This window comes from Nelusetta ayraudi, unplaced genomic scaffold, assembly GCF_046127955.1.
Source record: "Nelusetta ayraudi isolate G7.1 ecotype Tasmania unplaced genomic scaffold, CSIRO-AGI_Nayr_v1 ptg000102l, whole genome shotgun sequence".
Lineage (NCBI taxonomy): Eukaryota > Metazoa > Chordata > Actinopteri > Tetraodontiformes > Monacanthidae > Nelusetta > Nelusetta ayraudi.
The window spans coordinates 303,197-372,089 of record NW_027466152.1 but is presented as its reverse complement, the minus strand read 5'-3'; the positions used below and the strand labels follow the sequence as shown (position 1 = coordinate 372,089).

General features: G+C 46.4%; 6 protein-coding genes across 8 annotated transcripts; 3 read left to right on the top strand and 3 right to left on the bottom strand.

The window, feature by feature from the left end:
- The first annotated feature begins 10,983 nt into the window (after positions 1-10,983).
- cxcr2 (chemokine (C-X-C motif) receptor 2) lies at positions 10,984-13,370 on the top strand. Its single transcript, XM_076048489.1, has one exon. The coding sequence runs from the start codon at positions 11,096-11,098 to the stop codon at positions 12,137-12,139; it is 1,044 nt and encodes a 347-aa protein (XP_075904604.1). The 5' UTR covers positions 10,984-11,095; the 3' UTR covers positions 12,140-13,370.
- A 203-nt stretch (positions 13,371-13,573) lies between these two features.
- On the top strand, positions 13,574-17,296 carry faima (Fas apoptotic inhibitory molecule a). 2 transcript variants are annotated; one of them, XM_076048494.1, is made up of 5 exons: positions 13,574-13,690; positions 14,523-14,658; positions 14,768-14,996; positions 15,514-15,563; positions 15,858-17,296. In XM_076048494.1, the coding sequence occupies exons 2-5, from the start codon at positions 14,545-14,547 to the stop codon at positions 16,005-16,007; spliced, it is 543 nt and encodes a 180-aa protein (XP_075904609.1). In that variant the 5' UTR covers positions 13,574-13,690; positions 14,523-14,544; the 3' UTR covers positions 16,008-17,296. The 2 variants fall into 2 exon arrangements, with proteins under 2 accessions (XP_075904609.1, XP_075904607.1); XM_076048492.1 differs by having other exon boundaries at positions 13,687-13,709.
- A 535-nt stretch (positions 17,297-17,831) lies between these two features.
- Positions 17,832-22,290, bottom strand: parp9 (poly(ADP-ribose) polymerase family member 9). The gene is made up of 9 exons (XM_076048488.1): positions 22,267-22,290; positions 21,674-21,794; positions 20,684-21,550; positions 20,343-20,552; positions 19,987-20,190; positions 19,731-19,773; positions 19,186-19,658; positions 18,564-18,720; positions 17,832-18,452 (listed from the first exon to the last, which is right to left on the bottom strand). Exons 3-9 carry the CDS (start codon positions 21,530-21,532, stop codon positions 18,145-18,147), a joined length of 2,244 nt encoding a protein of 747 aa, XP_075904603.1. The 5' UTR covers positions 21,533-21,550; positions 21,674-21,794; positions 22,267-22,290; the 3' UTR covers positions 17,832-18,144.
- Positions 22,291-22,356: 66 nt separating this feature from the next.
- On the top strand, positions 22,357-33,228 carry parp14rs1 (poly(ADP-ribose) polymerase family member 14-related sequence 1). 2 transcript variants are annotated; one of them, XM_076048482.1, is made up of 18 exons: positions 22,357-22,598; positions 22,769-22,860; positions 23,898-23,928; positions 24,652-24,813; positions 25,311-25,580; positions 25,924-26,148; positions 26,269-28,517; positions 28,719-28,958; positions 29,097-29,318; positions 29,557-29,617; positions 29,811-29,969; positions 30,093-30,155; positions 30,519-30,695; positions 30,955-31,182; positions 31,274-31,873; positions 32,087-32,217; positions 32,307-32,481; positions 32,557-33,228. In XM_076048482.1, the coding sequence occupies exons 1-18, from the start codon at positions 22,424-22,426 to the stop codon at positions 32,832-32,834; spliced, it is 5,538 nt and encodes a 1,845-aa protein (XP_075904597.1). In that variant the 5' UTR covers positions 22,357-22,423; the 3' UTR covers positions 32,835-33,228. The 2 variants fall into 2 exon arrangements, with proteins under 2 accessions (XP_075904597.1, XP_075904598.1); XM_076048483.1 differs by lacking the exon at positions 24,652-24,813.
- Positions 33,229-33,347: 119 nt separating this feature from the next.
- LOC142903043 (uncharacterized) lies at positions 33,348-35,565 on the bottom strand. Its single transcript, XM_076048468.1, has one exon. The coding sequence runs from the start codon at positions 35,563-35,565 to the stop codon at positions 34,030-34,032; it is 1,536 nt and encodes a 511-aa protein (XP_075904583.1). The 3' UTR covers positions 33,348-34,029.
- A 218-nt stretch (positions 35,566-35,783) lies between these two features.
- esyt3 (extended synaptotagmin-like protein 3) lies at positions 35,784-46,506 on the bottom strand. The gene is made up of 23 exons (XM_076048487.1): positions 45,994-46,506; positions 44,165-44,206; positions 43,488-43,622; positions 43,250-43,326; positions 43,095-43,164; positions 42,929-43,018; positions 42,786-42,841; positions 42,566-42,686; positions 42,249-42,425; positions 41,910-41,992; positions 41,647-41,695; positions 41,369-41,458; positions 41,224-41,286; positions 41,046-41,102; positions 39,463-39,534; positions 39,291-39,377; positions 38,747-38,896; positions 37,808-38,181; positions 37,488-37,586; positions 37,173-37,304; positions 36,971-37,076; positions 36,788-36,837; positions 35,784-36,308 (listed from the first exon to the last, which is right to left on the bottom strand). The coding sequence occupies exons 1-23, from the start codon at positions 46,339-46,341 to the stop codon at positions 36,269-36,271; spliced, it is 2,568 nt and encodes an 855-aa protein (XP_075904602.1). The 5' UTR covers positions 46,342-46,506; the 3' UTR covers positions 35,784-36,268.
- Positions 46,507-68,893: the final 22,387 nt, after the last annotated feature.

The following is a 68,893-nucleotide window of genomic DNA, read 5'->3' as shown; positions in this document are numbered from 1 at the left end:
TAACCTAGCAAACATTTCCACGTCGCACACTGTGGTGGCAGCAGAGTAGCAGTCGTGGCCGGCCGAGGACGAGTCTGGCCCTCCTGCACAAAACGTGACTCACGCTGTGAAGACACTCGTTTACCCACTGTGCCCTGACGCCCGCTGGCTGACTGGCTGGCTGGCTGGCTGGCTGACTGACTGGCTGGCTGGCTGGCTGGCTGACTGACTGGCTGGCTGGCTGACTGGCTGGCTGGCTGGCTGGCTGGCTGGCTGGCTGTCTGACTGGCTGGCTGGCTGGCTGGCTGGCTGGCTGGCTGGCTGGCTGTCTGTCTGACTGACTGACTGACTGACTGACTGGCTGGCTGGCTGGCTGGCTGGCTGGCTGTCTGGCTGTCTGACTGGCTGACTGACTGGCTGGCTGGCTGGCTGGCTGGCTGGCTGGCTGGCTGTCTGTCTGACTGACTGACTGACTGGCTGGCTGGCTGGCTGGCTGGCTGGCTGGCTGTCTGGCTGTCTGACTGGCTGACTGACTGGCTGGCTGGCTGGCTGGCTGGCTGGCTGTCTGACTGGCTGGCTGGCTGGCTGGCTGGCTGACTGGCTGGCTGGCTGACTGACTGGCTGGCTGGCTGGCTGGCTGGCTGACTGGCTGGCTGGCTGGCTGGCTGTCTGTCTGACTGACTGACTGACTGACTGGCTGGCTGGCTGGCTGGCTGGCTGGCTGGCTGTCTGACTGGCTGGCTGGCTGGCTGGCTGGCTGGCTGGCTGGCTGGCTGTCTGTCTGACTGACTGACTGACTGACTGGCTGGCTGTCTGGCTGGCACCTGCATGGTCCGTGCGCAACGTGAAGTCGCCGAAGCCAACTTCGAAAGTTCGATCGGGACGGTTTGTTCCCCGAGTGTCACCCGAACAAGTGAGGGGGAGTTGAAGGGTCGATTGGCCAAGTAGCGAAAGCCGATCCTGATTCTACCGTCACCGCCATACTGTGAAAACAACAGTGAGCAAGTCTCGCCTCGCCGCCAGACAAACACTGCGGAGTGGTGCTACAACAGAAAAGGAATCTGCATGATCTCTGTGGTGAATCTCCAACTGGACGGAAACATGGGAAAGGGGCTCGTCGTAGATAGTTATGGCAACAGCTGAGCTTTGGCTTTGCTCGCAAGAATTTCTGAACTGTTCCGCATTTTAATTCCTGAAACAAAACAGCTGCGTGTCGTGAGAACTAGAGGGGTCGATAATAACTTATCACTGCTCTGCATGTTGTACTCTACAGACTTAAAATGGCCCAGTCAAGTGTGGCACTGTCCTTTGTGAAATGTAAGGGCATTTACCCACAGGCGCCCTAGGTAACATCTCGGTACGGTACGGGTCGGTATTCAGGCATTTCCACGGGCCCCAGCACGGCCCCAGGGGTTACGATTTTGGTACCTGCCTCCTTGGGGTTCGAAGCGAGCAGAGCTGACACCGTATGGGTGACGTAGCAACGTGCAGGGCACTGATTGGGTAAAAGTTTTGACGAAAGCCAAAGGCAGTCTCTCATGAAAGACCAAAACCGCCATTTCTTAAATGCCCCGCGTGTGGATTTTTACAGTTTCACGTATTAAAAACTGAAAAGATTATGAAACTGTACCATGGGCGAACGGAGAACTACAGACGTTTCTGTTCTCTGTGGACGAAGAAAAAGCTCATAGAGAGAGCTGGACGGACGGAGCGACACGCAATGAAAAGCCTTCCTGGTTTCGCAGCTGGTGGCCGTCGCTGAACAGCGAGACAGTGTCCGGAGAAATGAAAAAATAAAAATGCAGAGCGACTACCGAAGCACCAAGGACTACAACAGTCGGAGTGGAACGAACAGAGAAAATGTTGGAGGTTTGTTCAGCTTAATTCGGATGCGATGGAACACCGACGCGGTGGCCAACGGGAGTGAGACGGGCTCGACTCGGCCCCCTGGTGGACGACGAGAGAATAGTCGGCCACGACGCTATTTGAAAACATGCTTGAGGACTGTAAATGTGTTTTGTAACATCAAGCAACTTCAGTTTGAAGGCTATTTGCAAAGTAGAGCCGTTGAATCGTGTCGCTAAACCGCTAGCCACCACCGCTAACTCCGTGCTCTGCTTGTGTTGCGTTCGCTAGCAGCGAAACTTAAGAGGCGGCGATTTTGGCTCGCAAGTTTCGTAAGTTTCACTCCCTATAGCGATTTGTAAACGCTGCTTGCTTGTTAACACCGGTCGAATAGAGTTGTTGCTGTTTTGTGCTTTGTGTGGACTTAAGTTGTGCGGATATTCTTGTCTAATAATAAACGACTGTGAGACTCAAGGTGATCGTTTCAGCGTCTACATGTTCTCTTCTAGGACAGTGTTTTGATACAAGTCAACAGTGTGAAACAAAATCATTCTAAGCCCTCTGAAAATGTCTTGCACAAAACAAAACAAAACCACGGTTAATACAAAAAGTGAATCCTGTGGTTTCCGGGACACGGGAGGCACAAAAAAAACCTTCGGTTCGCCTTGCAACCGTGACTCCGCCCACGCTCAGGTACTAGTCAGGCTTATGGAAATACATTTCAACCGAGCTGTCCCGTACCGCACAGGGCTAGTGGGTAAACGCCCTAAGTAGTCTCTCTCTCTCTCTCTCTCTCTCTCTCTCTCTCTCTCTCTCTCGCTCTCTCTCTCTCTCTCTCTCCCTCTCTCAAAGTTCTGAGGGTGTCATATTTTCCATGTTGTGATGCTTTGCCACCAACTTCAACAGAGCAGCTTTAGGTCTGGTCTTAGGACACATCACCAAGCAAAAGTGCAATACAGTGATTTCATTCTTGCAATACAGCGTCAACCATTGAGTCACAATGACATTTAGAAAATCACACTTCTGACACCAGTGAATACTGTCTCTCAATCCTTTGTGTGACTTTAACGGATTCATTTTTTTCCCCCCGAATCACCTTGTGAAATAATTTGTGCTCTTTCAGCGAACAATATCAGTATCACGGACGGGGGAGGCTATTTGTCACAATTCTCGTACCGCATATCTTCTAAAGAAGGGGATACGCGTCAGATTGTTTATAATTGAATAACCTACAAAACACACAGTAAAAGGTCACCGTTTTGAGGTCGCCTGAATTCTTAAGCAAACTAATGACGTCAATCATGAAATCAAAAACGGGTTTTTCCTCGCCGCTCAGCTTTCATCCAGCTGGACTGCTTTGGCAGAAATCAGGGGGAAAAAAGTCCTTTTATGCACACATGGAAATTGGAGCAACTGTTGGACTTGAATTATTGGATCAAAGAAAGTCTTCTGAGCTGTTTGATGATTTTGTTAGTTTAGGAAAACTTTCTACATTTTTTGACGTCATACAAAGCATTTATGTCCTGGACTATTGTCACTGTTTCTTCCAGAGCGATCCACTGTGACACGCTTCAGAATAATTGTACAGGTCAAACAAGAGGAGAGGTAAACAAGCCCAAGAGTGACATTTCTGTAAAGGTTACGAATGCAAAAACAGTCAGCAGGCCTCTTGTAGGCAAATTCATAGAATTAAATCAACTTTATTTAATCTAGTTTGCTGTCATGGTGCAGAATGAATGCAGCCTCTCTGAAAACTAGGCTGATAAACAATACAATTCAGCTAAGGAGGTCACTTTGTGTTAAGTCCAAATGATGTGATTTGTTGAAGGGAGGGACCTACTTTTGAAAATAACAGAGCACTGATTCATCTCATTTTTTTCCTTTCCACTGCATTGTTTTAATCTTTCAGCAGTGAAGATTAAAAATTCAGATATCGCCTCAAAACGAAAATTTCTGGAACATAGCAACTCAAACTGAGGATTTGGGGCCGAAAGTATCAATTCTGAAAATGATTTCCTCCGTGGATATTGCAATTATCTAATGAACACACGCCATAGGGACCGATGGGTAGGGGGTTATTTGACAGTTAAGCTCTGCATCAGAACTGAGGAGAAGTAAACGTGACAAGGGGGAAAATAATCCCAACATTGGGACCCCTGTGTCACTCACTCCAGTCGTTGGTCATATAAAACACATACAACACAATGATCAGCGTGAACTGACAGTGAGGTCAGATGGTCAAGTTGACTGGTTGAGAAAAAAAAAGTGGCCAATGTCCATAATGTCCAATGTCCATGGCAAGGTGAACGAGGAGGCTTCTCTTCAGTGATACAGCCACAACTGTTAGCCGTCAATCATTTTGTTTGTTTAACATACTGATTTTTTTTCTTTTTTGTGCTGGTGGTAAATTCCTGTCCTGACACGCATACATGCGTTTCTTCCAGTAAACACGCCTTGTTACATCAATAGGTGCCCAACAACTTGGGGTTCAGCTCGACAGGTGGGCGGCTGAGACACGTTTCACTTTACGGCACCAACGATGCTGCAAAAGTCTCAGACTTTTCCCGAACCTACTCCACCTTTTCTCGAACCTACTCCACCTTTTCCCGAACCTACTCCACATTCTCCCGAACATACTCCACGTTTTCCCGAACATACTCCACATTTTCCCGAACCTACTCCACCTTTTCCCGAACCTACTCCACCTTTTCCCGAACCTACTCCACCTTTTCCCGAACCTACTCCACATTCTCCCGAACATACTCCACGTTTTCCCGAACATACTCCACATTTTCCCGAACCTACTCCACCTTTTCCCGAACATACTCCACTTTTTCCCGAACATACTCCACCTTTTCCCGAACCTACTCCACGTTTTCCCGAACCTACTCCACGTTTTCTCGAACCTACTCCACCTTTTCCCGAACCTACTCCACATTCTCCCGAACATACTCCACGTTTTCCCGAACATACTCCACCTTTTCCCGAACCTACTCCACCTTTTCCCGAACCTACTCCACCTTTTCCCGAACATACTCCACTTTTTCCCGAACCTACTCCACCTTTTCCCGAACCTACTCCACCTTTTCCCGAACATACTCCACCTTTTCCCGAACCTACTCCACCTTTTCCCGAACCTACTCCACGTTTTCCCGAACCTACTCCACATTTTCCCGAACCTACTCCACCTTTTCCCGAACCTACTCCACCGTTGTCCGGTTGCATATCGAGCGAGTGCCTGCGCAGCATATGGCTGCCGACGGCACAGGGGCCCTCAGCTGCACGGCCGGAGAGCTGTTTATCGCTGGACAAAGCCGTGACTGTTGCGTGCAACATGGCTACAAACCATGACAAGACTCACAAGAAACACATCTTGCTGTCAGCTTCCCGTTGGACTGGTATTCTACGCCGCGTCACGAACCATTGTGACGGCTGCCAAGTGTTGAGTAATGAAACACGTGTATGTGACTGGCTAGAATCTTTTTTCTTTTTCACATGCACCCTCATTTGTTTGATATGAGGTTGCCGTGTTGACGGCTCCGTGCGAGGTTTGCTCGGTTTATAAGAGGGGTTGAACTGGTCGGACTGGATAATGAAGAGCAGAGCTTCCAAAACGCAGCGTAAATCTTGCTCTCTGTCAAGTCCCTTTTCAACAAGTGGGATTCCGTTGGCGTTTTCCCTGGAAGCCACGGAGGCAGCTGCACAACAGTCATCGCTCGGCTCTCCGTGTTAAAAACAAAACAAAACAAAACAACAAACGTAGATTGTGATGCTTCGAGATATTCTGGCGCGCTTTGTGTGAGGCTTCCCGTGGGAGCCGTCAGACTGATTTTGATTTCGCCTGACTTCACGTGGCTCTGCCCAGTTGGTCGTAGGTGTGGTTAAAATCGCGCAGCTTCAATCTCAGACAGCATGAATTGTTGACTTGCCAGAGGCAGAGTGTCAAAAATTGACACTCCCTTTAGCAAGAAACATAGTGAGATCAAATATTGAGCCAGAATCCTTCACTGGAACAGAAGTGTCCCGTCTGATTTTAGTTACAAAGGCAGCAACAACACTGCTTTGCAACCTGTGAGCAGTAATTATCCCGCGGTGTGAAGCTGCACTGGTTAACCACACGAAGACTAAGAGGGAATGCAGCACCCCGAGAAAGTGCATAGTTGCAATCAGTAAATGTCAAAAACAAAACAAAAAAGAAACTGCGAGGAATCATTTTAATCTGTCAACTACCAGAACGTCAGACTGGATTGGAGCAAACTGCTCTGCACATGAGTCAAACCCAGTTATTAAGACACACAATGTACACATTTGCACAATGCACTTCTGCAGACACTGGTTGCCAACCTGCAGCGCAGCAGGGTGATAAACTGTGCAGCTGCCAGTGCACTGCAGCGCTGTGCATTTGCACACCTGGTTCCAATTTGAACCTTGCTGGCACTGCACTCCGGCTGCTGCTGCTGCTGCTGCTGCTGCAACCTGCTTTCTGCTCCCATTTTCTTTTTGTCAGTTAGGATGTTGAGACCAAACAGTGTGAGACATGCTTAATGTGACATTTTGTCACCATGCAAACAGCTACTGCAGTTAGAATATCCTGGTTTTGTAAGCAGGCGGTTGGAACTGAGGCCATGAGCCACGTTGTGCAACACGGGTTGCAAAAACACAGGAATTGAAATTATTTCCTGGGAAGGGACACAGAAAAACAACGCTTGTGTTCTTTGTTAGTTTTATGGTTTGTTTTATTCATCTCTGTTGTCGCTCTTTTCCCGTGTGCACTGGTGCCTTAAACCTTCCGGCCAGCTACGATGACTGACGCAGGTTTGATTTCTGGCTCCTCCAGCAGTCAGACTTAAAAAAAACAAGACAAAAATGTCCTGGCCATATTCCCCTGGACTGTAGAGAGAGTATGAAAAACTTGCTTTTACTCAGCAAGTTTGACAGTATTAACTTTAAGAGTATGATATGAAAATATAATGAAAACATTGCACAAGAACGCTTTTACGGGCAATGCAGGCATAACCTTTAAGGGTAGTAGTCCGTATGTCACAGAAGAGAGACTCTTTTGTCGGAGGAGTCTCGATACTTTAAGGCTTTCTCATCCACTTTAACACAGAGACCTCTGTTCCAAGCAATAAACACAGCTCCAGTGTGTGGCTTGGCAGATCTCTTTCCACGGCTTCCTTCTCCGCCGTGTGAGAGCGCAGCCGCGTCATTTCAGACCCCAGTCCAACGCTCCAGAAGGTCCAAAATAGCACAGCGGTTGACCTTGATTAAAACCGGGTTCTGGAACGTATGATCTGTGGGTTTTGTTGTTGCAACTTATTATGGTTGCAATGCAGACCTAAAGAGCAGGCCCAAAGTTTTTCTCTTTCGTCTGCCTCGCACTGAAATAACGACCTGGAAGCTCTCATGTCTGCATACTTGGAAAACCAAAGTCTTCGGTGCACAGTTCTGCAAACTGCTGAACCATCAATTGATTCCGCCGTTAACCAACTGGACCAACTTTCTCATGTTTGATGATTTGGCTCTGAGTACTTAATCACAAAGGCACGTCGATGCTAGGAAGTGCACCAGAAGGAGCTGTGTGCTATTAATCCTGCAAAAAAAATCAATCTTGTTTTGACTCCTACTGCAGCTCCACAACAAGTTGGCTATTTTATTCACAAATACCAAACCTCACTGAGTATTTCTTTATGGTTAGCTTGGTTCTTTTGTTGTTGATTTGTTTTTTTGTTTTTTTACAAATCAGGCTCAATGGAAAATATTTGACCACGCATGGGAAGGATTGTTACCAACAACTGCTGCCTGCTTCCAAGAAATGTCCATTCACAGCCACATCTGTGTCAAATTGGTCTTTCCAGCACAGCTTATGCTCTCCGTCGCTAAAAATTGGACCCACATGCAGTGCGCTTTATATTATTATTACATGCTTGGTTCCATTCGATGGCTCGTCTGAACCGACGGCATCAGTAAAATGACAGATCGCTGCAGAGGAAAAACAAAGCAGGCTGCCACCTCTCGCACTTTGATTTTTATTCCTGTTGGTTTCTGCTCCATAGGAGTTAAATAGGGAGGTGCCTGACTTTTGGCACAGCAGGGACATTAACGGAAGCGCTGAGTCAGACTTTTTTTCTTTTTTCTTCCAAGGATGCAGAAGCCATTTTTCACAATGTACTCAACAGTTTATGAACTATAAAACACCCCTTAAAAGACTACCTTTTTTTTTTTTTCTTAGCTGAGCCGAGCGATAAAAACAAAAATGATGGAAACAAAATTGATGTCAGTCTGTCACTTTAGTACTGAAACGATCAGGATAAAATATAAGTGACAACATGCTTGCAAGTGATGGGCAGCGCAGGCAGAAAAAAAAAAACAGAACATCCTGACAGCAGCAAAAGGCTGTGAGGAGAGAAAGTGTCCAGCGCCCAGTGCGAGGACAGGACCTCTCTGTGCATCAAAACACAAGGTAAACACATCAAGCCCAGCTCACGGCAGGATGTCAGGACCGCCCCATGACAAAATCACAGATCATAGATGGTCTCCTCGAACCTTTACTAAAATAAAGAACCGCTAATTTCATCTTATCAACTCTCTTCCTTTGGTTTTTATTGCAACGTTTCGGTCAAAAGACCTTCATCAGGCATGCATCACATATCACACATGTATGTATGTATCACATATGTGATGCCTGCCTGATGAAGGTCTTTTGACCGAAACGTTGCAATAAAAACCCAAAGGAAGAGAGTCGAGCAGTGTGCAGGGGTGGCACCCGTCCCCGACGCACCTCTCTTTTTGGGAGTGCTGAGAATTCGTTTAGAGTCTTATCAACTCAGCAATTGCAAAATCCCTTAAAACCATGACAAAATGATGACGACAAAGGTCACACCCAACTTCTCCCTGCAAGGCTCTTTCCACTGTTGGGAAATTCATCTCCTTCCCCTTCCCGTCAACTGCGCTCAGTGAATAAATACGTAAATAAATAACCCAGCTTTTAGCACAGAATAAAATAAACTCTCGTAAGACAACTTGGGTTTATTTGACACATTCGACACCCAAGACAAGAAAAATACAAAGTGAATAAATACAAAAACACACACACAAAAAAAAAGACAAAGCGAGAGTAGGAGCTGGATGGCACAAAAACTGGCTCTAAAGTTAAGAATGGCCATATATATATCTATATATACATACATACATACATATATATATATATATACATATATATATATATATATATATACGTATATATATATATACATGTATATATATACATGTATATATATATATATATATATATATATACATGTATATACATATATATATATATACATATATATATATATATATATATATATATATATATATATATATATATATATATATATATATATACATATATACATATATACATATATATATATATATATATATATATATATATATATATATACATGCATGCTCGTCTGTTTGTTATAACACCAAGAAACTTTTTAGCATCCATTAGCACCATTAGCATCCTACTGAAACTGATTAAAGTTTTTGTTTTTTTCACCCATTCTCTGAAAAAGAACAACACAAATAATAAATATTGGCCATGTTTTCAGTGGTAGTAAGCGAAGAGTTGCAAGGACAAACGCTGTCCCTTCCTGCTCCACAGGTAACAGCTGCAAGTTTGTGCAAAGAAACAAGACGACAACGTTTCCTGCTACCGTGGTTCATAAGATGTTTGCCAATAAAACTGTTATCCTTTCTGGAGTTTGATTTGATTGATTTCAGCATTTGTGACTGAGGAACTTGGGACCCTGGTAGAGGGTTTTGGCCTAAAGGCGCTGAGCAGAGCAGGTTGTGCAACCATCAATGGAAAAAAAAAACAAAACGCTTCTTATGAATAGACAAGGCAAGTCAGCCCAGGGGAAAAACTCCTTATTATTGGTCAGAGTCAAGAGCAGGTGGAAGCGCAAATCTGAAAGTGTTGACGTCAGCTGAACACCAACTTACATCACATGCAGAATGTGCAGAACATGTCCTTAAAAACCACAATAAATAAAACCTTAATGAAAGAAAACAACGAGTACTGAAGTGCTGATGGTGGAAGCTTTTTTTCCCCCCCTTCTCCCGCCAAATAAAATGTCAAAACATTCCGTAGCTGAGTGCTCCTCCGTTGAGTTGATCATCTTTTTTTCTTTTTTTTCTTGTGTAGTTATGAGACACTATGCAGTGAGCGCGAGAGGCCCGCTGCTGCCCTCTGCTGGACACCTTCACGAAAATAATGGCAAGAAAGAAAGGTGATGTATAGGGAAACATCATTTCAAACAGGCGCGGGGGACGTCGGGTGGGGGTGGACAACAAGATGATTGCATATCTCAATAAAAGATGCAATATTTAACTGGATTCCTCGCCTCTTGACAGAACAAATGCATACGTTTTTGTCAATTGCCTTTGTGAAGTAGGCCACGGTTCTTTAAAATTTGCTTGCTCGCAAAAAACAGATCCTTACGACCTTGAGGCAGGAACAAGTCTGGTCCCTACAGCATCAAGCACGTATCCCCCCACACCCCATCCCTTGTGTTCCCTAATAGCCTTTGACAGTATCTTCCTACAATCGCCTGTTAACAGCCCCATCAACTTTAACAACCTTCTGCAGCAGGTTTCAGAGCTCCGGGTCACAAAAAGGGAAATGGTGGCCGTGAAAAATGTGCTGAACTTTAACAAGCAAACACACACACTAAAGACCAGACACCAGTCAAGTGTTGCTTAAGCCGTTGCTTAAGACAGATAATATCAACGATTCACGCACTTGGCATGGCATTAGGCAACGTATCGACACACTGCACCACAACCATTGCACAAGATCTATTCTGTTCATAACAACAACCTGTCTGGATGTGTCTCACAGAAAACAGGATGAAGCTGCAGCTCTTGCTATTTGTGCTTTTTGGGCATTTGGAGCCAGCGACTCAACAAGTGATGGAAGACCAGGTAAACCGCTGAGCGATGTGTTTTCCTTGACCTTCGATGCTGCTCAAAGGACAACATGGTTGAACCAACTTTGCTGAACTTTGTTATTCTTCATAATGGGTTCATAGGTTTATAATGAAATGTTGCTAACATTATTATTCGGGACTGAGCCTCAGCGAAGGCCTGCTCTCATTATTATTGCTATATTTCAAGAGAACTTTACTTTGTTGTTTTTTGATATATATACATATATTTGCAATTTTAATCTTAGGCCACTTGTGAGTGCTCTACTCTAAACAAGTTTGCTTTTGTGTAGATGGAATTGGATGGAATTGAAGATCTTTTCAATGCAACATATTCTGGATTCGAGGACACGTCATCCATCCCTTGCAGCGTCAACATCCCCGGATTCAACACCAGGGGCCTGACAGTCACCTACATGCTGGTGTTTGTCCTCGGCATGGTTGGCAACAGCATTGTGGTTTTTGTGGTCTGCTGTATGAAAAAAGGCAGAGGCACCACGGACGTTTACATCATGCACCTGGCACTGGCGGACCTCCTCTTCAGTTTCACCCTTCCCTTCTGGGCCTTCGACGCTCACGCCGGTTGGACCTTTGGCACCGCTCTGTGCAAAATCCTGTCAGCCTTTCAGGAGGCATCGCTGTACAGCAGCGTCTTCCTGTTGGCCTGCATCAGCGTGGACCGTTATCTCGCCATCGTTAAAGCCACAAGTGTCCTGTTGTCCCGTCACCTGCTGGTCAAGGTGCTGTGCAGTGTGGCGTGGCTGGGCTCTGGACTGCTGTGCTTGCCCGCAGTAATGCAGAGACAGAGCATGCACGCTGAAGAACTGGGCCGAACAATTTGCTATGAAAGCGGCGAGCGCTGGCTCGTCGTCTTACTTGTTCTGCGTCACACGTTTGGCTTCTTCCTGCCCTTGGTGGTGATGGCTCTCTGCTACACGTGGACTGTGGTGACGCTGCTTCGTGCACGGAATCAACAAAAGCAGAAGGCCATCCACGTCATTCTGGCGGTGGTGGTAGCGTTTGTCCTCTGCTGGTTGCCGTATAACATCGGTGTGCTTGTGTATTCACTTATACGCGGCCAATGGCTCGAGGTTGAGTCGTGTGAGATGTTGCATGGACTGGAGACGTTTCTAAGCATGACCCAAGTGTTGGCCTTCATTCACTGTGCACTGAATCCAGTCCTGTATGCCTTTGTGGGCCAAAAGTTCCGCAAACAGCTGAGGTTAACTCTCTATGATCATGGCCTCATCAGGAGGAGGCACCAGGGTTCATACAGTAGGGGTTCTGTCAACAGCGGCGGGAGCAGCAGATCCAAAAACACCATGATAGCTTTATAAGTGGCTCCAAAAGGTCTTTATAAGTAACAGGCTTAGGGTAGTAAAAACAAACCATACATTTACATTTAAGATAGCATCACAAAGACATACATAATGTGGGCAATACAACAATTTGTCAAATTGGTCACATGGTTACTGACACTGCATGGCAGTGAGTGTATCTTTATGTGCCACATGAGAGAGGGTATTACCATGCAAACTAGGTGCTCACATGGTTCTCTGCTTCAGCTTTGACTGTAACTCTGCTTTGAGATCTTGCCACAACCCAGATGGATTCACTTTGTGTTCCTCTTTAAAATGTCTTGCTTAGATTCAATTGCTGCCACGCGTTACTTTAGTATCAACAAATACCCAAGTAATTGCTGTAGGCAGAGACGAAACCAACTGTTGCCAAAACCTTAAAAGTATAAATCCAGTCTCCCCGTGAGGGAAACCGCAGCATAACAGAGTGAAAGTCCTGGTGAGAATGCTGCGCCTGTTGACACTGATGATTGTATTTTTGTGACTCCTATGTAGAAACTTTACTGTTGTTTAGCCAATTAACCCAGTTTTCATTAACAGCTGATTATGAGCTGTTGTTGACACCCCCTGAAACAACTACTTAGGATTGCCTCGAATTGACCAGTTTCAGTTGCTCAATGGCCAAGTTTTTGTTAACACACCTTGCAGTGTACTGCAGTATCAGTTATCTGCATTCCCCCAAAAGTGGAAGTGGTGAGAAGTGGCGAAATATTCTTCCACTGTCATTAAGACAACAACCTAGATGTTGGGGCGGGTTGTATTTCAACATTTTCACAACTCTCAGAATGTGTGGGTCTAATTTTGCACAATGTTATCATTGTGTATAATTCATGTTGTCACCACCGCAATTGTAGATATCGCTCTACTGGTTTGAATAATTATTATTATTTCAAAACGAAAACCCACTCTAGAAAAGTGAGTTGTAATGAGATTGACAAGCAATAAATGCTCATTGCCATGCTTCAAGGAAGATTTGGTGTGTGTGTATGTGTGTTTTGTGAGTGGTGTTATTTAAATAATTGAAATAGCTTAACGGAACTTTACACACTCTACTTAGACACGGCTAAACTGATGTGGTTTTGCCCAGAGGGTCAGACTATGTGCGGTTCTATGCTTTTTAAAGCCTATCTCACTGTATGCATACACATGATTATGCAATCAATGGACAGAATCTCTGCAAAGTCTCAAGCAACGTCCACAACGTATAAGAATCTCTGAAGACAAAGCGTCCATACTGATTGTCCCTTGTGGAACGATAGCCCACTATGTGCACATTCTAACTGTAGAGGTTGACTGTGATCAACTACAGCAGGACAAAAGCTTGAGAACTTACTCAACACGTGTGAAAAATCCAAACGCTTTAAGCGATGGGCGGAGCCAAGCATGAACGTAGGCTAACGTCACGTCACCTTAGCAACAGTATAGTCGCTGTCGTTGGTCTGTTGATTGTGCAGGAGGCTAGTGGCGTTAGCTTCACGTTAGCCGAGGGGGGACGTGACCTACCGGCGTGCAGCGGCCGCATCTTCAACTGTGTCGAGGTAATGCCCGAGTTGGGTGAAAATAAGCGGTGTTTGTTTTTTCGACGACTCCCGTGTCAACATATAGTGGCGAAGGAAGAGGGTTACGTTAGCTCACAAAACCGCACTCATGACAGAAAATCTCGCGAGCCACTGAGTTACGCTTCCGTTTCCTTTTCAAGTTAAAATCATAGATTTTTTCCTCGCTCGTAAGAGATGCTCCTAATTATCCCAACGAGAATAAAGGCATTAGTGTATTTACTGGTTAGATTTCCTCGAAGGCCCTTTGTAATTTATGTTTTGTATTTCAGTACTAACACATTTGTTTTCTGTTCAACGTTTGTGACCTCCAACAGAAACATTACGTTTTATCTGGATTTTTTTTTTTTTTAATGAACAAATTAAGTTTCAAATTTGGATGGTTAAATTCAGTCTATCAGTTCAGTTTGCAGTTCTGATCCAGCCAAAAACTCTTCCAGCGTTTTATCGCCAGTCCGCCGTCCTTTTAACTAAGTGTGCTTTTAAGTTGAAAGGTTCGCTCTAGCTTCCCGTACGTTACCTCAAGCCGTGATTCACTCCAGAGCGAATCTGTTTACGTTTGCCTGCGTTGTATTTAATGCAACTCCCAAAAAATATATTAAATGTGACAATATATATAAATATATATTAAGTACCGTACCATTTGTGTTTGAGTCAACTCTCGAGTAATCTGACTCTTTGGTTTTGGATCTCATTTCAACGCATTACTTAATGCATGCGCCGAGACATTAAGCGGACTCGATATTTGTCCTGTCTGTGTTTCTCACACACACACACTAAAAAAAAAAAAAAAAAAAAAAAAAAAGGAAGAAGAAAAAAGAAAGCACAATGTCGACTGATCTCGCCGGCGTGTGGGAGGTGGCGCTGAGCGACGGAGTCCACAGGATAGAGTTCGAACACGGCACGACCACCGGCAAGAGGGTCATCTACGTCGACGGAAAGGTATGGATGATGCGCCACACACACACACACACACACAGGTGACTGGGCAGGATGGGAGGGGCGAACCTGTGTGCTACAACTGCCGCCCACATCTGCTCAATGGCTGCAGGAGATCCTGAGGCGCGACTGGATGTTCAAGCTGGTGGGGAAGGAGGCGTTCACTGTGGGCAAGGCGGACACCAAGGCCACCATCAACATCGACGCCATCAGCGGCTTTGCCTACGAGTACACGCTGGAGATCAACGGCAAGAGTCTGAAGAAGTACATGGAGAACCGGTCCAAGGTGACCAGCACCTGGATCCTCAACCTGGACGGCACCGACTGCAGGATCGTCCTAGGTAAGACTCGCCTTCGCGTCCTCATCCTTGAATTATGAAGGCAGGCTGGTTTTTTGGTTTGCTTTTTGTATGTGCATTGCATGCCCAGGGCTGCTCAGTGACTTGTTTTGCGTCTCGTATCAAAGTCACTCAGTAGGAGGTAGGTGTTCATCGGGCGATTTCTGCCCCCTCGGAGCCAAACACTAATATGATGTTGGAGCTGAGGCTAAGCTCTTAACCTGCTTTGAGAAAGAAGTGCAGCCGCCGTCTTCAGCCACCTCTGTTCTGCCGCGGCCTTGTTAATCCCAGGTCATAGAGTTTTCTGTACTGGCAGCTGCTTGCAGAAAATGAATGTCTCTGTTTATTATTTTACCCACTGTTCTTTACCGTTACAACTTTTATTTACTATTCTGGCTTTTTTTTTTTTGCAAAGTATGCAAAGCATACAGGTTATATGACCTTGTATCAACTGTCATAATACATGTTGTGCACTTTTAACTTGGCTCCTTTTTCTTTCATTTCTGTTTCTGTTTTTCAGAGAAAGACACCATGGATGTTTGGTGCAATGGACAAAATATTGAGACGGCCGTAAGTTACTATTTATGACTCTATCGGTGATGCAGATCTGCTCAGAACAAGCCTTTTAGTATTTCTTCCTCATTGATGCATTTCTGTCTTTTTAATAGAAATGTATTTAATGAATTTAGTTTACAACACAACACGTTTCTCAGGAACACTTCAACAGTCATGTTTTTTAAAAAAAAAACAACAACAAGGTGTTCATTTCAACAATTTAATACACAAGAGAACGGAGAACCATAGCTTGAAGCCTCAAATGGGACAGCTGATGTCTGAGGTGCTATTTCCGGTTTGAACCTGCAGGGGGAGTTTGTGGACGACGGCACGGAAACGCACTTCACACTGGGAGATCACAACTGCTGCGTGAAGGCTGTGAGCAGTGGCAAGAGGCGAGATGGGATCATCCACACGCTGATTGTGGACGGCGCTGAGATCGCGGAGTGCGCAGAGTGATTGTATGAGCACACGCGCCTCACATGTTTGTGTTAGTGTAGAGATCCGGGTAGGAGAAGGTGGAAAAACCCACCGCTGGAATGTCCGTCTCTGAGTTTTCGTGGCCATGCCCTGACAGAATGCTAACTATGTGTTAGTCCTCCACAAATTGCCCAGGAGTTAATTTGGGAAACTTTGAAATGAGCTCTCTTCTGTCTGGGCAGTTTAGGAGGAAGAGTTCTCACCAGCCGTGGATTTATTCGCACTGTGAGAAGGGCAGGTTGTGCCCTTATTATTTTAACGTGATGAGACGCTGCACACCAGACTTTTTATACCCAAGATTATCTTTAGCAAAAAGCAACAGGCCACATTAGAAAAACTCAGCCCTGCACAAACCAGGGATGGAAACTAAAGTTGGTCGGTCCCCAGTGGTACTGATGCAGAGCCGCCTCATCCTGGAGGGTCAAAGGTCACCGCTGGGCCCGACGTCACAGCTGAGTGACAGGTAAAGAGGTGGATTAGAACAAGATGCATATTGTCATTGCTGTTGGCATCATTAATGCTAATACTGACATAATACGAGTCTGATACCTACAAAACACAGGATTGTTTGCACTTGAAAACACTGTCACACTTCTTCTTCTTTTTTTACACTGTGTAGACGCACAATACTGTCTGTACAATTAGTGTACTGACACAAAGAGAAAGACTAAGGGCTGGCCACTGAAATAACTGGTTTCCGCCCCGTTTTCAAAGACTTGATTGCCTGATGTGGGACCAGCAGAAGTGGCCGGAATAATGTACAGCCTAACTCATGGACGATTGTCGGGGGGAAGCCCAAATGAACGGTAAACTGGGTGGTCAAAGTCTGTCAGCATTTCTGGCAACTCTAAAAAAAAAATCCGACTTCTAAATGAAAGGGTCAACACGCTGAAAGATGCTGGACTGAGTCAGAGAAGAAGAAAGGTTATGGTCCCGCTCCAGCTGAGCTCAGTTAGCATTGAGAAGCTAAATGTTTACCTTTACGTGTGGATCCCTGAAGTCAAAAGTGCGACTGCGCAACAGCGACGCAGAGTGTTGGTTGACGTCGGGAGCTCAACCGGCACCGTCTTGAGATCGTCCCATCACCAAAGCAAAGAGCTTGGCCGTCGGTCTCGAACCCAAGTTCGGCTCAAGTGTCATGTGTCAACCGCCGAGTTGATCCACCAGTCGTTTTACTGTATGTACTTGTGGGGCCCTTGATGCCATTGAAACACTGACGCCTGAGGCTGGAGTGTGTAATTGCAGTGACCCCAGTCCACATTTGTATTTCCATCTCACTTCGAGCTCTCTGTCTTGTACTTTGAATATTGTGCAATAGGAAAACCAATGACCAGTGTGAGAGGCGACGATTCAAGTGCAGCTCTTTTTCTTTGCAACGCATTCTTCTGATGTGGAGAAAGGTCTCGGTGTGATGAGCTGCATGATGCTTTAGACTAGTATAAATCTGTCAATACAGTTCCACAAATGGAGAATTGTTTTGTTGGACATAGTGATTATTACACTTTTTAGAGTGTTATGTCATTGACAATCGCCTGTTTATGTTGGTACAATTACTCTGGAGTTTTTACCAGAAATAAAATGTTACAGCAAGCAAAGTTTACCGGAGGTAAACCAGTTTTTCCTCCTCCATGGAGATTTATGTTGTCCTGTCTTTAGTTTTTCGAATCTTGGGCCAGATCATTTTTTAAAGTTGGGGAACAGGTTTGAATTAAATATTTATTGTGTACTGACTGAATTGTGCATTTTCGCAAAAAGCTATTTTCTGTTAGCAATAAAATGTCTACAAATTAAGGTGTTGCACCATTTTCAACGTGAGTTTTATTTTACTGTTAATGACACGGCACCTCTGTAAAGCATCATTTACATGTTGAAGTTTTTGACAGATGAATAATGAGTAAAAAACTAGCAGCTAACAGTTTTTTACATTTTCTACTTTTTTTTCCAACAATAAAAGAAGCGATGAATTAAACTAAAACATTTCATTTGAACCCAGGTATCGATTATTTTTAAGTAATCATTTTACAGTTGTTATATTCATATACTTACTAAGCTAAACAATGTGATCTTACTGCAGTCCTATCCCTCAATCACTGGCAATGTTATTGCTTCCCCTTCTTCAGTGCAGACAACTGCTTTCTTTGCACTGCTTTCTAAGCATCTTACAGATGATGATCTTGGTTGGAAGAGCCTGACGGCTGTTGAATATGACAGAGATGTCAGGGCCTCCGTACACACTGTCGCTACGCTCTGCTGGGTTTGTGTCCAGCACTGGTGGGACGACGAGGCCGCACCGACCAGGTGTGGACTTCCCCGTCAGCACCTCAGCCTCCACGATGTACACATACTCCTGATTGGGAAACTTCCACACCTCTAAGGCTTTCTTCACTGTGCTTGCAAAGTAGATGCCTTCTCCGTATTGTGGGTCTGGAGACAAAAAACAAAAACAAAAGGTTATCTGGAGTAAATTAGCAACCAGTCTTCTAGTCGTACTTCCAATATACAAGGTGCCAGTTTTCTTTAATGCAATAACGGTACCATCAGGCGGAGCGCACTCTGCGTTGAATCCAACTTGACAGACCACATCACAGAAGTGTGCAGGCACGCACTGAAACATTTTCCTGGGGGCCAAGGCGAACTGGTGCTGCAGGTTATCAAAGGACTGCTTCATGGCGGCGTTCCACACTCTCTCCACCTGGAAGAATACAAACATTCCAGGCCAAGAAGGACGGTCGAATCAAGTCACGTGGACAAATACACACTTGTATATACGCAGTTGTTTTTTTTGTGCAGCAGCACCCTCTGCTGGCTGTTGGCAGCATGACAGACGACACTGCTGCACAGCAGTAACGAGACGGTTTTGTCGGTTAGTCGTTTTTTTGGTTTTTCAATTAATAATTCCATACGTGTTGAAAAATAAATGGAGGCCTGAAAGAAACAATTTCACTTGGGCCTAACCATAAACTGGGTGCTTTTTGAAGACAATCAAATGCAAAACCACCACTGGTCAAATGCCAGAACTGACCCTTCTGAGCACAACAGATTTTAATCATTAGAGGTTTTAAAAAAAAAAGTGTGACAACAATAACACAACTTTGTTTCCTAGAAAGACAAGCATGTTATGTCTGCCTTCTACCATGTGTCAGTGGGTTCAATCTACCTTCACTATTTCCTGGCCCATCTGTTGGAGAGCTTTCACTGCATCTGGATAGTCGGGGTTTGAAGGGCTGATTGCTTCTCTCTGGAAGTCGAGCCCCCCGGGCGACACCGAGAGCTGGCGCTTTTCCTGGCTGACAAACTCGTCCACAGCGTTGCAGAGCACGGCCTCCACCTGCAGCGCAGCCACTGCCACTTCATTTGGCAAATTACCCAGCACTGTTATTGTGGCTTGGCCATGGTCAAACGACTCCTCGACGCTGACACCCCTCCTGGCTATTTCGCCTAGCCGCGTCTGTTCTTTCTCTCCGAGGTGCAGGATGAAGTTGTTGCAGACGGACACGCGCTCAGAGGATTTGGAGAGAAGCTGACTGAGCCATCGCTGGGCTTCGTGCTGGGCCTCCTGGGAGGTGCCTGACAGGGTGATGTGTGGGGAGGAATCTGTGCCCCTGCTGTGTTCATCTCGCCGTCCCTGGCCTGGGGGGAGGAGACACATTCACCACCCCATCACAATACTTGGGATCGCAAAAAAAAATAAGAAGTTCTTACGTGGTGCCATTTGTTGGGCTCCACTCATCTCTTCCTCAAAAGCCTAGAAAAACACAAAACACATCAATACACTCGTTTGTCATGTGTGACAGTTGAGAGGGCGAGTGGATTAACGAGTGTGCCAGCACTTCTTACGAGTTCCACAGTTTTTTTAAAAAAACATGTTTTCATGTTTCAATCAAGTTTTATGGTATTCTTGGCTAATAAAGTACTTATGAGTTTTTTTTTTAAAACATTAATTTGTTTAAAATCCAACCTTGAACATGTCCTTCTCAGAAGGGTGAATGACAAAACAAACATCCAGCTTCTTAGGATAGTTTGTCGCAAACTCAGCCACTGCCCTTAACATGTAACTGGCAACATCCCTTTTCCCAAGGCCTTGATTCCCGGTGCCAACTGCCGGAAAAGAGATTGAGTGGTGCGACGCTGAGGCCATTCGCAGGCATTGCAAAACTGCAGTCTTGAGAGTATGCAGCATGAGAGTATGTAGAGACGAGAAGAAGTGGACACAGACAAACGGACAAATCATTCAATTAGGCCAGTGGCAGTTAGAAAGGCAAAGTAGGTTAAAGTAGCTTAACTGATTTATTAAGAACTCCAGTCATACTGTACCTCAACATAGTAGTCCTGACTCACAGGCCAAAGGATGTGATACACCTGCTTGCATTTCAGTTGATAGGCATCAGTGACGATGACATGTTCATCAGGGGAAGCTTTCTGCAGTTGTTTCTCCATTCTAGGTCCTGCCTTCTGCAATATGGCTTTGGAGATGGGACCGGCAGTCCAGTTTTCTCTGGACGTTGAGTTGACAATAACGTCGGTCTGAGGCGGCACAACGGCGACAATGTCAAATCAGGAACAAGACGATAGCTTTTCAAGACACTGCCATTTGCATGAGGAATGTAAGTGAGCATCCGATAGATGGTACACGGTGTGAAGGTGCTGGTCCTTACCTGCTCGTCCTCGATGACACCCCTTTTTACCGTCACACGGACATTTTCAAAGTGGGCGCTGCTCGTTGGTATTTTGGTGCTTGCCTTCATTCTACTTGAAGCGCCCCTGGTGTGCAGGTCCAATTCCTTGCAGGCACGCTCCATTTCTCTGACTGTTGGCTCGTCGATGTTCACCAGCAGGATCTCTTTCAGACCACGTGCGCGGTTGAGAGCTCTAACTATGGTTTCTGCACAATTACGCAATGGAAAGTTGAATATTCCAGAGCTTATAGCAGGGATGGCAACTGTGCGCAGACCATTGTTCTCCACTAAGTCAATGATAGAGCAAACCGTCTGATCCAAGAGGCGTTCAGCACTAGACAGCTCAGTCTGGCAGTATTTATTGCGCACGCGTGGGCCAACAGCGTGAATGATCTTCTTGCACGGTAATAACGACCCCGCGTTCATCATAACTGCGGTGCCTGTGTGCACAACGCCGTACGTTCTGACATGGTCTCTGCTATCACGGTCGATTCGTGCGCCGCCAGCTTTGGACAGGGCCAGGGCAAGGCCACCGATGTGCAAAAGGTTTTCGTTGGCGGCGTTCACGACAACATCGGCGGGGAAGTTGGTGAGATCTGCCTTCCAGACGGAAACCACGACACCCGAGTGCAGGCTCGTCTCGAACCTTCTCTCTGGTCTGACGCTCCGCCGGCTCGGCCGTGCAGCGGCAGCGCCGTCGTCAAAGTCAAAGACGCCCGAAAAGGTGACGTCGCAGTTGTATTTGCTGAGGAGAATGTTCGTCAGGTCATCTTTACTCCTCCTCACGATCTCGAGCGAGGCGCGCGGCACGTGCACTTTGCTGGCCATGGTTCCTGAACGGACAACCTGTGAGGAAGACGACACGAAGCGCGAAGACATTCAGAGGCATTTAGTGGAGTCAAACGACGTTTAAGGTCATTAAAAAAAACAAAAAAAACACCCCCCCACCACCACCACCTCTCTACAAACCTGTTAATCCTCTCGAGGCGCTGCTTTTACTTTCACTTTTGCAGAGGGGTGGAGACTGGTTGGCCACAGGAAAGGTTTCGCCAGCACTACCAAGCTGGTTATGAACCAACGATCTTTGAGCCTGTAATGACGCAGTGCACCTTCACTCACAACTGGACGGCAAAAGTCCAGGTTAATGATCAATAAGATATGAACCGGTCCACGTAGACGCCGGAACAGGGTGCGCAGAAAGCGACGTAGGACACGTTGCAACAAAAATACATAAATAAATAATTAATACCACTTATTACGACTTACCAATACGCAGTTTCGCATTTATCAAAACTGTGTGTCCATCTGTGCTCACCTGGCGCGCACATTAACCAGCAACAACAACAACAACAACAACAAAAAAGACACGCGTGGGTTGGTTTGAAAGAAGGCACAACCAGTAAGGGAGGGGGCGGGGGGGTACAGACACAAACAAACTACAAAAAAAAACAACAACAACAACAACAAAAAAAACGCGCTTCGCACGCGCTTTAAAGTTTCATTTTTTGAAATGTCGAACGCCTTTCGCGCCACGCCGTCGATGTATGAGAGACTTTACTCACCGATGTCGAACACAAATCAAAGTGTGCGGCGTCGTATCAAGAAAATGGGCGCAGGGCAGTCCCTACGAAGCTGTGCCGCGCCCCGCCGTCTCCGACCCGGTTTCGGCGGAAAGCAAAAGTGAAAGTGTTGCACTCGCACGGACCGACAGTCGCAGCCATGGCCGGCAGGCACGAGTTCGCGCTGCTCGCCGAGTTCGAGGAAAACGACGTCCCGAGGCTGAGAAACACCCTGACCAAATACTTCCAGAGCAAAAAGTCCTGCGGGGGCGAATGCGAGGTGGACCACGACAGCGGCAGCGGGAAGGCCGTGGTCCGCTTCCGAAAGCAGGAAGGTAAGAGACGACGGTGGGGGGGCAGCGGACGTGACTTTCTCAAGTCCGTCACTCGGGTCTTTCTTTATCCCCATCAGCGGTTAAGAGGTTACAAATCAGCCGGCCACCCTGCCGATCCTTCCAAAAATGTGTCCCGGTCCGACTCGTTTCCGGGTTATTTATCGTTCCAGACCAGAGGAGAGTTCTGGCGAAGGAGTCTCACCAGATCGTAACGGATAAAGTGGCCTTGAAGATCACTGTGCGACCTTTGACAGTTGGCCAGGTGAGTGTCCACACTTACAGGCCTCGACGAGCAACAACAAAAAAACACACTTTTGTCGACAGGCCCAGCGGCTTGGGTTGCTTTCTCTTTATCCGCCGAGCTTCTCTGTCGGAACGACATCCGGAGTGAGTGTCAGTAGGAACCACACACTCGGACTGTCGACAGAGGGACTTGCTTTAGCACTAACAGGGTTTTCCTGAAACTGTGCTCAACTCTTCAGGACAAGGAGAAAGAATTGTTTGTCACTCTCGTAAAAATGGCCTTTTTATTTTATTTTATATATGCCATCTATTAAGATGTATGTTTATACATGGACACGCCCTCTTGTACTGTACTAACGAACGTTTGTGCTGTCTCATTGTTGCTTTTATCCTCCACATTTTCAACATTTCCTCAGTTGCACAGTCTCAAGAACAGTAAAGTCCCCTTAAACCGCTTCTCCCTGTCGCCATTGGTGCGATCTTGCCTGTTTTGCTGCCCGAGGAGTTGTGCAATCATAACTACCAAACACCACTAGAGACCAAAAAAAAAACAAATTATAAATCAAACCATCATCAAACCCACAAAACTTTCTCTGAAAAATAATAAATAAATGGTAAAGGAGTCAAGAAAGCAAAAGTAGTCAAGATTCTTTTTTTTTTTTTTTTTTAAATCAAAACTATCAGTGCAGTTTTATTGTCCTATGATCCAGGCCCAACACCCAGTTTTGTCGCCGCTGACTCGGTTGCTGTTTTACTTGCCGGCAATGCACTTTGGAGCAATTGAACTTTTTGATAAACATGTCAATAAAACACTTATTCTGTTCCTTATTGCCACTTACTATCTTTGTTATTGCAAAGAGAATGAGATTCCAAAGTACAACCTGAAGGGAATGATTTAGAGCAACGTCGGGCCACAAACGTGGTGCATGGCCTATACGTGGCCAGTGTGCCTGTGTAGGCCATGTGAATGTAATCATACTACTGCACCAAAAAATAAATAAATGAGGGGGAAAAAAGACCAAAGTGTTTTAAATCACTTTTCTTCAATCCATACAGGAAGCTCCGGCTGAAAAACCCACCACCAAGTGTAAGTATGGACAAGAAAAGAATGCAAATTTGAGAAACACTAATTATTACACTACGTTACACACACACACACACACACACACACACACACACACACACACACACACACACACACACACCATTTCATTCAGTGGGTCATTTCACAAAATATGAATGTTTTGCAACTGTGGGCTTGTTTAGGGAAGTGGCTTTGGTCTGAAATCTGTGGGCCATTGCAACCAACATAAACACCACAATTTTTTTCAGTTGTAGTTCCACATTAAACTTTACAGGTGGTTTACAGGTTACAAATGGTAACAAGTGGGCAGAAAAAGACAGCTGTGAAGGGGAAATAATTTGCTTGCCATGAGCATTAATATAGATACCGTTGTAATTAAAGGCTAATACATGCTAATATATATATATATATATATATATATATATATATATGTGTGTGTGTGTGTATATATATATGTATATATATATATATATATATATATATATATATATATATATATATATATATATATATATATATGTATAATGTATGTATATTTGTTTCCCAGACCCATCTCATGTCATGAGCACTGTACTGTTAATGCTGCTAAAGCTACAACAGTTAGCATGGCCGTATATTTTGTACCTCAGCAAAGTCAGTTAAATTTTTCCTTTAAGATTGTAATGTTTTGATCTTGGTAACAATCTTTTTTATTAGCAAAATTATCTTGTATGTATGCTTTGCAAGACTATTACAGTATGAAGAGGACAGCAGAGCAGAACTGCAGAATACAGGATTTCATCTCCTGTAAGAAATCTAAAGTGTCAGGGCAAGAACAGGGCCAGAGCAGCAGTCAAGATGAGAGCCAGCCTGTTAAAGAGGTGCTGGAACCTTCAGCTGTATGCATGGGTAGGTCAAATCCTGATAGTCCAAACGTTTCCTCATGTTTCAACTTATATATTATTATATATTTCAATTATACAACTGAGGAATAACACAATCAGAGAGTGTAGCCCAGTTTTTTCAACACTACTTGTGTGAAATGCTTAAATATGACAATTCAACACCCTATGAATTCAGCTGTGTCTGAAACATCCGTGTTGGGTATGTGTTTGTGTGTGCATACTTCACGCCACGTGTGTGTAGGATTGTTTTTAAATGTTTTAATATTTCAAATCCTCCTTTTTTGTACATTTCTGGAATTACAATAATAATAATAATAATAACAATAATAATAATAATAATAATAATAATAATAATAATAATAATAATAATAACAATAATAATAATAATAATAATAATAATAATAATAATAATAATAATAATAAACACTTTATAGTGCCAAAGACATCCAATCAAATCTTTTTTTTTACTCCATAAACAAAACCTTTCCCCCCCATTAACAGCAGGTGTTGTCGTTGAGAGCAAGCAACAGCCACGGACCGATGGAAGTGCGTGTGCAGCGGTGAGAGATGTCGCTGGTGAAACCGCAGATGAAGGGGCCCACTCCGCTTCAGCTGTATTGGGGAAAATTCCAGCGACCATGAACTTTGAGTTTCTGGAGATGCTCATTGAGAACATTTTAGACTCCAGCTCTTCATCTGCCACTCGAGCCTTCACGCTAGAACTCCTTCCCGATACCTCCTCGGCTGTGGTGACCTTTCAGAGTGAACAAGGTAAGGGACCTTTTATGCATCAAGTGGCACATAAGCAAGGGAGCCTCTTTATGTATGTGCTCTTCTTACTCTTGCGGGATCACATCACACAGTGCCCTCCTAAGACAGCTTGTAGGATTAGCTACAGAGGACGATAAACTAGTTTTCAATAACTAGTGTAATCATACAACCCAAGGCTGTCTGTGTTGGTAGTGTTGCTGTTTTCTACTCAGACAGTCAGAAGGTGTACACACGAGGCAGTGTCTGCAGTTACAAAACATCACCCTTTGATGTCCTGGATTCTACAAATGACCGTACGCTTCTGTTCTAGGCCCCGAGTAACTTTACCTTCTGTCGTTTGCAGAATGTGCAGATTTTGTGACAAGATGCCCCCAAAACAACATGTTCAAGAAGAAGCAGCTGTTAGTTCAGCCTCTGGAGCTCACACAGCAAGTCCTCATTGAAGACGTTCAAGAGCTGAACGAAGACTACATCTACCTGTACGTTGAAAACGCAGGCGTGGAGGTAGAAAAGTGTTTGTTTTCTGAAGACAACCAATCTGCTATCCTGACACTTAAAGATCACAAAGGTAAAGGTTTATTTTGTGAATGTGCAAATAAAATTATGATTATCAGACAGGGCACTGCAAAATCCTTACTTTTCTATGTTAGAATGTATAAAGTAATGTTGTTACGTTTCCCCCCCAAAGCTGTTCAGAAGATTGTAAAGCAGAAGCTTCGCATTAAAGAAGAGGAATTCAGATTGTTCCCCTTTTATCAATCTTTGGGAACAGCCTTGTATGGCAAAGAGAAGCATTCTCCCAAACTTCCAGCTGCAATCAGTGAACACGTTGAAAATGGTGTCTGGTCATTCCTAAATCACAATCAACCAGCAGAAGACGCTATTCACAGTCACATGGCAAAACACTTCTGCAACGTGAACTTAAAGGAACAGAATGTGCGCTTGAGCCCTGTCGCCTCGCTACTCCAGCAGAAAGATGCCAAAGTCATGGTGAAACAGTGGAGAGAAATGGTGAAGTCAGAATTTGCAAAGTATTTGTCCAACTTCAAATCTGTGAAACTTCAACTCGATTCGGAGTCCTGGGACGATACTGAGAAGACAATTAGACGGAATGTTCAGACAAAGAATGTGGTTGTGGTGCCCGATAAAGCCGGTGGCCACCTAGTGGTGGCTGGCCATACTGATGATGTGGACAGGCTCGAGCGGAGCCTCTTTGAAACCGTAAATAAGATTACTGAAATGATGGAGAGAGAAAAGTCATGTTTAACAAAAGAGATCAAAGTGTCACAGGCAGCTTACCACGTCATGTGTCTAGATGGCTTTGAGGAGAAACTGCTTAGCGTCTACCCACACCTCAAAATGACATATCAGCCAGATAATCCAAATTTGATTGTAACTGGCTTGATGGATGAGATTTTAGAATTGAGAAAAGCTATGTGTGATCAGTTGATGGAATTACAACGGCAGAACTTTGAGGCTGATAAGCACGTACTTGACTTGTTGAAGAACAACAAACAGGAGGAGCTTACAAATGCCTTGTTTAAAGCTAGTGGGTTAAACGCAGCGTTTGAGAAAAATGAAAACACAGTGCGACTTGTTGCTCGTAACGACAGAGATCTCAAGGATGCCGTTGATCATCTGAACAGGCTGTTGATATCTGAATGTGTCGATGGTGCAGACAAAACTGTCCTGAACATGCCAGAGTGGAATCAGCTAGTGAGCCAGTTAGAGGATGCCAACGTCACGCCATTCAAGAAAATTAGAATAAGCGTGAGTGGCCAACAAGTTGTTGTGTCCGGCCTAAAGGATGAGGTTGCCAAAGTTAAATGTGAACTTGGCAAATTTTTAACACAGAATACTCCAGTCGAAAAAACTGTTGCAGTCAGGAGCAATGCCATAATTGAATATATTCAAAAGAGCGGCATGCCCTTGTTAGACAAGGTAAATGACAACGTTACAGTGTGGTGCAAGAAAGATGCTATCTGTTTAAGCGGTCGCCACAGTGCTGTGTCAGTTTGCAAGACCTTTGTTGAAAAGCAGGTGGCTTCTGTGGCTTTCCAAAGTTTTAAAGTTTCCAATCCTGGAGCAAAGAAGATCTATAAGAATGAAGAAGCTGCACATGGCTCCTCCATCCTAAAAGATACGGGCTGTGTGGTCCAACTTGTTGATGAGACCACTGCAGGCCAAGGTGGCGTGCCTGACAAAGCAGTTCCAAAACCCGTTTACCAGAATCAGACAAGCCATGGAGTGGAAATGGTGGTGTGCAAGGCAGATTTGTTCCAATACCCTGTGCATGCAGTCGTTTGCGGCACAACCGAGGACTTGAAAAATACAAGCGGCCTTGCCAAAGCACTTGTCAGTGCTGCTGGCCCTCAGCTGCAGCTTGAATGTGACCAACTGATTACCTCAGAAGGCCAGCTGAAGAGTGGAGAGTGTGTCATAATGTCTAGCGTGGGGCAACTTTGCTGCAAAAACGTTATTTTCACTGTCGCGCCGAGACTCAGTCCAGCTAATGTCAACGCTTTGGCAAAGCTCAAAATAGCTATTATCCGTAGTTTGCGGCTGGCTGAACTTCATGGATGCACGACTGTGGCCATGCCCATAATGTGCAAGAATCAAGGCGTACCTATCGAGGAATGTGCCGCCACGCTCGCCAAAGCAGTGATGGAACGCTGCAAGGGCATGTTAGATGACAGCATGTTGAAGAAGATACATTTTGTGGACAAAGACGACGACGCCATTCAGGTCATGGCAGCCGCCGTCAGAAAAGAGTTTGGAAATGACTCCGCTCCTACTTCTCAACAAGCGCCATCTGCTGGAGGCTCTCAACCTGCCCCAGTAAACCAAGCCGTGGCTTACCAGAACTGTTTAGGTCATGAACAGACCAAGGAAGGCCTAAACATCATCCTCGTGACAGGGAATATAGAGAACGCCACGGTAATTATTCAACTTATCCTCTAACAATTGCACTAACTGCAAGTGGCTGCTCTGAGGGTGGATTGTTTATGGCCGGACTGTTGAATTGAACTTGGCTGAATCTTTTCTTACTAATTGCAGAGTACATTAAGTCCTTCCACTGCCTAACAAGGCGGTTTACAAAAGAATGCAGAACTTAAACTTTTCTCTCAACATTTTCAGACGGACGTGATCGTGAACACTGTGTTTGACGATCTCGATCTGACAAGGGCAGCAGTTTCAAAAGCCATCCTTGGTGTGGCTGGACCTAACCTGCAAGAGTTTGTGACCACAGAAGCGGAAAGTAAACAAAAAATAAATGACGGCGACATCGTCATTACTGAGGGAGGCCTGTTGTACAGCCAGTTTGTCTACCATGCAGTGACACCCAACTGGGACAAAGGAAAAGGCACAGCTCAGAAGGTATGGTTAAGATATATGTTGATACTAACTTACTTCTTCCAAAGTGTTTTCAAATCGTATCAGACTTCCGAGATAGAAGTCTGAGATCCAGCTAATCCGTCTTTAAAACGTTAACTGCATTTATGTCTCGGCTTTCAGATTCTGAGTGGCATTTTTAAGGAGTGCCTGGATAATGCAGAGAAGAATAGCATGGACTCCATATCATTGCCTGCCATCGGCACTGGAAACCTGGGTTACCCCAAAGATCTTGTGGCCTCATTAATGCTGGATGAAATCTTGGCATTTAGTCAGGGGACAAAACCAGTGCATCTGAAGGAGGTGGTGATCATGCTTTTCCCAGGAGACGGAAAAACTCTGCAGGTGAAGCCGTTAAAGAAAACTCCACCACCAAGTAAACAATATATAAAACCTAAATGAGTTTATTTCACTTTAGATTTGGCAAGCTAAGCATATATTAATAGTCAGTCCAGGTGAATATTGCGGACCCAATTCATAAAAGAGTGAAAAAAAAAACCTTTCCACACATGTAGGTCTTCTATGTGTGTAGTGTTGGGGATTTCTGAGCAGTTATCCTTCAGCTGTCTCACTCTCTCTCCAGGTTTTCTGCAGTGAATTCCAGAAAAGGTTTCCCAAGGCTTCCCCCACACCAGCAAATTTGGGTAGAACATTTTGTATTTATTAGACTGTGCAAATTTCAAGTTCATTAGCACAATGTGTAGTGTGAGGTTATTGGTTTTTTATGTTTAGAAAAAATATTTGTGAAGAAATGGCTCAAACCATTCGGTAACAATTCCGTTTGTTTTACTGCACTGTTCACCACAAGATTTTTGTGTGACGCTTTCTTTTTCTCAGTGCAACACAAAGGATGCTTCTCTAAAGTTGTCTCAAGCTCAGGGCAACACGAGACCAAACTGGGAAATGTGGTTATACAGGCAGTCACAGGAGACATAACCAAGGAAACGTCTGACATTATTGTCAACTCCTCGAATGACAAATTCACCCTGAAGTCAGGTGAGCCAGTAGTTCCCACATCACGACTCTTAGCAGCTGCTACACTGTATTGTCAAAGTAAGCCAAAGTACCTCTTTATAGTGCATAACTAACTACAGTAACAATAAATTCTGTTATTTGTAGGAGTGTCTGAAGCCATTTTGGAGGCAGCTGGCCAGGCTGTCGAAGATGAATGCAAAACACTTGGTAAAAAGATGTTCACACCCATTTTCAATAATATTCTGATATCTACGATGTTATATGATATGTTAAACACAATCAGCAACAAAATACAATAAACATAATAATTATAAGAATTAGGGCTGGCGAAATTAACGCGTTAATAACGCGTTAACTCAAACTCAAAAAGTATGCCATTGATTGTGAGTTAACTCAGGACAATAATGTGATTAATCGCGATTAAAAAAACTTAATTGACTGACAGCCCTAGTAAAAATATCAAATAAAGTTTTGAATCAATATTTCTTCAAATAATTCTTCAGATAATTCTCTCAAAGTTGGTTTTTGATTGCTTGATTAAAAATGTATTGTTGAAAATTATATTATTAGGCAACCAGCCCAATGACGGCATCATCATGACGCAGCCAGGAAACCTCCAGTGCAAGAACATCATTCACGTAGTTATACAATCAGATGCCGACAAAATCAAGAGCACTGTTAAAAAGGTGCTGCAAATGTGTATAACACACTCGCACTCTTCCATCTCATTTCCCGCCATTGGCACAGGTGAGCTTTGTTTACTATCCGCAGGTAAATATACTGTGTGTATTATCAATTTTGTTTCATGACTACTTTATCAGCTGGAAACTGTCCTCAGCCCCAGTTTCTCCACCACACATTGAGCGCTCATGTATGAATGGCCCCATTTGAAACCAATGGCTGTCACTTCCCTTTCGATTCCTGCAATTTACAGTTGTATTTTCCACTTGGTGCGTTTCTTCATTGCAGCAGGTCTGATTTTAGCCTCTGTGCTTTATCATCTCAGGCCAAGGAAAGGTACAGGTGAAGCAGGTGGCTGATGCAATGCTGGATGCTGTGATCGAAGTGGTGAACCAAAACAGCTCCTCTACCCTGCAGTCTATCCGCATCGTTATTTTCCAGTTGCCGATGCTCAAGGACTTCTACGACAGCATGCAGGAAAGACACGTCACCGGTTCTAAACCAACCACCTGGTTGCAGAGCTTTGGCAACCAAGTGTTGCATGGCATAAAAGGTGAAGTACATGAAAAGGGAAATGTACGCTTCAAATTCCTATGTGCTTTGCATGTTTAATGTCTTCACACTTTTTGTGTTTACTGTCTTAGCAATGTTTGCCAGCGGTGCTGACAAGCCAAAGAAAGTTGAGAACCACGTCATCGAGACTCTGAATGCAGATCCTGCTTGTTTCCACATCTGTGGGGAGTCGCAGGCAAAAGTAAACTTGGCCAAGAAGAAACTCCAAGACCTGATCAGTGATCAATACCACTCTCATGACATTCCGGACAATGCGATCCAGAGCCTCTCTAAAGAGGACTGCCAGAGCATTGCTGCCATCCAGAGGCGTTTGGGGATCAGCATAAGCACCAAAAACATTCAGGAACAATTGGTGCTTGTCATCTGTGGACACAGGGCTCACGTGTTTGAGGCCTGCACTGAAATCAATGCGATTCTGCGAAAGGCCAAGGAGAAGAGGGATGCTGAGCTTGCAGGACTAATGGCAGCCTGGCAGTACCAGAGCCACGGGTCTAAATTTAAGAATTTTAATCCAGATACCACCTACAGGCTTGAGCAAGCACTGAAAAACCAGGATTCCCAAGTCAAAGTCACTATTGAGGGCAAACAGTACATAGTTCAGATGCCACAAGGACCTGCCACTGACAACCAGGGAGGGACTTTGGAGATCAACCGCATTGATTTGACAGAAGGTATTCTACTGGTGTCGTCTGATTGGTCACAACGTTTGTTAAAACTGCTTAAACCCACTCAGGACAATCCTGGAAACAAAGAACGTCACTGCTGAGTTTCAAAAAGTGTTTTTCACGACTGCTATTGTTACCTGATCTTTGCCTGAGATGCAACTACTTGTGATGTAATGAACAAAGAAGTAATCATGAAATACTTATTTTTCATTTTACCAGGCCTGCCACACCACTGGGATACTATGTCAGGAGACACCACATGTGTTTCCATCACCCTCAATGCTGGAACACAAGAGTACTCAAAAATCCAAAAGCTGTTTGGACAATCATGCGCAAAAACCATAATAAAGGTAGACTACGGTTTCATCAGCCTGCGAGCAAGACGGGTGTTTTTTTTCTCTCGAAACCTCAAACGGTATCACTTTTTCCATCCTTCCAGATTGAGCGCATCCAGAACAAAAACTTGTGGAAGAGCTTTGAGATTAAGAAAGGTGAAATGGATAAAAGAAACGGTCACACGAACAATGACAAGCAACTCTTCCATGGCACAAATGAGGAAACTATTCCCATTATCAACGAACGTGGTTTTAACAGGAGTTACGCTGGCAAGAATGGTGAGTAGCTCAGATGGAACACAGTTACAATTCTTCAAGACTTGATGACCTATTGTTATTTCTTTTATTTTTTAGCTGCTTGTTATGGCAATGGTTCATACTTTGCGGTCAAGGCCAGCTATTCTGCGCAGGACACCTACGCCAAGCCTAACCCAAATGGGGAGAAGTTCGTGTACGTTTGTCGTGTGCTGTCTGGAGAATTTGCCCTCGGAAAGCAAGGCATGGTTGAGCCACCAATTAAGGCTTCCACCTTACTTTTTGACAGTGTCGTAGACAACATGACAAAACCAAGCATGTTTGTCATCTTTCACGATGCCAACGCGTACCCTGAATACCTCATTACATTCAAGTGAGCTATTTCCTAATAAGATGAACAACTGCAACAGTAGTATCTAGTAACAATCTCACCACTTCCTGAATGGTGGACTGGACTTGATTCCTATGCATTTACCTTCTTGTTATACCTATACTAACATTTGCTTGCTATTCAATGATGGTTAGATATACCACTAATTAATGTCTACAAATAAAAAAGTTATATTTGTGATTTTGCTCAAAGTTTCTGATCAACCTATTGGAATGTAGGTGATACATTTGTTTTGCCTGTCAACACTGGGAAATCAGCTTACCTTGCAGTTCATTTCTCCTGTGTGATTCATTAGCTACCAAAGGATCAGGATGGAAATTTGAATTACATTGACAAATTCTCACTCTGTTTGGATGGAAATAAAGGCTTGGAGAACTCAATGTTTGTCAATGTCTCTGTTTTGGTTTGATTTGGTTCACCCTTGACCTGATGCTCACATGCTCAAATGACAAAATGTGTAGTGTAAATTTCACTACTGACAGTAGAGGTTTTTGGAATTTCTGGCGATATCTCAAACCTTGATATCCTGATTATTTTTTTTTTACCCGTAATGACACAAAACCCAACAAACACAAATGACGCTAACACCAGCTTGTTCACATAAAATGAATCTGCAGTTTGCAACATGTTAATGCAGCCAGCAATAGTTGCAGGTCACATTTGTCACATTGCTGAATCATAATATGATACATTTGTTGTCACTGAGACTGTGACAGTCAATGCCACATTTTAAAATCAGGGACAAAAGCATCTTGTCTTCAACATTAAAACTGAGTATATTACGACCACTAATATCTATGGCTTGAGTCACAGCCACCATTCAACATTCATCAATCGCTAAAGCTAGTCAAAAGTGCAACGGCGATGCAGAAAAACCATTAAGTGACAGCTTTTGTGGATTGGCTGTTCTTTCAATGCAGAGGATTAGTATTCATCAGTCAGTACATCCCTGAGTACAGCTTGTGGCTTCTTTGGTTCTATATTTTACCCGCAGTTGCTTAAATCAAAGTCCTTTCATTTCTCGCACTTTGTCATGCATAAAGGAAGCTAAGCAAAATTCTTTGGCTGCTAAAAACACTTTACGCGGGAGGGTTGCAACACGGATGAGCAATATGGCAAGAGCAGAAATTCGACAATCACGCCATGACAATAATATAACGCATCTGACGTTGCCGTGGCAGCTACGAATCATCCGTGTGACTGTGCGGCCTTTCTTCTGCGCCGTGATTGGCCACTTGGCTCAGTTCGAGACATTTTAAATCAAGCAAAGATCGCAGACTCTGTGGAATGAGCTTCGTTGCCTTTTGAAGCAGCTTGGTTTTCTCCTTCAGGTCTTTTTTCAGCTGCTGCACCTTGTGCATCTCTTCGTTGAGCGCCTGGATGTACTCAAACTCCTTCTGCTTGAACGTGTCCGAGGCCTCTGCGAACCTTCTCTCCCACCTCCTGATGATGCCGCCGTTGGCCCTGTCAATGTTTGACGCGTGCTGAAGCTTCTTCCAAAGACAATCCATGTTAAATTTATACGCCGTCTCCGTGGTCTCGCCAATCTGCACCTTCTTCTCGTCCTGAATGTATTGCTTCCTAAGATCGAGGACTCTCTGCTTGAGCTGACTGGGCTCGTTGATCACAGACATGCATGTCTGCAGGTCCTCCTTGAAGCGCAGCAGGTAGGTCTGCTGCCGCTCCACCCTTTCCCGGAGACCGTCGGATTCCGCTTCGCTGGCCCTCACTTGACGCTCCAAGTGTTGGAGTTTTTCAATCAGGAACTCATTGTGGCCCACAAACTCGTAGAGCGCCTTCTGCGTACTCTCCGTCTTGTACTCCCCCTGTAGGTTCTTCTCCTCCAAACACTTGACCTTCTCCATCGCCAGCTTCATTTGAACGTTTCCGATGGCCGTCTTCTCCTGTTCCATCTCCAGGCGGTCCACCACGTCGTTCTTCTCCTTCTTTAAACTTGTTATCTCCTTGTTTTTGTTTTTGATGAGCTTGCACTTCTCGTCAATGGTGGACTTCAGGCTGTCAACGATGGGGAGGAGACTCTTCAGTTCCTCCAGCTTTGTAATTTGTTTCTGCAAGGCAAACAACTCATTTTCGTAGCCGACTTTCTCCATGTCAGTGGAACATTTGATTTCATTCTTCTCCCTGAGATGCCGGAGTCTCTGCTCTCTCTTCTCTTCCTCTTCGTTCTGGAGGTAGTTATTTATTTTCTCAACGACCACGTTGTGCCTGTCCTTCAGGTCGTGAAAGTCCCTGCCGAGCGACTTGAGCACGTGCTTGAGTTTGTCAGCCATCTCCTCGTGCTGCTTTGCCACTTGCTGCATGTTGATGATGTCCGCCTGCATGCTCAGCTTTATTTTCTCGTTCTCGTCTCTCAGGTCTGCCAACTTTTTCTCAGCGCTTTTCTTATAAACGCCAAATTCTTCCGTGAGAGCCGAGTATCTGTCACTCAGGACGTCAATGTTCCTGTCGGACGTCCGCACACGGATTTTTTCTTCCTTTAAATCGTTCTCCAAGGTTTCAATTTTGCCTTTGAGCTCGTCCTCCTTATCTGTGTGGGCTTGCACCTCGGCCTGAAGGGCCGCAATTTTGTCATGCAAGAGGTTCTCTGTGTTGTTGTGCTTGATTGAGTCCTTGATCGAGATATGTCTGTCCTTCTCAAACCGCTTCTCAGTTTCGGAGAGCTTCCACTGCAGGTATTTAACGGATCTCTTCTCCATCACTGCAACCACACCCTCAATATCGTGGCTCAGCAAAAACAGAGTTTTGTGAACTGAGGCCAAACGCTCAGTTATGCGTCCGAGTGGAGCCGGGAAATGGGAACAAACATCCAACTGGGAGTTTAACACACCAGCAGAGAGTGACCGGGTTATCATTGCTGATACTTTGCTGCTTTTATCTTTGATCTCAACATCAAAGGAGAAAAAAAATACATACATAGTGATGTCATCCTTTAATAAAATATAGACGCATATTTATACATGACACAAGTATTTACAGGTAAACACACACAAAGGATCCCATTTGGCCCAAGTCAACACTAAACCCTAAAAGAAACCCAGACGACACTCTGTAAAGTATAAACATCAGCTTGTTGAGATAAATTACTCTGTGCAATACGCAACATTCACACGTTGTTTGTTAAATTTCTGAAAATAGTACATCTACCATTGCTAAAACCGTGACATCGATGCCACATTGTAAAATCAGGTTTGCATATATTTGGCCGCTTGGCCAAATGTACATATTTTATTTTTTTTTTAATCATGGGGAAGGATTTCTGCACCTCAGTGTTCAGAACTTGAGCAGATGTTTGGTTTGTAACATCGCTGAGGCATAACTGGAACAGAAACTTTCCTCAGCCCTTTTTCAGGACAGCGTTGTTGACGAGCTCTTCTCCGGACAGAAATGGAGCTCCGCCCGCTAGGTGAATTTCTTCAGCCCAGGCAACGTGAGCTCAAACCTGAAACAGAAAAAAAAAGCTAATCATCATCAACATTAAGCACATTGGAATGAACTTTGGGTTTTAGGATTTGTCAATCTGAAGCTGTTCCAATAAAGCACAGAAAGGATCAAACTGCTTGTAGAAAAACAAAAATCCTCATTTCTCACTGGACAAACATCAGTTGGCTATCTTCAATGAATCTAATCAATCTATGCATCCAGCACACCAAACCTTGTGCTCGTCAGCTGCTTTAAGCGCCCTTTCATTTCCTGTAAGCTGCTGTTTGAGGCACGCCCCTCATTTAACAAGGGGTTACCATGTAACCCTTGTTACATAAGTAGCCCTTTTACCCTTGAAAACCCTTGTTACCAAGAGTTACAAGAGTAACCCTTGTTGTCTAAAGGGTACACAAGGTTCAGCACCCGACGTCGGGCTCTGAATGCATCTACGGCATCTTTAATGACCATTGTTCTCAATGATAAAACAAATGACTGTACCACTGTGTGATGCCTTTGGCAAGATCCACCTCCGAGAAGTCGATCATTACCTGTGGAAGAGAAAAGTCAATCACTGTGGAGTAGGTGTTAATGCTAACAGCCGCAGGCCACAAAACGCTTGCTTCACGAAACATTGAGTTGAAGTCAATTCAAAAGGCTCACACCACACAAATCGTCACCCACCATGCCAATGTCTTTCCTCTCCCTGGTGTAGAACATCTTGTTGTTTTTCACAGCCACGTCCAACTTCCTGGTTTGCACCTCCTCCAGCGGCACGTCAAACTCAAACCTAGCGCACAGGAAGCAGAGGCAGATGGTCAAAAGACGGCTGCAGGGACTCAGGGTCTCAAGCACTGCGACTGTGGGCTGAGGCCCGTCGTCTCACTTGTCGTTGAAGATGGGGTTGACCGTCCTCTTCTTCACGTGGGTCTTCTTCCGGTGCCTCCAGGTCTGGTCGGGCAGCAGGTACAGGCGGACGTACGAGTCTGAGCCATTTTCGTTGCATGGGAACAAGTTCCTGCGAGCGGAAAAGCAAAAAAATGACACGTCGCACTTCAGAAGTGGAAGTTTCTCCTCCAGGTTGGAGTTAACAATCATTCACACCAAGGACAAACACACAAAGTGTTTAAGCTGGAATAAAGTAATGTTTTCACACAACAATGCTGGCACACACACTGCGAGGCTGGGAGTTTCAATTCACCTGCAGGCATCAACAAGGACAATGAGCTTTTTCCTCAGGGTGGCGTAACGGACTGTCAGATGGATCTCCCCGAATGACCCCTGATGGTTCCTGATGGCCCTGCGGCGATTAAAAAACAACACAGCAAAGGTAACTCAGATGCTTTTACTTACTCCACCTGAGAGTTTTATGTTACTGCACCACAGAGACGGGGACTTGGAGGTGGCTGGCAGAGAGAAGCAGGAGATCTGCAAGCATTAACTTGGCTCCACACAGGTTGCTTGACATCCTGCTTAACATTTCAGTCTCTCTAGGTATATTTAAGCGAGAGGAGGACTTACTCCGGATACTGCGCCCCCTCTGAGAGGTCGAAGCGGGACGAGGCGATGGAGTTCTCCGACAGCAGACTGTGCGAGTCGAATCGCCGCATGTTTGCCGTGGAGGGAGCCAAGCGGCCGTTCTCGCCGGCCACGAAGGAGCCTCTGCGCTGGGCTGGATGCTCTCCGCCGTAGCCGTTGTAGGAATCGACAGCCCAAGGCGCGGCCGAGGCCTGGGCGCTGGCGGCGGGGCTGGAAGAAGCAGTCGGAGCGGCGAGGACGGGGACGGAGGGGGCGGAGCTTCCGCCTTTGGCCTCCGGGATGCTCTGCGGTCCTGGCTTGTGTTGCGGCGGAGGTTGGAGGACGATCTTTGGCGGAGGCTTCTCCAAAGTGAGAATCTAGAGCGGGGGGGGAGACACACCTCAATGCTGACACCAGTAGCTGCGTTTCCAGTACAATTTCTCACAAAATAAAAGCGGTATTTTTTTTAAAATGTCAACAAAGTACAATTGCGACTTGCAGGTGTTCCCATTGAATGGTGTGCAGCGCATTAACTGTAATTCTCATCAAATCTCGTGTTGCGGGACGTAATTTCTCATTACGTTTGCTTCTGTTTGTTTGCTGTCCATTTTTCTCTTTGATCACTTGTAAAAATAAATCTCCTCCTCCGTCCAATCGCAACGCGCCATTTTCACTGGCCAGTGAACTGGTCACGTGACGTGAAAGTGTTTCCATGACACTTTTGCGATATTCCTCTCTATGGATACGCGTGAAAAAACCACCTCAAGAGAGGCAAAACCGTTCAGCCACGGTGGAGAGGTTTTTCCAGGTTTAGTTGTGTCCAGCAGCAGTTTTTTTATTGCCATATTTAGGTTTTTGTGCAATTCAGGACGGGGCGGCCTTCTCGTAACTGCAGGGTGGCTGGGACATGCATGAGCAAACAGTGCTGCGCTGTGTACACACCCTGAGAGTGGCCTTCAGCTTGATCTGGCTGTTGGCCCCCGAGCGCTCCAGCAGGAAGCGCTGGTCCATGCTCATGTTGGAGGTGTTGAGGAGGCGACTGAGCGGCAGGTTGAAAACGCCAAGCTGAGCCTTCTTCTCGTGCTCTTTGACCTGCAGTGAAAAGAAGCAAGACAAAGAACAATAAAGTTCTTCTGCAGGCCAAAGAGGAGCAGAGGTCCCACATTATGCCAATGTTAAATTCCCATACGTTAAACATTGACAAGATCATTTTGTGAACAGTGCTTGCTAAACTGCACGGTTCTGAAAACACTTTGTGACATCACAAAGGGCTCTCGCACATTTCTTTCCAGGTTCGTGTTGGTAAACATCTGGAAGTTACAGCAAAGCACCACTTCCAGCAGGGAGCCCAAACGCAGCACGTAGCTAGAATTCCCTTCCAATGAATAGTTGCATAATTGTTTGAAAAAAAAATAAAATAAAAATAATAATAAATAAAAAAAAGTCTCTTGGTGTGTGTGTGTGTGATACAGGACAAAGCGCTGACCTGAATGCTGAGCTGCTGTGTTTGGACATTGTGGACAAAGAAGGTGAAGCCTTCCTCCCACGCTGGGTCTTTGGAGGCATAAACCACCTGTGGAAAACACCACGACCGTCAGGCACACGTCAAGCAACTACAGGACAAAATCACCTTGTACCGACAGGACAGACTCGCTTACCTTGCTCTTCTGAACGTCCTTATCAATGGCAAACTCCACATAAGAGTTTGGAGTGGCACTTCTCTTTGTAAGCTAAAAAAAAAAATGAAAATTGGGAGCAAAGCAAAGTGGCAGTTAGATATTTGGTTCTCTGACTTCCAGGTTCAACATCAATAATATTTTCCATTCATTCACTGACAGATTATCTGCCGTCATCCAGCAGGGACATTTGTGGCTCTCAGCTCTGTAGAAACTCCAGCACGACGTCACAACCGCACTTGGCTTATTCCACACGTTGTCACTTGCAGGTTCCAATGGGGACAAGAAAAAAAAAAAAAAAAAAAAGGTCGCCGACAGGGCAGAGCGTGACTGCAATTAGTGCCATGTTGGCTGCAAAATATTTGCGTAATTATCAACTGACACGGGAGTCACAGGCAGTGACAGGTTACACGTGGTGATTCAGAGCTTTCCCAACATTCATTTACAACAAATGTATGCACAAAGTTGCTCCACGGCCACATGTTGAACACCAACTGTGCCACTGCAGTGAAGAAATCAAAGTGCATTAAAGTCCTTCTGCTGGTTAATTCTCTCTTCTTTTGACTCACACTGACGCCTTCTCACAAAGTCACCAGCAGAGGGCGCGTACAGACAGGTAACGCCGCTGCTGCAAAGTGAGACGAGCTGAAGGCGTCATTTGATTCCTTTTGAAACTTTGGTTCAAGGTTACACTGCCAATATATTCCTGGGGCCGATTCAGCAAACAGACACAGAAGCATGTTGGTCACTAAACAAACTAACAGGCAAAGCGCGTCCCTGCGCGCCTCGTCTCGCTGGGACGCGACCCCGGTGTCGGCAGTTGTCAGCCCGGGGAGGCTGTCTGAGCGCCAGCTGCCACCGGACACGCCCACCGGACACGCCCACCGGAATGACAGGCACACACCGGGGCGACTGGAAAAACCAGCTGCTCTCAGGGAGGGGCCTCCGAGCCAGGGAAACGGCTGCGTGGCTGTCTGGAGAGTCCTGGTGAGAAGCCACCCCCCCCACCCCCCCACCTTGGCCACTCTTTGTGTGTGTGGCGGAAGAAGTGGATCAATTTTCCAGCCACTCCTTTTGTTATAGGATGAATATGGCGTCACCTTGTAATGCAGCCTTAAATTGGAGTGGCCTAGCTGGAGAGAAAAACCCAACCCCACCCTGACTGAGTTTTCTTGGCAGCAGCAGTTTAACAAGCCTGAAGCATCCACAGGAAGCTGGAGGAAGGTTCTGGTTGGCTGTCTTAGAGCTACAGACCGCTGCAGACTAAATACCACAAGTGCAGGATAATTTGCAAGTGCATTAGCAATTCAAATGTAAATCAATCAAATTTACGGTCAAAAATGATCTAATTTTTTGGGGGTCATTGAATTACTTCAAACTGTTTTGGCATCAAAAGAGATTTAAAAAAAAAAAAAAGTGCTGCAGAACAATTTACATTAGAGAATTACTTTGAATAAAATAAAATAAAACAATAAAAGATGACTAAAAGAATACGGGGACCTGGAATTGTTGACTGTCTCTAATCAGTGCAGCTGTACAACAGCCTTCAAAAGCTCCCATCTTACCCGGCCTTCCTTGGCCTTTCCGTGTTTGTGGTGCTGGCTGATCTCGCTGTGGTCTTTCTGTTGGCAAACACAACCAGAGGATCCAGGACATCAGCGTATTGAACGACAACAACAACAGCAGCAGCAGCAGCAACAGCAACAACAGCAGCAGCAGCAACAGCGACGAGCAGCGTCTCACCGGCAGGTTCGAGGCGCTGTCCAGGTACACGGCCAGCATGGCTGAAGCCAGGCCGTCGGTGGACTGACGCAGGGAGAAAGAACTTGAGTTTTGCGAGAGGAAGCGGAGAGCCAACACGTGCAACTGTGGGTGCAGGGAGAGTCACCTCTGTGGGCAGGCTGGGATCGTCCTTGAGGGAAAACCACTGTAACTTCAGGTGGACTTCACCGTGTGGGACTCCATCCAGTGGGAACCACTGCAACACAGAACAGCAGCTTCTTCACTAAACTGAATGTTGCTTTAGCAGCACGTCGCCAAATCACTTGAAGGTTGTTGTTTTGTTTTTTTTTTAACTTGATGTGCAGTAGTTTTGATATAGAAATGTGAATTATTAGTGATTTGCTACTATAACAGCACTGACACTGTGACAATTAAAAAACTTGCCTGATCCATTTCTTTGTCCCGCTTCACCTCTCCTAAATCAAGATTAAACCTACAGTGAAAATGACAAAAAAAAAAAAAAAAAATGATGACGAAACACGGCCGTCTTTCCCCATTCCACCGTCCTCAAAAATTATTTTAAGCCTCAGCATTAGCACGGGTGAAAGGCAGGGCAAAAAAACACTTCCTCTTTCAATAGACTCCAGCGAATAGCGTATGAGATGCCAGTGGAGGCGACTCAGCCGCCGCCGGACTCCCTCCTTTACCTTCCAACAAAGTCGTCTTTATCCGTGTCCTCGTCAAAAATCTCCAGCTCCATCTCCTGGCCGGGGGCTTCGTGGACGACAAACTGAGGGAGGTGAGAAGGTTTTTTTTTTTTTGTGTGTGTGTTCAGGCGGGAAGGTCAAGGTCAGTCAGAGGGCAAGAGACAAGAGGTAGGAGTTCATACAGCTGTCAGATGCTATAGATGTAGCATCAGAGGTAGCATCAGAGGTGTTACTAGAGGTATTACTAGAGGTAGCATCAGATTGTCTGATCTGAAGCTCCGGCTCTGTGAGGTCCATGCTGAAGATGACCTCACAATAACAAGAAGTACTGAGCTCTACCTCGTACACCTCGTTCCACTTGGGGTGCAAGTTCTCCTTGATAGTCTTGCTTTTCAAACTCCGGTTGCCCACTCGGACCGTCGCGTAGGGGTCCGACTTTCCTTTCACCAGGCCCATCATGTAGGTGTCCTTGGCCACCAGGTCTCTGGCCTCCAGCAGGTGGACCCTCACCAACCCCTGCAGAGTGGACAGAGAAGATAACCCAGGTGGTGAACCCCAACAACCAGTTGGTAAAGGTTCTTGTCCCCGACTCTGTCCAACCTTAAGTGACCTCTGGTGAAAATAAAAAGAATAAATAATAATGAAACTTTACGTACGCGAGGAAGAGGGAACCTCATCTGGTCCACTTTGACCTGGTCTATCAGAGGAATGCACATGCGGTTGGGCAACACCATGAGCGAGGCGATGATGTCTACGATGGTCCCTTCAGACAACGAGCTGGAAGAGAAGGGCAAGAAATAATGGAAAAAAAAAAAATGGATTCAAGCCCCTCAACAAGAATTGGACAAAACAGTTTTGTGTGGTGCAGGTGCGGACCTGAAGGCCGGGGTGTCCAGGAGGTTGGTGGCACCAGTCCAGTTGATCTCTAGCGTCTAAAAGATAATCAAACACGCAGATATGTTGTTATGAAAAGGCAATCGTGACTGATGCCAGTCTAAATCATGGATCTCAGCACTTACAGGGCGGCGGATAAAAAAGAAGGTGACTCCTCCCACCAGCGGCGCGTCACCAATGAGTGGCTCCAAAATGACCCGCATCATCCCTTCCATCTGAAAAACCCGTCGCAGATCAGTCAGCACAGAACGTGGCGCGACGGCAGCCGCTGACACAGTACCGGACGCCCACCTTAAGACCTTTGACCCCAGCAGTGATTGGCTCCTTCACCACGGCATCAATGTCCACATCGCCCTTGTAGCTGCAAGGGATCAGAGATCAGCTGGCGCAAAACACACAGCGGCCACGGCACAGACAGCGGCGAGAAGTCCGAGAAGTCCGAGAACCTTATATTCAAGTCCAGAACCACCTCCCTCTGGTCCACTTCATGCGTGTAGGCCTTCATCCCAGTGATCCTGAGCGGCTGGAGAGCGTCGGCAGAAGGAGGGTGTTTGAAAAGCGATGCAGTGACGTGCATTTGCTTTTAAAGTCATTTCACGTTTCACAATTCAAGAATTCCGAGGAATGTCTGACAACAAAACTGGACGCAAAGCGCACTACGCGCTTTTCACTACTACGACTCACTATGTGTCCAAAGTGGATCTTCTCAAAGGCAAATGTTTTGAGCGCAGGGCTGGAGAGGCGGACAGCCGGCTGGATGGTTTCCTTCAGGAACTTCTCCATGTACATTCCAAAGAAAGGCCAGGCCTGCTCCAACACCTGGACACACACACACACACACACACACACACACACACACACACACACACACACACACACACACACACACACACACACACACACACACACACACACACACACAGCGTTCAGGAAAAGCATCTGCTTTCTATTTTTCTTTCTTGGTTGAAGATCAAACCGTTGACCTTTACCCATAATGCAATCTGCTTGTCCAGCTCACAGTATAGCACCTGATCCAGCCCTCCATCTTTAAATATTAACTTTCACATGTTTTTCTTTTTTCATGTCGGCAGTAATTCAAGCTAAACTGGTCGTAAAACACTCGCGCACACTTTTCTCAGTCACAATAGCTTCCTTTGTCTCGTCTTGTGTGACAAAACACATTCCTTCCGAGGTCACCCTACCCCTATTATTATGGGATGGTCGTGCTGTGAAGGATTTCATGACCACCGTGAGGTTAACAGGGCTCGGGGTGAAGCAGACAAAAATAAAAGCCACCAGCCTGAGTTTTTGAACAGTCGAGGAACCGACAACACCGCTCCACTCCTTTGTTTGGACTGTACCTTGTTAACCCAGTCGACCTTCTCCACGTCAGGGAAGTGCACCTGGGGATTAAAGCAGATGCGTGTGAGGGCGCGAGTCCAACTTTGAATCGATTGGCTGAAAACAAGGAGGCACCGGTGACGGACACGATGGGTCAGCAGTCAGAACCACTGGAACCGCTCCACTCTGAGGTGGATTGATGTCCTTTACCCCATTTCAGACTGGGTGTTGTCATTTATGGCTTACCAAACTATCTTTGCACATCAGAACTCTGGAGCGTAATCGTGTGTGTGTGTGTGTGTGTGTGTGTGTGTGTGAGTCATCTTCCCTCACAGAACAGAGAGCACGCCGCCCAGTCCTCAACATGAACGAGTGCATTCTTTCAGCGTCGGCGAGGTGACAAGCGTTTACAAAGCAAAGGGGCGAGTGGACCCAGCTGACAAGTACGACTGCAAACACCGTCCCAAACTCACCCACAGTGTATCGGGTTATCATACGTTCAACTTTTCATTCCACACAAGCAGAAAAAAAAAGAAAAAGAGCACATTTGTTCCTCTGTTTACAGAGAACAACCGTTGAGATGTTTGGGGGGGGGGGGGGGGGGAGAGAGAGAACAAATAAAGAGCTGAAGTTGTCAGAGTCTGAGAGGGCTGCAGGTGTTGCGGTCAGCCACCTGGGGGAGCCAGCGGGTGGGTCTGCACTCACTAGCAAAGTGAATTTTGCATGAAGATGGACTATTATAAAAAATCAAACAAACCCTGTGTTGCTCTCATATTAAAGTACTACAGTAGTAGAGGTCTGTCTCGTGTCTCCCACCACTGACTGACTTTTCTCTCCCCTTTGCTCGTCTATGATGGCTTCTTAGTCATACACTCCCAGTCAGAAGTTCAGACACACCTTCCCATGCAGTGTTTTCTCTTCATCTTTACTCCTTCCTACATCGTAGATACATACTGAAGACATCAAATATATGGGCAATATAAATTAAATTGTGTAGCAAAGAAGACATTGTTAAATAACTCTAAATGTTTATATGAAAAAAATGAAATGTTTTTGAGTTATGTCACACTTTCTTGTTTACGACATAATACCATATGTTTTTTTTTGTTTTGTTTTTTTTCATTCGTTGTTTTGATCCGTTAAGTGAGAATCTATGGAAATGGTCACTAAAATGAAAGAAAAATGATAAACTGGGAAGGTGTAGCCGAACTGGAATATGAAACTGCAGAGTCAGCCCTGGTCCGTCTGGCAGGTCATGCAAATCAACTGGACCGGGGAGGCAAAGCAGTCCAGATCAGGTTCTGCACGTCTGCGCCTCTTTGTCAGAGCGCCAAAGGGAAATAATAATAATAATAATAATAATAATAAGGAGTTGGGATTGCTTGTTTTTAACACGTCTCAGGCTTCTCACTGTTGGTGTGTAGCGTCTGAGAACATCTTGTGACAAACGTTAGGAGCCATTGCACAAGGAAAGAGGGAAAGCGTGTGGCTGGGGGGGGGGGGGGGGGGGGGGTCAGAGACGTCAATCTGATCAAAGGCTTTGTATGCTGCTCCATACAACACATGATAGATGTCCCTTGTGATCATCCCCATACAAACCTTGTCCCATGTGACCAGCAGCTCTGCACGCTCTCTCCAAACACTGACCCTCTATTCATAAGATGTGTATCCAGTATATACCAGTGGTGTTGTATCTTTGCAATTGTTCGTATTGGCTACGGGACTGATCGACGCTTGACTTCTTTTGGAATAAACGTATTTCTATCGTCAAGTCAGTGTCAACGAGGACTCACTGCATGGATAAACAAAATTAGCCGTGCCGTGCCGTGCCGTGCCAGGGCGAACCTACCCAGGACGCCATCTGCAGGGCGCTCTGCAGCTCCCTGTGGACCACCTGCGTCTCGTTGTCCACCAGGTCGATGGCGCTGCCGATCCGGACGTCCTTCCACTGGCGGTTCTTCCTCCACCACGTCACCATCATCATGCAGAGCAGCACCCAGCTGACGCTGAGGCCCAGGTAGCCCGTCAGGTAGACGGGGTAGAGGAGGAACACGGCCCGGCCCAGGTACACCAGGGCCTCCATCAGGATCCGGTTGACCGCGGACGGGCTCAGCTTGTCGCCGCGGATCGACAGGCCGTCGGCGGGGGCCGCTCGCTGCGCCGCCCCGCCCAGCCGCAGCTCTCCGGCGGCTGCCATCAGGGTTCCTGCCTGGGCTGCTGGGTTCGGCCAGAACCTGGTTCTGTGGCGTCTGGAGGAGCTTTCGGTTTGACTTCCACCAGCACCGTCGGAAGCCCACGCAGGCCCGTTCGCCTTGGGCAACACCTCTAGCAGGGAGTCCAGGTGCCGCGGAGCTCTGGGAAAACTTCCGCGTCGAAACTTCCAAAAAGAAAAAAAAAAGAAAAAAAAGAGAAGGGAAATCTGGTCACACCTGCGCTCGTGGGCGGAGTCTGCGCAACGACATCAGCGGAATCCGCCGTCGGAAAAGAACACTAGGGTAGCTTAAAATTAATCATAATAATTAAGTTTTTGCTTTGTTTTTTTTGCAGTTTATTGAAACAAACAAACAAACAAACAAACAAACAAACAAACAAACAAACAACAACATTTGAAACTTTTGCCGGCCAGTTGTTACTCTTCTTAGTGAATTCAGTTTGGGCGGATGACGTAGTTGGGCACGCCCATCTAACTGCCAGCAAATCGACGATTTGCAACAGAGGATTGAAGGGTTGAGCAGTAATAATTCTGGGCCAGCTCCTGCAGGTGGAGGCGGAGTTTATGCTCCGACAACGCCTGATGACTTCCTGGTGGGAAAACTCCTTAATCCTCACGTTTGTGTTCTTCCAGCAGACAAATGTCAACGCTTGTGTGACGCCTTAATGTCTGTTAAAAGTGACTCAACCAGGTCGACTTCAACCACATCTCAACGGCTTCACTTCATTTCAGAGGAGACGATAAAACTCTTCAACACTCGTGAAATGTTATTGGGCAAATGGAGGCAGCGGAGAGAAATGAATGACCTTCTCATGTCAGCTCGATGTTTGAATGTTTCTTGTGGAGCGTAGAATAAAAAATAAAATGACACCACTGTCACCAGAGCAAATCCCAAAGCAGATCCCAGCGTGCTCCGTTTTAATAACAGCATTGAGGTTTGTTTGTCAATTTTTCAAGTTGACAAATCTCAAAGCCAGACACTTCAATATTAGAATGAAATGCACAAGAAAAAACACAGAGCGCACTAAAAGAACTGATAGTGGTGTCACAACTACGACGTGGCGTCACACTGCAAGAGAGGAGGGACGAGCGAGGAGGGGAGAGAGATGAAGAGAAGAGGAGAGGAGAGGAGAGGATGGAGGGCGAGACAAAAACAAGCACACAGTGACGGAATGTCAGCGCGTGCAGCAGTTTCCTCAAAAGAGTTTCCAAAAGGGTAATTGGCGTCCTCGGCGGACCTGGAATGAGACACATCAATTTCACGCAGTGTCGTCCCGGAAGCCCAGCCTGGCTGCACCATCAAATAGAAATTATGGATTTTGTCTGGAAGGGGCAGCAGGTCTGCACTCAGCCACAAAGAAAATGAGGTCACAAAGGGAGATGAGGCCTATACAGAGAGAGAGAGAGAGGGAGAGAGGGAGAGAGAGAGAGAGAGACAGAGAGAGAGAGAGAGAGAGAGGGAGAGAGAGAGAGACAGAGGGAGAGAGAGAGAGAGAGAGAGAGAGAGAGAGAGAGGGAGAGAGAGAAAGAGAGAGGGAGAGAGAGAAAGAGAGAGAGAGAGGTTCTGTTAGCGGTCTGGCGTCTGCCTGGCTACAACATGACTTGGAAATCTGTGCAACACACAGCTTGGAAATCCTCCTCACACCTCCACAAAGGAAAGAGCTGCACATGATGTTCATGCTTTGTTTAGTTGAATAAGGACGAACGAGTGAATGGATGAACACCGACCTGGCAACCAAAATAATCTTTCAACTGCAAAGGTTTGAAGGTTTGAAGGAAGCCTGGAGGTGGCAGCAGGGTGCAGGCTGTCCTTAAAAGTCACAGAGGAAGAAAAAAAGGACATGAGAAGCTGCATTTTTTCTTTTATTAATACTTAAAAAAAAAAAAACCTTGCTCAGCACGTGGACAGCAGCGGAAAAAAAGGCCAAAAAAGGCCCAGTTGCTTGGTTGTTATAGCAAAATGAACCACTGGGGGGTGCTCAACATCCACAGATTCTCACACATCCCTGGGAATGTTTTCTGCCCCCACAGTCCAACTCTCTCTGTGAGTTTTAATGTTTTATTTATCCGACTCTGCATGCAGAAGCTCCGAACAAAAATTCCAACAGGGTCAATATTTGAACTGCGTCCCTCTGTCTGCCTTCTTTATTCAGTAGACGCAGAGAAGAGTCGAGAAACGTGATCCCCATCATGAGCCACGCCGGTGACGACGTGACATTTTTTCAACTGACTAATAAACTTTATCAAACCACAGTTATGGTGAGTAACAGAGGGACAACACTTCCCGCAGGTCAAACAATAAGAATAACAAGGTGATTTTAATGTCTGTCGGGTTGATGGCGATCAATACTTTGGGACGACTCTTTTGTCAATGATAAAAGGTTGAGATAACTTGCTTTTGTGTTGTTCCAGTTTATCTCTGCCTGTAGTCTGTAGTCTGCACCGTGCTCCATCTGGCCTGGTGTATCTCACAGGTAGATACCAGGCAGCAGGCAGCAGGCAGCAGGCCTTGTTTCAGCAGCCTGCTGTTGTTTTTTTATAAGGGAAGCTTCAGGTCTTACAGATAAGCCTGTTTTTATCTTTCTGCGTGTGTGTGTGTGTGTGTGTGGGAGTCGCACAGGATATTGAATCATCGTACACGCTGGATTGCTGGAAGATCTGATATATTACAGTTGCTGGAAGGAGCTCGGAGGGGGGGGAAAAAAAATCTTTTGCTGTATAGCGAGATGCTTATTTCTACAGCATCTCCTACACAAGAGAGGTCTTTTCAGTAAAACCAAAGTGAAGGACGCTAAAGAAAGGTGGTGACGCTGCGGTTTGTCTCTGTCCTTGAGAGAAAAGTGCTGAAACGCGGCTAAACGGGGGTCTTCGGGGGCGTGGCCAAACACAACAGCTGTCCCAGTGGCACCAAAGCAAACTAGAAAAATGACTGTCGATACAATAGCAAAGCAAAATGCATGGTATCCACACACTGGTGTGAATGGACCTAACGTCATACTGAAAGTCAGTGGGAGTTTCTGCAGTTCTACCTGGAGGAGCCTCTGGGTGGAGACCTGTGTGTGTGGTTCGGTTGCAATCTTAATTGCTAGGTTGGATCTGTACGTGCTGCTAATGAGGCGGCATAATAAACCTCAGTTGCCCAAAGCAGTCCAAACAAACCCGAGTCTCCTCTACCAGGATGAGACGTTTCAGCATCTTTTTTCCTACATCAGCCAGAAAACAAAGCACATTCCCACGACAAGTGCAGCCAACAATCACCTCATGTGTGCCAGTGATCTCCCCCTAGTGGCCTTGTGCTCCAACACGTTGATGAAATTATTTGTCAGCCTTAAAAAACAAGTCATTACCTAAAGCCAACTGCTGCCTCATTGTTCCCAGACTGCCACTGAGTTAATGGATGAGATCCCAGATTAAAGATGTCCGGAGCGCTCGATCCCATTCAATTCTGCTTCTTTATTCAACGCCGCAGTCCATCTGTCCTGCCTTCAACCTCTGAGATTTGTCCTTACCAGAGTCCCTTTCTAAAACCATTTTTCTTTTTCTTTTTTTTCTTTTTTTTTTAACAAAGCAGTTCTCTTTGGTTGACTAAAAGGCAGGCTTTTATTCTAGCAACATGTAGACTTTTGATGTGCATAAATGTGATTTTACTTACTGATTTGCATTTATAAAAGTTTGTTCAGTCCCCCTACTCTCCAAAGGTATTCCTGCACAGAGGTGCAGGGGGAAGAAACATGAGATCTGAGAGGTCATTAATTGCCGACCTGGAACGTGTGACATGCAAATCAAGATCCCCGCCGCTGGGCTCGCAAACCTCGCTGCTGCGCGGCGGCACATCCACATAATATTGATGCAAACTCCTTCTGACAATCGCGGCTGCGCTGTGACTGCATCTCAGCGAGAGGCATCTGCGGCCATCCATCTCTGCCACACTGGATTCGTTTTGGGTCCGCCTCTGCGGCGCCCTCTGAAGGGGGCTCTGACAAGGCGTGTAACTCGGGAAAATCATCGCCTCGCACGTGCATGTAAACGCAGCGCAGTCAAGCGGCCGATAAACACGCTTCCTTCTTCCATAATCTATTGAAACACAATGAGCCGCTTCATCCATCCCCTCCCCCTCCCCCCTCCCCCCACCTCCACCTCCTTCCACCAGGAGTGCTGAGGCCGCTGCCAGTGAGCTCTTCACTGAGTTGCAGGGCCTCAGCGACATGAAGGGCTGTTTGGGGGTGAAGTGGAGCAGCTGCTTTGCACCGTTTTCACGGTCCAAGGCCATGGAGCCTGGAGTGAAACGGCTCCTGGGACTCCAGAGTGGCTCGGCCGCCTCGCTGCCAGTGGGCTTCTGTCATCGTCCCGAGTTGATAGCTTTGAAAGAGATGCGTCTTAAACGTTCAGTGTTTCAGGGAGCTGCAGTGCCAGAAACGGTTCACACCGGCCGACTGCGACTCATGTCACTTCTGTGTACCGCAGAGACTGTTTAACCAAAGCCATTATTCTTTTCTAGATTTGTTCGGCTCTGCGCGTCTTTTCCTTTCATTCTTGTTTCAGTGAAATTTTGAGAAGACACGTTGCTGATAAGAAAGAAAGAAAAAAAAAAAAAGAAACAAACAAAAATGTTTGTCCCTTGGCCAGAGCAGTAAAAAGCTCCCCACCCTGCTGCTGCTGGTTGCGGTTCACTGAAGGCTCGGCAGGGGGCAGTCTTGGCCCGGTCAGACTCTGTGTGGCTTCGCTCCTGATCAGGTCAGGACGCCCGTGGAGCAGCAGTGTGACTGCACCTTGTTAAATGTTTTGCACCGAGGTCTATTTTCACAGTGCAGGTCGCTTCACTTTGGCTTCCTGGTCCGCCGCCAGTCATCCGGGTCGCCACCTGTGTGGCTCCTCCCCCTCGATGACGTTCGGCCAGCGCTGATTGGTGTCTGACTTCCCCGCAGCAGACAGACTTTTGTCTTGTCTTTAGTAATCCGACCACCTCTGACGACGTGATGCTTATCTGTGTCTAATCTCCTTCTCAGCGTGAATATGAATTTTCTCAACAAAGTGGTTTTCATTCCAGTGTTTCGCAAAACGAAAAAAAAAAAAAAAAAAAAAAAAAAAACCCAACAACCCTGAGCTATACTTTTGAAATGTAGATAAAGTGAAGTTGTGAAATCTTTGGGTTTCCTTTTTTGGGATGATGAGGCGAAAATGCGTGCAGTCATGCCATCGCAACAGCTGCCCCGTCACTCACCAGCCTCATCTTTATTCCTGTTTCGGGGCCGCCATGTAAAAAAAAAATACATTTTGCCGCCGTTTCAGTAGGTGTATACATATTTTTGATGATAGCGATCCTTAAAAATATCCTGTTTTGCTCTCTCATGAGCACAGACCACCTCACAATGTCAGACAACTTGTTGTTGTTGTTGTTGTTGTTGTTGTTGTTGTCGTCGTCGTCCACCACCGTGTGGCATTAAGGCAAAAGGAGCATTTCAACTGCAATTTTGCAAAATTGCTTGCAAATTGCAAACAGCCATTATGTCAAATCGTTCCAGTATTTTTTTATTTTTTTATTTATTTATTTTTATAATGTTTACCATGTCAAACATGGTGCTGCCGCACCTGATGACCTTGGCTCACTTTTGGAGTCGAACTTTGCAGGTGGACAAAGGCTTTTTGCAAGGTGAATATCTACAAAAACATTATGAAACTCTTGATTGGACGTTATTGTTGCGACACACCCATTTTCTGATTTCATCGCTGTTGCAAGGCTGAAAAAAACCAAAAAAAAACAACAACCCACGAGCGCCTTCCCCTGAAAGACATCGGTGACAATAGGCTCTCTGAAGTCGCAGGCCGCCTCTATCGAAGCTGTAACCATGGCAACGCTTGTCAGATCAGGCGACGCCACGTCCCAAAATACATTTGAAAAAAGAGGAACAGCTGATGCCCTCGTCCCTCTCGTTCCAATTTTGAACGGCAAACGAGTCCGTCACGTCCAGTCCTGACTCCGCCCCCGCTCCGCACCCCTGGCAACCTGTGCAACGCTGTCGGCCAATTTCTAAAAAGCCCGTGCTTTGAGCGGCAAGGACGAGGTGGACGAGGTGGACGAGGAGAACGTCTGGCTGCAGCCGATGCTAAATCACCTGTCAGGGCGAGTGAAGAGCTCACCTATCAGAGGCGACACTCTCTGTTGGGCTGATGTCGCCGCCAGATAAGCCCTGTCACTGCTGGGGTTTTTTTTGGGGGGGGGGTGGTGGTGGGTGGGGGACGATGCTTTCGAGGAGGTGCTGGAAATAGACTCAACTCAAATATCACAGGCTGGAGGTGGAGGTGGAGGTGGAGGTGCGGAGGAATGATCTGCACGTGTCAGAACAAACGCAGCTCAAGCTGATGTTTGCTGGGCTTCAGGAAATCAGGAAATGTTGCGTGCTGCTGGTCACAGGAGGACAAAGGCAAACTCCAAGCAGACAGTGAAAGACGGTCTCATCTGCTTCCATCCGAGACTGTTAACACTTCAGATCTAGTGGTGGGACCAAAAGTTTACGTCACGGTATTTTTCATTGCTCTTACGGTATGTGACAATACTTTTTTTTTTTCCATGTCCACATTTTCTCGTGATTTAGCGATGAGCATTAGAATCGCTGCAGTACATTGCCTCACAACGGCCCTGTTTGACTGTGGCGAGTGAATGTCGTAAGAAAACTTTAACGTCCACATTCATATTAATCTAGTCTTTCAGTCTAGGGGTCTGTGAGAAACATTGTCTTGTCTTTGTTGTTATTTTTTTTTTTTATTCTTGAAAATATCAAAGACACACGACGACACAAGCTTGCAAAAATAGACGACACAAACGTTTGATTTCATTTATTTATTTCTTCCTTTCATGAAGGTGGACCACACCATTCTTACATACGCACTCTACACCTTCAAATCAACACCTCCATGATTGGATGCTGAGATCTGGCTTCGTCTTTTGCTTTTTTTTTTCTCCAGCGGTGACGATCAGCATCCGAGTGGCACATCTTCATTCCACACATTCTCCATGTTCCCAGACGTGTCTTCTGCCCTGGCGGTGCTTCAACTGCTCACTGTTGTAGCTCCAACATCCTGTCGCTCGCCGCTCTCAGTGACACCAGAACCGGCGCCAATGAAAAATTCATTTTATGGAAAAAAATAAACGGCGGTATTCAGTCGGAACCAGCTCCTGTGTATTGCAAAATTCACTTCCTTGGTGGTGCCAGCCAGCCTGCAAGTCCGCTGGTAACTGATGACACTGCAGACTGCAGACTGTCACCACACACACACACACACACACACACACACACACACTGCAGACAGCGAGTGGACATAATTGGACATATCTGGGTCATACACTATAAATAAAAAAATAAATAAAAGTGTCAAAGTGAGCAAACTTGTGGTTGTGCCGAGCAGGGACCTGACCAGCGAGGCCGAGTGGCTTCTGGTGCCACTCGCTTCCTTCCTCCCTCTTTGTTTCTCCTGCCTCAGCACTTTAATTGGTGCCTTCCTCTCGCAGCCCCGCCGGCGGCCCTGAAGGGTCCGGCTGACGCTGGGAAAACTCGCAAACAATCAAAGGCTCGGCCGGCCGCGGCTCCGGTCAAGGAGGATTTGGTCGGGCAGAGGCTGCTTTCCTCTGCACGGAAACTTTCTTCAAAGCGAATGTGCTTCCCTCGCCCAGCTCGCCGTCGTCTTTCACAAGCTGCAGAATGTGTGAGGCACGCGTGTGTTTCATCCTGTGTGCGTGGAACTGGGAGGTCTCCACACACACACACACACAGACGGCAGATTCCTCTGAGTCAGTGCTGAGGAGTTGGATGATGAGATGATGATTCAGTTGATTCCTTTTTCCTGCTCTGCCCTTACTGGGAGAAGGACTGGAAACCAGTGCGTCCCACTGTGACTTGATTGTCTTCTGATCTGGAAAAAGTTGAAGCGACCAAAAGGGAGACGAAGGAGAACTGCCCTCAGCAGATTCTTCTCCTCCACGCTTGCACCGCAAAGAAAAATATTTTTGCATTTAATAATTGATCACAAGCACGAGGCAGGCGAGGCGGCAAAAGATTTCCGGCTCCGCTCGCCGCCTTGAAGTGGAAATCAGTGGCAGGTACGCGGAGCCGCACTGCTAGCGAAGCTTCAAGAGTTGCCAGAGTCCAAAACAAACCACACCAAAACAAAACAAAAAAGCCCAGAGAGGCGTCAGGGTGCGTTCACTGTCACAAGCCACTGCTGCTGCCGCTGCCGCTGCTGCTGCTGCTGCTGCTGCTGCTGCTGCTGCCACTGCTGCTGCTGCTGCTGCTGCTGCCGAGCGTCGATGTCCGTGAATCTCCTCCAGAACTCCTGCCTGCATCTTCCAACCTCAGCATCAAGACACACCGTCACTGCTTTTGAGCAGATTGTACTTGAAGGTATAATACAACGAACAACAAAAATATTCTCACACACACCAGCATGGCCTGTGTGTGTGTGTGTGTGTGTGTGTGTGTGTGTGTGTGTACTGGACCAGAATCACTGTCACTGTAACTAAAGATGTGATGAGTGGACTTTCTTTTCTTTCCAAACAGAGAAGTTTCCTTTCAGCTACAAGAAGAGTCGAGACATTTGTTGGTCGGCCAGCAAAACTTCAAACTCAGCTTTGTTTGTTCAGCGTTGGTGTTGCGATTTTTTATTTATTTATTTCTCTGGGCATCGAGGGAATTACATCACAAACACACAGACTCTATGTACTGCGCACAGTTGGAGTTTTTAACCGTTTTTTTTTTATTTTTTTTCCCCCCCAACAGTTTCTTTTACATGTGCTTTTTTTTTTTTTTTTTTCAAGTAAGTTCACTGATGCAAAAGTTGAGCAACTTTCGCTGGGAACCAATTTCGCTCTATTTGATTCAATACTCAGCAGAAGAAGCAGGGCCGCGCCATGAAAAGGATAAAAAAAGAGAAAGAAAAAAAAGAATCGAGTCAAGGCGACTCCACGAGTGCCTCGAATAGTAATAATTCGATGGCTGAGCCGATATCGCCACTTCAGCTCCGGTCAAAAGGCAGACAAGAGAACAGGGGAGAGGGAATAAAGGAAGAGATGAGATACGTTGAGCGCTAAATCGCTCTCAGACTCGCAGACACACTCCTAGCCTCCACATGCTTTAGCTAGGCGACGATGGCGCAGTGTGACACTTCACAGCGGTGGAGAGAGAGAGAGAGAGAGAGAGAGAGAGAAGAGAGAGTGTCAGCTGGACGAGGGACCAATCAGGATCTCTGGACACTTTGTGGTCAATATATGCATAATACAATGATATAACATACCTGCATTTTTTTAAAATTATAATACAGGCATTCATAATTTTAGGATGGCGTTGCTGACCTTTATTTACCTTTGCAGTGCAGCGCAGCGCAGTGCAGCACAGCCCAGCGCCTGAAGGGGGCGCCTGCGAGCGGCGGTGTCGGCCGATAATGCGACAAGGAGTTTGCCGCGGGGGAAAGGACCTGCAGCAGCTGCAGGAACCAATGATTCCGTGAACACAGCCACCACAGAGGAGCAGGACGTTTGCTCAAAGTCAGACGTGACCGTTTCCCCTGCAGCCAGAACCAGGAGCTTCCAGCGCCGTTTGTCTTCATTAGGCTTTCAAATCTCATTTGTCTGCTACTTTGTCCCAAGGAAAAAAAATGTCCATGTATTATAGATATACTGGTTTTGCCTCCTTTTTCGTTTTCATCTCGATTGAATTTATTTCAATGTTTTCTCAGCTCCACACGGAGGGGGGTGGGAGTGAGGGTTGGAGCGGGGGTGGGGGGGGGGGGTGGTCACCCCGTCCATTCCACCCCTTATTGATGCCGACCCGCCATCGATGAAGAATAGAACGTCCACAACTCCACCAGCAGCTGTGGGGGGAGGGGGGGGGGGGAACTGTGACAAACCCCAGCGATTCAAAGCTCTTTGAATTTGAACCGAAGCTGAAGCTGGGTGGCTACTGGCGTGACGGCTGCTGATGATGTCATCGTCCACACGGACGAAGGCCTCGTCCACGGCTGTTTGACTTTTCAGGACGTCCTGGAGGTCCACGTGGTTCTGAGGTGGAAGTCCCGACCGCTCGGTCCAGACAGAGTCTCGCTCTCAGAGCCTTCAGCTCCCGCAGCCTCCAACCTCGCCAAACACATCCATCTCATTGGTCGGAGCGGCGGCGTCTTTGTTCAGCCGTTATCGATCCGGGCGGGAGAAAAGCCCGAGTGGCTCTTCTCGTGTTTTTACACGGCTGAGAGGCTGAGGGGGCCGAGGCGCGTCTGGCTGAGGAGACGGATGAAGGGCCGCTGATGGAACACCTGGGAGTCCCGCATCCGTCACTGTCACTGTCTCTGCTGCCACGCAGCCGCAGATCACGCCCCGGCCTCCCCTCCCCCATCCCCGCCCACAACCCCTCCCCCTCCCCCTGCCCCACCCCAACAGGCGGACTCGTCGTCGTAACCGAGAGTGACGGTTGAGCTGCTTCTTCAAGCGTCGCTTGGAAAATAATAAATGGACTCCAGTTGGCCACCGAAGATTAGAACTGTGCTCGGTGTTGTCGTTATTGTTGTTGCTTTTTCCAATTTAATACAAACATAGACAGTTGATGCATACTAACTAAAGTCAAGAGTCTCTCTGAATTCATGACCTTGTGTTTGAGTTCATCCATCGAAAAAAAACACTGTCAGGTAAACTGATAAACTCTGTGCTGTTGCATCTGTGTGTGTGTGTGTGTGTGTGTGTGTGTGTGTGTGCGTGTGTGATACCTCAGCACTTGATGGATGAGCGCCACATCCAGATCACAGTCACAGTTAATACCGAATCCATCACGGTGCAGCGGTTTAACTCCACCCTGTCACAAGTGATCTACTGACGTTCTCGCTGTCAGCGGCTGCAAGACGACCACAACAGACCACAGACAACAACAACAACAGTGGGCGGGGCCACGTGGTGGACGGCGCTGGTGACACGCACAGGAAGATTATCTTTAAAAAAGAAGGAGCGGGAGAGAGATTCATCACTTTGGGAGCGCAGGGCCGATTGTTCACCTGTCGCTCTCGCAGCTCAACAGGAACTGAAGCATTTCCTCCTGCAAAGAAGTCACAAAGTCCTGCAACAACAACGGAACAACAGAGCAGACATCTCGTCAGGTGTCTGTGACACATGGGTTGGCAAACTCAGTGGGTGGAACCGAGAAAACGCCTTTTTAAGGAAGCCTCAAATAAACCAATGAAGAAGAAGGTGGAAGAGTGTCCAGGTTGATGCTTGCAGGCCACTGTAGTTCACTGGCAAACTTGGTGGGTGGAAAGATACCTAAAAAAAAATTAAATAAAAAACAACACACAAGAAAGTGAAAATAATTCCATTTAACTCTGACATTCAAAATCCTAAAACAGCTGGGAGAGGCTCCAGCAGACCCCCGTGACCCTGAATAGGAATAAGCAGGTATAGAAGATGAATGAATGAATGATTCAAAATCCTGCCAATCATGTTTGTTCACTTCCAGAGGAGCCAGTTGGCGACTGCGAAAGGATTCCTGCTGATGAGTCACTGATACCAGGCCAACTGCAGTAAACTGGAACTGGAGGACGAGATGGAGGTGGAATTGGTGGTGGAAGTGGAGGAGGTGGAGGTGGAGATGGAGTTATAGGTGGTGGAGGAGGTGGAAGTGGAGGTGGAGGAGTTGGAAGTGGAGGAGGTGGAAGTGGAGGTGGAGATGAAGGTGGAGGAGTTGGAAGTGGAGGAGGTGGAAGTGGAGGTGGAGATGAAGGTGGAGGAGTTGGAAGTGGAGGTGGAGATGAAGGTGGAGGAGTTGGAAGTGGAGGAGGTGGAAGTGGAGGTGGAGATGAAGGTGGAGGAGGTGGAGAAGGTGCACAACTCCAGTCTCACCTGCTCAGCTGAAGCCTGGAGGGAAAATCTTCAGACTAGCTCCTCCTCCTCCTTCTCTTCCCCCTCCTCCTCCACCTCCTCGATGATTTTTTTCAGACGGGAGCTCTTCGTCGAGGGTCTGCAGAGTCGAAATCAACGACCCGAGCAGAAGACGGAAGGTTTTCCTCGTGGTCGACCGATTCCGCCTGCAGAGTTTTAACGCGCTGACGGTTTGAACGGCACGAGTGTGGGTGAGAGGAGGACGCACTGCGGCGTCTGGCTCAGTCCGACTCTATTAGCCGACGCCTTCTCGCCGCACGCGAGGCCGTGACAGACGCATTAATTGGAAGCGTCTGCGGCGGCGGCGGCGGCGGCGCTGACAGCGTAAACAACAGCTACATTCCGCCGTCTTGTTACATTCACATCTTTAATAAAGTCCGTCGTCCGGGTGAGCCGCGGCGGTCGTGACGGAAAATCATTTGGCCGCCGCCGCGTTCTCAAATTGTTTTCCAAATGAACATGTCACTTAAAAATAGCAAGAAAAAAAAAAAAAACTATCTGTTTATAAATCCGTCACTTTACAAATTGTTTTTTGTGTTGATGACAGAGGGGCGTGAAAGCGGCGGTGGCCGTGGCGTGAAAACAGAAGATATGGAAAAAAAAACCCAGACGACGCTCTGTGTTATTTTCCTCAAGATTATTGTCGTCTTGTCTTTTTTTCTTTTTAGATTAACGTGCACTTTTTTTTTCAAATCCACCGCATTCGTTCATTTATTGCAAACACGGCCGTCATCATCACGGCCGTCATCTCGTCCCTCGGCTCGGCCGCTGCTTCATCTTCCACCGCCGCCGCCGGTCCATTAGAGGGGAAGAATTGATTGTGGTTGTCAACCCTCATTATTGACACCAAGGTGCACGTTTGCATCGTTTCGTCAGACGTCGGCTGACTTAGATTAGAGCGCAGCGGTGGAGGCCCGTCCTGACTTTGAGAGAGGACTCGAGGGGAGGAAGTGAGTGGCGCCATAGCCCCGCCTCTTTTTGCGCGCTCTTTAAAACTGTGATTTGCTTTGTTTGTCTTTTTTTTTTTTTTTTTTGCACATTGCTGCACAGCAGGAGCAGAAGCCGGCTGATTTGCTCCCTATTTTTTTTTTTTTTTTTTTTTCCCATTAAAGTGAAAATCCCTGCACAGATTTAAAGGTTGCACAGTCTGCAATTCATCAATTTGTCGCTCCGGGTCTTTATTGTTCCATCAGACCTTCAACACTCTTGAAGGTGGATTGATTTAGTCATCTATTTGTAGTAGTTTTTCCACATTGGTTTTTGTTCGTCAGCAGACAGTTTCAATTCTTTACAGGTCCAGTTTGTAATATTTGGCTTGATTTATGATTTTTATATTGGTAAAAACCTAACATACTGCCCATAAATACATAATATACATAATTATATGTGTACACTGATAGTAAAATAAAAGTAAATTGGATTTCCTAGCCTTAGAACAGATTTTATATATATCTATACATTACCTTGCTCCCAGTTAGCTGTAATCTTCAGCGCCATTATTTAAGGAAGCATCCAACAAAGAAATGAAGAAGAAGGTGGAACAGTATCCAGGTTGGGGCTTCACTGTAGTTCACTGGCGAGCTTGGGAGAGGAATGGTACGGAGTCCCGAAAGGGACTCAAGCGAAAGGGCGCTGCAATCTAAGATGTAACCACCCGATGTCGTGGTTTCTTCTTAAAAATCTCCAAATATCACACACTTAACTTTTAAGACAGTTTCTGACTTTTATTATAACAAACAAACAAACAAACAAACAAGACATTCCAATATTCGAGTCAGTGGCTCTCACTCGTACAAACAAAGCAGAGGAGGAGGGACAAGTTTGCGGGACGGACGGCTTGTGATGGTATAAAACACGTCTGATGAGTTTGTCAAAGAGCCCAGTTGTGGTTTTGGTTCCAGTCCAGCAGAAAGTAGTTTAAAAACTGGCCGCTGCCGCATGTGCAGTGAGTGACGGAGATGAATCGAGGGACGGAGGAACAACTTCATTCAGCTCCTTTATGATTTTGTTCCCTTCATCCTTGAGATAAAAACATCAGAATTTTGCACTTTTCTTTTATTTGCTTTACTTTTCCGTCAAGATCAAAGAAATAACCCGAGCCGCAAGAGCCACATCAGATTTTTAATTGAAGCGTTCCTCCAAGTCCTCTCTTTTTTTCATGAGGCGACAACAAAAGGAGCTTGTTTTTTTTTTTTTTTTTTTTTTTTTTTCACAAGCCGAGACGCTGAGCAATCCTTCGCTTCACTCCGGTTCTGTTTCACATGAAAATCAACCTTTAGTTTTGATTCTCCGCAGCCCGCCAGCCATTTCTTTCATCATGCAGAACGCAGAGGCATGCACATTTTTGTGATTGCACTGAACTCCCGCCACGACGAGCACAATCTGTCTCGTGTGCTGTTAAAGCCCCCCGTCGAAATTATTTTTTTTCTCAGCTCCCGTCTCCATCTTCCCTCGCTTTTTATTCTCTTGTGTGGCATTTGCCGTTAAAATTCTTGCTTTCATGAATATGCCAGCTTATTATCACTCTCCCTTTTTCTTCTTACCCAGGAGAGGCACATTCTCATCTAAGTTTTAGAAACGCTGAATTTAAAATGACACAATTGTAAAGGGGCCATATTGCACAAATGATAAAGTGTGAAAGTAGCTGTATCATCATACAACAAACTGCACAGAGGGCTAACTGTGCTGCAAACAGGGCTAACTGTGCTGCAAACAGAGGGCTAACGATGCTGCAAACAGACGGCTAACTGTGCTGCAAACAGAGGGCTAACGATGCTGCAAACAGAGGGCTAACTGTGCTGCAAACAGAGGGCTAACGATGCTGCAAACAGACGGCTAACTGTGCTGCAAACAGAGGGCTAACGATGCTGCAAACAGAGGGCTAACTATGCCGCAAACAGGGCTAACTATGCTGCAAACAGACGGCTAACTAGGCTGCAAACACAGGGCTAACGATGCTGCAAACAGAGGGCTAACTGTGCTGCAAACAGGGCTAACTATGCTGCAAACAGACGGCTAACTATGCTGCAAACAGAGGGTTAACTATGCTGCAAACACAGGGCTAACTGTGCTGCAAACACAGGGCTAACTGTGCTGCAAACACAGGGTTAACTATGCTGCAAACACAGGGCTAACTATGCTACAAACACAGGGCTAACTGTGCTGGTTTTCTGGAGATCTGGGATGGGAAACTCCTGATTTGCTGCTCGACTGGCAGCCCCTTCATGCCCTTCAATATCCTGCCCTCCGTGACCTCATCGCTGGCCCCTGCCGGCGCCTCTCGCACCCGCCCTTCACTTGCCGATGTTGTGAAGCATCACCGGCGAACGGCAGCTTCTCTCTGGTCCAGAGGCGCCGTGCAAATAAAAGCTGCCGCTTGCCCCCTTTTTTTATTTGCCTCGAGGGTAATTTTCCCCTGGCATCAATAATTCCTCCCCGCTGGTTTTGGGATTTCTCCTGTTTCCCGTCATCCCAGTGCCTCCCACTACTGCCTTTTCCCAAGTGTGATATTTCATTTTTCATCTTTAAGGCGTTGTCGCCTGCCACTCAAGCTCGACCTCCGACCACCAATCTGGTCTGGGATCAACTCCTGTTGTGCTTCCACACAACCGGCTTCACCGCTCAGTCGTTTTCCTTTTTGCAATAATAAGTTAGTAATCCAACCACAGGCAGTGAAAGCAGCCGTGTGTGCATAAACAAACAACAACAGAAAAGAAAAACTGCTGATGTCTTGGCCGTCTTTTCCAAAGATATCGAATGAGTGAAGATGCTTTTTTTTTTTATCTTCAGTTTTTATTCTGCAGCCTTTTGCCAGTAAAAGCAGAAACGCACGTCGGCGCTTGAGGCTCATCACAAAAAGCAACATTTGCACTAAATGGGTCAAACTGTGGATTTGCTTGTTTGCTGTCAACAAGAGGAGCAGCGGTGGCAGCGGCGATAAGGACCTGCTGCCAGGTACGTCGTGTATCACAGCGGCGGGAGAATTAGTTTGGCCGGTTTTTCTTTTTCCCACACGCAGTCATTTCCAAACGCACTTCAGCAGCAGCAGCGGTGAGTGAAATTTGCCCGTAATTAGTTTTAAAATCAGGCTAGGAAACGGTGGTGAAGCTCAGCCTGTTCCTTCCACTCCAGTCGCCCCCCCCCCACCCTCCAAACGCTCAAAGTTTGAGAGTTTCTCTCCCTTCCTCCAGGCTCCTGCATGAGTTCCAATTGATTTTCCTTATTCTTTTTATTTCTGTCCTATCCATATTCTGCCTTTTGAAAGAGCTGCTATCGCACCCTCGAGGCGCGCTGCACCGTGCTGATGAATGCCTTTCAAGCCGCCCGCCGATGTTTCCCAGCTAGTCGTTATCAAAGTGTTGAATTAATCAGCCTTTTAACAGCGGGAGCCGTCGTGTCGTCGTCAGGCTGCTCAGCTCGTAATAACTCATTAGGCGGGAGGAGCGTTTCGCCCTCCCGCACTGCCGCAGACGCTTTCCCCCGCCTTTAAGATTCCCTTGGTCTCGTCTCACGGAATCGCGGCAAAGCGTCTGCAGACTCCTGGTCGTGCACGTGGCCGTGCACCGCCTGAGCGCCACAGGGGGATCGTGCAAATGTGTTGATGACAGAACGCAGCGCCACTTCACCTGAGCAGCATCGCTGCCGTTCAGCCGCTTTAGCGAGCAGCTCACACTGCATCCGCAGACACGTGAAAAAAGGTGTTTCCACTATCAGGGGTGTCAAACATACGGCCCGCGGGCCGGATCAGGCCCGCAAAGTGTTTTTTTCCGGCCCGCGAGATGATTTTGCAAAATATAAAAAACTGCAATTTTTCAATGAAAGAAAGTGCTGTTCTAAATGTGTCCACTTGGTGTCGCAATATCGCTTCTGCTTCGTAAAACAAACTCAATACTGGGGCTGAGCAAATCGGCACAAGTACAGCCAATCACGTCTCCTATTGGCTGCCCTCATTGCCCCAGAACGTCTCTGTCGAAACAGACAAAGCTGATGCAGAGCAGTGTTGCCAACTTGGCGACTTTCTCCCACAAAAAAGTCGCTATTCTATTCTCCCCATGGCGACTTTTATTTTTGGTCAAAAGCGACTAGCGACAACTCTCGCGACTTTTCCTGGCGTTGTTACGTTGCGATCAAGTGCAAATTGTCAATTATGCAAATTAGACGATGACGTCATTTGGCGACTTGTAGCGACTTTCAGGACAGCCAATAGCGACTTTCCTTACTGAGGAGTTGGCAACACTGATGCAGAGTGCAGAGTGCGCAAAGAACACGAACAAAGTAAAACAAAGAAAACAACTGGAAGTTTTTTTTGTTTTTTTTTCTTTTCTTTTTTTACGTTATTATTACGATACTATGATTTTAGCGGTCCGGCCCACTTGGGAATAGATTTTCCTCTGTGTGGCCCGTGAACCAAAATGAGTTTGACACCCCTGCTCTATATGGACATGACTGGAAAACCTGCTGGCCATATTTGGAAGGTATTTCCGAGTTGAGCCGTTTCCATCACCAGTTTTTATTACAATTCTAGGGGTGATAGAAACGCAGCTACTGCGAGGGGATTCTAATGCGGCTGCCTGTTTAAACCTTGTGAGCGCATGTGCACAACAGATCACAAACACACAACGCGTACACACAGACAAGCGAGGTCGACTGTGTTGCCTTCTGTGTCAGTCATCATGGTTAATAACCACAGCTGCACCTCCAGCTCCCTGATCCGTCACCGCTGAAACAACCTCTGGATGATGTCCCCAACACTGCCGCGTGCACAGCCAAGTATTCTCAGATCAAGTTCAGAGAACCTCGTGCGACGTCCGGGCGACACCACCTCGTTCAATCTGCTCGTGCGCTCCATTCTGTAATTGACTTGAAAAGCCAGATTTTAAGCGCAGGTTTTTAGCGACTCGCCATTCCTGAGCTGACGGGAAGCTGTGAAGCAGCAGAGGAGCCGGAGGAAAAAAACAAAAAAAACAACAAAAAAACAAACTCCCACTCGCAGAAATCTGCTCAGATCCGCGTGCCAACAGGGCGCAGCATATGCTCGGGCGCTAATAAGACTCGCTGAACATCATGCTCACTGTTTTGGCTGGTCTGCGTGAGAGCTTGGAAAATATCTGATGGTGGAGAAACTGGCCCGCTGCATTTTCCCAAATAATGTTCCGGGAGCGTCGAGGGACTTTGCAGGAGTTGGCAGACGGAGGGTTGGATGCATCGGATTAATCATGCGGAGTCGTGTCGGCTTTTATTTTGAAGCGTCCAGGTGTTAATGAACAACTTCCTTCCTTCCTCTGCACGAGCTGCAGCTTCAGAGGGCAAGTGAGAGGAAGCAGAACGAGACCAAAGCACCAAATCAGACGGAACATTAATTCCTTTTGCATGAATTATTAGCAGTTCAGTCCAGGTCTGCACACAAATCACGAGGATCCAAGCGGCGGCTGCAGCCGGCAGGTGTGACACAGCCGACGCAGGCCGACTCCCGGAAGACCTTCAGCTATTTATATCAGCGACTGATCATCAATCGCTTCATTAGTTCATCTATTATATCAGGGTGCCCGGGCTCGGGACTCTGAATGAAGATCAGGTGCAGCCGTGCAGGAAGCAGACCGTGGCCGCATTCCATTACGAACGTGGCAGCGGCGGCGAATAAAGAGGCTGGAATGCTGAGATCAGAAGGTTGTGACGAGCATGGAGCTGCTGCAGGATGGTGTGATGAAGACGATGCTGGGGATGCTGATGAGGATGATGATGGTGATGAGGATGAGGATGAGGATGGTGATGATGATGGTGATGAGGATGAGGATGGTGATGAGGATGGCGATGAGGATGATGATGAGGATGAGGATGGCGATGATGATGGCGATGAGGATGATGATGGTGATGAGGATGGCGATGATGATGGCGATGAGGATGATGATGGTGATGAGGATGGCGATGAGGATGATGATGAGGATGAGGATGGTGACGAGGATGAGGATGATGATGAGGATGAGGATGATGATGAGGATGACAATGATGATGGTGATGAGGATGATGAGGATGATGAGGATGGTGATGAGCATGAGGATGATAATGATGATGAGGATGGTGATGAGCATGAGGATGGTGATGAGGATGAGGATGAGGATGACAATGATGATGGTGATGAGGATGATGAGGATGAGGATGATGATGAGGATGGTGATGAGCATGAGGATGATGATGAGGATGAGGATGACAATGATGATGGTGATGAGGATGATGAGGATGAGGATGACAATGATGATGGTGATGAGGATGATGAGGATGAGGATGATGATGAGGATGGTGATGAGCATGAGGATGATGATGAGGATGAGGATGGTGATGAGGATGAGGATGATGATGAGGATGAGGATGACAATGATGATGGTGATGAGGATGGTGATGAGGATGATGAGGATGATGATGAGGATGAGGATGACAATGATGATGGTGATGAGGATGATGAGGATGATGATGATGAGGATGATGATGCTCCATGTTTAATTACTATGCAGGTACATTCCTCACGCGGCTCCTGGGCGGCTCCTGCGTGCTCAGAGGCAGCAGCAGGCTGGCCGCCAGCACATGTACCTAATAAAAGGGCCATGAGAAATAGGTCAAGGCCGGCGTGAGCGAGCCGATCACCCGTGACGAGCTGCTCTGTCACACTCCACCTTCCCTGCCTGTGGAAACAGCGAAAGGCCACCTGCTCAATAGGACATTTTGGCAAAATGGCCTTTTTACGAAGTCCTTCGCTCGGCTTTCAGCACGATGCCCTTTTCAAGAACAAAAAAATAAAAAATAAAAATCCCCCCTCCGGTATCAAAAACTCATTGATTTTTACGGCCCTGACCTGCGGATTGTTCCTGAGGGTCGGGTCTTCTGGGGGCCAACGAGCCGCCCGTTTCTTTTTACGCCACTTTTCAAGAATTAACGAGCTTCCATTTTCTTATATTGATACAAAAAAAAAAAAAAAAACACCCACACCAAATGTCACGTTTGATGAGACTGTAAAGCTTTTAGCGAGCACTTACTGGGATGAGAGAGGAGGCGGTGGCTTGCAGCAGATATATTTGGCTCCAAATGTTTCCGGCTGAAGTCGTTTTCCACCAGCCACTGAAAAAACTCTGTCCCCTTTTTTCCCCGATGGATTCAACAGAAACTGTGCCAGCTCGGCGCCGCCCCATCAATTGTTTCCAACGTGAAGAGACTCTAAGCAGCGCATTCACGTCGACGGCTCACTCGCAAGCCCTACCAAAGTCCAGATTGCGGAGGGGAGTTTTCCTCCTGCAGGCGTCACACTTGACTTCCGTCCTCCTCAAACAGCGCAGATCAGACCAGTTCCACCTGGAAAACCCTGGAACGTCCTCTTCTACTTCCGATTCAGCCGGGACTTCCAGTCAAAGATCTGAAACACCTTTGGTCAGCAGGTGGCGTTCACGCTGTGAAATTTGATAATCGGCTCATATTTCCAGCATCTCCGGCCCAGAACTTCCTGTGCAATCAGCTGCTGCCCATTATTCATCAGAGCCAACACCTTATTATGTCTCAGCCAGATAAGCAGTGGCAGGCAGTGTTGGGGGCCCCCTGCTGTGCAGAAAATTGTATGACCTCTTTTTCTTTTCATTGACATACAGAGCTTTTTTTTTTTTCTTATCCAAACATTTTCTTTTCTAATATGGGCTGCAGGAGAACTGCAGCGCAATGAAGCAGGCGGTTTTTCCAGGTGTTCTGAACTGGAGGTCAACTCGGTGTGGCTGAGTTTTCTTTAAACTGATGGCAAGGACATAGATTTTCCAAATAAAATAAGAAACCCGAGTTCAGCGTTTGAACCTGTTGCCGTCAGAATCTTTCCATCTCCTCTTTGTGATGTCACAAAGGGAAGGGCCTTCTTCTTCGTTTTTTTTGCTCCATCCAAACAGGCGGGAGATACAATGAAACATCAGTTTTGCAGGAGGCTGAAAACAGAGGGTTAAATGTGTTTTTCTGGAGATCCGTGGAGATTCTTTTGACAATCACAATGGAAGAAGAAGAAGAAGAAGAAGGAGAAGAAGAAGATCACCCGTCTTTCAAAACATCTCCGTAGGCGTCAAGTTTCACAGGAACGTTGGTTTGTTACAGGTGCCTGACCTGCAGCAAGAGGGGGAAATTGTGTGTGTGTGTGTGTGTGTGTGTGTGTGTGTGTGTGTGTGTGTGTGTGTGTGTGTTGTGTCGGCTGTGTGACAAGCGGACAGATGGTCGCACCACAGCGGTGTGGCAGCAGGTTTTATCAGCTGGTGGGCGGTCCTGGCCTGAGGCCCCCTGCTGGTCGTCTGGTGACACTTCGTGCTGGATGTCAGGATGCCGCAGGGCTGCGGAGGTGAATGTGCGCACGTGCACGTGCGTGATTGGACCGTGACAGCAACAGCACCCCAACTGACACACACACACACACACACACACGCACACACCAATATTCAGGATGAGTAAGAGACACACCAGGACATTTTGTACAACATTCATTTCAGTATAAAGTGTATTAATGTTTTTTTTTTCACAACGCATAATTGCCTCTAATAGCCTAATAGTCACTTATGTGTGGTCGTGTCCGATGCTTTCATTCTGCAGTTCCCCTCACTGCCTGGTGGGGTCCCTCTTTACCATTGAGACCACTGACAACTGTCCCTTCTTTCTTTCTCTTTCTTTCTTTGTTCGGAGGCAAAACGCTGACACGAACAACAATTGTTGTCAGGGGCTCCACTCTCACATCTCCCTCCTCCTCCTCATCGACCAATCCCAGACGAGTATAGTGCGATAACCTCTACCTTGTTAATATTCAGGGCTTCTTTTTTTTTTTTCTTTCTTAAATTCCTCTGAGTATGAGAGGATTTTGTGAGAGGAAACAACAAAGCAGCCAGCGGCTGCATAACGAGTCGGCTCAGTCAGCCGAGGGGTCTTTGCTTACCGCCAGAGAGAGAGAGAGAGCCTGGGCCTGCTGGTGGGTGACACAGTCCCGCCTCCACGGCCTGCAAAGTCAAGAACAGCAACGTCAAACCTGCTGTGACATCACATGGACAGTGATTAAACTGGAAAACAAGGAATCTTTGACACCGCTTACTTTGGCTGACAATGTTTTTCCAGATGAAACAGCTGGTAGAGGAGGTCGCTGGAACAGCTGGCAGCTGAAGTAAAGTGGAAGCGCGTCTTGCTGTAACAGTGAAGAACATGCCAGTTTGTCTCTGGGCTGCAAAAGTTTGTCTTTAGTTTCAAAATAACCATATACATTTATTTTTTTTTTTATTTTTTTTAAAATACAAAGCAGGAGACGCACAAAGTGCAAAGCAGAGACATGAGGCCGCTTGCACCGGTGAGTCAGACCGCACACTCAGAAGAACCGCCTACAACCTCAGTGGACTTTGGAGTTTACGTCCAAATTTCAAGACGCTGCTGTCGTCGGGTTCGAGGTGTCAAGATGCTGCAGTGGGAAACAACGTCAATGACGAGTGGCTGGCGAACCGGTGACTCTTTCCAATCATCGACCGGAAACAAACTGCGCTGGGGGGGGAAAAAAATAATCCAACACGTTCGCTGCTTTCTCGCTGAAACTGGAGTCCAGCGCCCGGCTTGACCCTCTCCATGTGTCGTTTTGCGCTCAGT

What these genes read in the sequence shown, in the direction of transcription:
- cxcr2 (XM_076048489.1), top strand. Translation starts at nt 11,096, where the DNA reads ATGGAATTGGATGGAATTGAAGATCTTTTCAATGCAACATATTCTGGA.
- faima (XM_076048492.1), top strand. An exon ending in TCATCTACGTCGACGGAAAG is followed by an intron (nt 14,659 to 14,767) that starts GTATGGATGATG and finishes CAATGGCTGCAG; the next exon opens with GAGATCCTGAGGCGCGACTG. An exon ending in CGACTGCAGGATCGTCCTAG is followed by an intron (nt 14,997 to 15,513) that starts GTAAGACTCGCC and finishes TCTGTTTTTCAG; the next exon opens with AGAAAGACACCATGGATGTT.
- parp9 (XM_076048488.1), bottom strand. Translation starts at nt 21,532, where the DNA reads ATGGCCAGCAAAGTGCACGTGCCGCGCGCCTCGCTCGAGATCGTGAGG. An exon ending in GTGTCATCGAGGACGAGCAG is followed by an intron (nt 20,553 to 20,683) that starts GTAAGGACCAGC and finishes GTGCCGCCTCAG; the next exon opens with ACCGACGTTATTGTCAACTC. An exon ending in CTGAGAAGGACATGTTCAAG is followed by an intron (nt 19,774 to 19,986) that starts GTTGGATTTTAA and finishes GTGTTTTTCTAG; the next exon opens with GCTTTTGAGGAAGAGATGAG.
- parp14rs1 (XM_076048482.1), top strand. Translation starts at nt 22,424, where the DNA reads ATGGCCGGCAGGCACGAGTTCGCGCTGCTCGCCGAGTTCGAGGAAAAC. An exon ending in GGAATATAGAGAACGCCACG is followed by an intron (nt 28,518 to 28,718) that starts GTAATTATTCAA and finishes CAACATTTTCAG; the next exon opens with ACGGACGTGATCGTGAACAC. An exon ending in GAGTTACGCTGGCAAGAATG is followed by an intron (nt 32,482 to 32,556) that starts GTGAGTAGCTCA and finishes TTTATTTTTTAG; the next exon opens with CTGCTTGTTATGGCAATGGT.
- LOC142903043 (XM_076048468.1), bottom strand. Translation starts at nt 35,565, where the DNA reads ATGGAGAAGAGATCCGTTAAATACCTGCAGTGGAAGCTCTCCGAAACT.
- esyt3 (XM_076048487.1), bottom strand. Translation starts at nt 46,341, where the DNA reads ATGGCAGCCGCCGGAGAGCTGCGGCTGGGCGGGGCGGCGCAGCGAGCG. An exon ending in GTCCTTGTTGATGCCTGCAG is followed by an intron (nt 37,305 to 37,487) that starts GTGAATTGAAAC and finishes TTCCGCTCGCAG; the next exon opens with GAACTTGTTCCCATGCAACG. An exon ending in AACCCCATCTTCAACGACAA is followed by an intron (nt 37,077 to 37,172) that starts GTGAGACGACGG and finishes CCTGTGCGCTAG; the next exon opens with GTTTGAGTTTGACGTGCCGC.